At 38.5% G+C, this 72,089-nt stretch overlaps 1 protein-coding gene and 1 non-coding gene across 2 annotated transcripts; both read right to left on the bottom strand.

Moving 5' to 3' along the window:
* Nucleotides 1-10,100: 10,100 nt before the first annotated feature.
* Nucleotides 10,101-10,207, bottom strand: LOC113001800 (small nucleolar RNA R71). Its single transcript, XR_003267286.1, has one exon. It is a non-coding gene; the product is annotated as a small nucleolar RNA R71 (small nucleolar RNA).
* A 12,934-nt stretch (nt 10,208-23,141) lies between these two features.
* On the bottom strand, nt 23,142-30,358 carry LOC100791995 (3-ketoacyl-CoA synthase 20). Its single transcript, XM_003524591.3, has 3 exons — nt 29,619-30,358; nt 24,105-24,335; nt 23,142-23,906 (listed from the first exon to the last, which is right to left on the bottom strand). The coding sequence occupies exons 1-3, from the start codon at nt 30,240-30,242 to the stop codon at nt 23,352-23,354; spliced, it is 1,410 nt and encodes a 469-aa protein (XP_003524639.1). The 5' UTR covers nt 30,243-30,358; the 3' UTR covers nt 23,142-23,351.
* Between the last annotated feature and the right edge of the window lie 41,731 nt (nt 30,359-72,089).

The raw sequence follows: 72,089 nt of genomic DNA, 5'->3' as shown, positions 1-72,089 counted from the left end.
CGAATCTGCCGTTTCAGAAAAAGAAGTAAACATGCAAATGAATGAGAATGGGTAGAGACCAGGAACAGATGAAGAAAGATCCTTGTATTATAAATTCAAAAACAAAAGACACAAAGCCTTAACAAAATGAAAACTCTAAAGCCTAGGCCCAACTATAGAGCTTTTAAAACCGTAAAGGTTTACATTATGCTTGTTGCGTAAATGCCGGGGCGTTCCTCCACTCGCCAATTTCCCAGCTGGAAATCAGGAGGGCATGGTCGGACCAAATCCAGAGTTCTTGGAACATCATCTTCACATATCGCGACCACTTGACCTTCGTCTCCCAGACCCGCACTTATAAAGCTTCTACTTATGTGGCAGGGCGGGTTTCCTTCACTTTCTTGTCTCCAACGCGAGCTCTGACCACTGTCCTTCCTTCCCGCGATGCTTCTTTTCATGTCCGCCTGAGTGGGCTTATAGCCTAAACCATACTTCCCACGATTTCCTTGGGTTTTTATCAGGCTAGTTATGCCGCCATTGTCTTTGCCTAAACCCATCCCGGGTTCATAACCGTTCCCCAACATAACTCGGGCCATCATTACCGCCGCATCGGACAGACAAGGTTGCCCAAAGAGGGAGTCCACGGAGGAAATGCTGACCACCTCAAAAGACTGGAAAGCGGTTTCTAACGATTCTTCTGCGGCTTCCACATAAGGCATGGAGGATGGGCAGCTTACCAAGATATCTTCCTCGCCTGACACGATGACCAAGTGCCCCTCCACTACGAACTTCAGCTTTTGGTGGAGTGTAGAAGGCACAACTCCCACTGAGTGGATCCAAGGGCGCCCCAACAGGCAGCTGTAGGGGGGGTTAATATCCATTATTTGGAAGGTGACTTGACAGGTGTGAGGGCCTATTTGTACTGGGAGATCGATCTCTCCCCTAACCTCTCGGCGAGTGCCGTCGAAGGCCCGAACCACCATTGAACTTGGTTTTAAATGGGAAGCATTGAATGGTAACTTGTCCAAAGTGCTCTTAGGCATCACGTTTAAACTGGAACCATTATCGATGAGTACCTTGGCCACGATATGGTCCATACACTTGACTGATACGTGTAAAGCCTTATTATGCCCTCTCCCCTCGGCGGGGATTTCTTCTTCGGCGAAGGCAAGATAGTTGTTGGCAGTGATATTGTTGACCAGCCCTCCGAAACCTTCTACCGAAATATCTTGGGCCACGTGAGCCTCGTTCAGTACTTTTACTAGCAGAGCCCGATGAGGCTCGGAGCTCATAAGTAACTCTAGCAGCGAGACCCTAGCCGGGGTTTTGTTGAGCTGTTCGATAACCTTGAATTCACTCTGCTGAATTATCCGAAGGAACTCGCTGGCTTCCTCTAGCGACACCTCCTTTCTACCATCCTTTTTCTCCGGGGGTCCCTTTGCTGGAATATCTTTATTCGAAGCGTGGGGTGCTTCGCCATCTTGTTCCTCCACCACTTTTCCTTTTCCCTTGACGTCGGCGGGTTGGACCGGTAGGTCCGGAGGTGCGAACACACGACCACTACGGGTCACACCACTCAGTCCCGTGATATTTGTTACTTTAGCCGACAGCGAGCTGACGTCAGTGACCTCTTCTTCCTTCTTCTCCGGAGGTGTATATCTCCACGGGACCGCGTGACTATCTTGGTACGGGAAAGGAACAGGTTTGGCCATTAAGGAGTGCCCGGGCTTTTGCGAGGCTGCACTTTTAGTGAAGTATATCACCAAGGGTTTGGGCTTCGCAACACCACTCCCCTCCGTAGATTGCATGCATATATGCTGCTCTTCTTTTCCTTCAATGCCGACTTCTAGTCGACCTTGGTCTATCATCCGTTGTAACAATTCCTCTACTTCCAAACACGTCTCCATGTCATGCATCTCGCCGGGATGTAGCAGACAGGAATCCTCCTTACACCCACTATGGGGAATTACACCTCCCTTTTGTAGGGCCTCAAAGATAAACCTCCTAGGGGTTGCCACATCTCTCAACGGTTTAGACCTGTGGGGCCTATCGGATTCAACTGCATTAACTGCTCCCCCTCCATGATTGGCGAGCGGGTTGGTCCTTACATTGGGCCGATCCTCTTGGAAAGTCAGCCATCCGGCATCCATTAGATGTTGGACCTTGCATTTAAGGGCCAAGCATTTTTCGATGGAATGCCCCGGGGCACCCCCATGGTACTTGCAACTTGCATTAGGGTCATACCACTTCGGAAAAGGGGGTTCGAGGACCCTTCCGGGAGTTACCACGGCCAAATGATTGGCGATGAGGGATGGTAGAAGATCTTCGTACGTCATTGGGAGCGGGGTGAATTCCGGCAACGGCCTCGGAGGGAAGTTCCTTGTCGTGTTGGAATTACCGGCCGGTCGAGTCGCGTTCGGAGTTGGAACTTGGGGAGCTTCCCTCTGGGTGGGTGCCTTAGGCTGCACGGGTGTTGAACTAGAGGCGTTCCCAGCATGAGCCGAGAAGCTCGGGTGATGTTGCGCGTACTGATGGGTACCATGAGGTGTTTGCTGGGGTTTGACCCATGCGGGTGTTGAAGAGACGGCATGGGCATCTCCTTCCTTCCTTTTTGCCCCTGTTGCCCCGATTCTTTTGGCGTTCACGTTTGTGGAGGAAACGTAATCAAACTTTCCTCTCTTCAATCCCACCTCGATTCTTTCCCCGGCAAACACCAGATCCGCAAAGCTGGACGGCATGTAACCCACTAGCTTCTCATAGTAGAACACTGGCAGAGTGTCTACCATCATGGTGATCATCTCTCTCTCAACCATGGGAGGAGCTACTTGTGCCGCCAAATCCCTCCATCGCTGCGCATATTCTTTAAAGGTTTCACCCTCTTTCTTGAACATATTCTGCAGTTGAGTACGGTCCGGAGCCATATCAGAATTGTACTGATACTGCCTTAGGAAGGCGGTAATCAGATCCTTCCAAGTACGGATACGGGAAGCTTCCAAATTAGTGTACCACACTACCGCAGCTCCGGCCAGGCTATCCTGAAAGAAGTGTATCAACAGCTTTTCATCTTTAGAATGGGCGCCCATCTTACGGCAGTACATTTTGAGGTGGTTTTTGGGACAAGTCGTCCCTTTATACTTGTCGAAGTCCGGCACTTTGAACTTCGGGGGAATAACAACATCGGGTACTAAGCAAAGATCCGTCATGTCTGCAAATGGATAGTCCCCAAATCCTTCCACAGCCCTCAATCTTTCCTCAAGGAGGTCGAGCTTCCTCCTTTCTTCGGTTGCCGGGGGCGGCCTTTCCATAGACAAAACTATTGGCGATGCTGCGAGGTTGGGTTGAGGCAACGTGCCTGGTGCCGGCCCTTCGGGGATCGGGGGATAAAACTCGACATCCCTCCGAGCATAATCTTGAGGGTCTTTATGGACTTCGTCGGGCTGCTGAGGAGGCTCTTTTTCATGGACGGGAGAAGCAATGTGGCCCGCATCTTCTTGCAAGATGGGTGGTGAATAGTTGGGCGGCAATCCATAAGGGTAAGCCGCTCGGTTGTATCCCAGGTGAGGGCTGCCATCGTGCCCCAGTGCGTCCCTTCCCCGTCCTACTATGTTTGGGGGAGGATGGTGCGTAGTTGCCAAGAGAGTCGGGTCTGCTTCGGCAGCCGAACTGACAGCGGCGGCAGTGGCCGCGTTCTTCTCCATGAGCTGCTTCATACCTAACATGGCCTCCATCATGGAGGCCATTTGTTCTTTCAGAGCCGACATGTCGGCTTTCATCTGTTCCTGTGTCTCCTCTTGATCACCCATCGTTCTAGATTTGGATCTGGTGCGATAGGGATCCCTTGCGGCGCGTTTAGTTATGGTGTTTTCCCTAAAAAACCAAACGTGAGGAGTGGGTAAAGAAAGAAAATGCATGCTAGAGATGAGATGTAGGAGTGATTTGATTTGCACAAGCTTTTTGGAGTAGAAACATGGGACCAACTCATTTTATTTCAAAAAAAGAAATCATATCTAGTCAAGGTCTGAGAGACCATACAAGTTTCCTAACGATTTCTAATTATGTGGGCCATTAAGTCTATCATATGCTGACAATAGCCGAGAAGCCCATGAATCTCTTCGGGGGCGGAGTAGGTGTCTGCCATCGCCTTGGCCTTGGCTAATAATCGGGGAAGTTCTTGACTCCCGTTCAAGGTAAGAGCAAACCGATCCATCCACATGGTTGCCTCTTGGTGTAAAGAGTCGATCACCCTTCCTCTAGCCTCTTTTTCCGCATATACTTGGGCATACTCATCCGCGATTCTATGCTCGTGGGCCGTGGCTAGACCCAACTCTTCTTGGTACTTGGCGATGATAGCTAACATGTTGGTTTCTGTCTCGCATAGACGCTGAGACAAGCTTCTTTTGGACCTTGAACAAGCAATCAATTCCTCTTTCAGAACCATGCTATGTGCTCGCGACTGGTCCCTTTCTTCCCTTCGCAACTTGAGTTCATTATTGCTACCCCATAGAGCTCCGCGAAATTTGTTCCGGCCATACTCTTCCTTGCGAGCCCTCTTGGTCTCTTGTTCAAGGGCTCTTGCGGTAATTGCATTCTCTTCCCGTAACCCGGCGCACTCCTTCCGAACGTGTGTAGCAGCCAACTTGAACTTCTCCTTGGCGAGTTTTGCCTTTCCTAACTCGCTTTTGAGAGCTTGGACTTCCTCGTCCTCTTCCGGTGCTTCAAAATTCTCTTCGCTGACGACTTTTAACTTGGCGAGCCAATCTAAACCTCGTATGCGAACTTTCAGCCATTCGTAGTACCCACCAATGATGCCATTACGAATGCCTCTAAGCTCTTGATCTTTCTTCAACGGGGTTTCCCATGCCTTATGGATTCTTTGTATAGTCTTGGAATTGTGTGCGCCGAAATCCCTCACAAGGAAAGGAGACATGCTTTCTTCCGTCGGTGCTCCCCTCATGGGGTACCCTAGTTGTCTTATAGCGAGCGCGGGATTGTAGTTAATACAACCCCTCGTTCCTACCAGCGGAATGTTTGGGTATCCTCCACATGAGAAGAGGACCCCTTCTTTTCCTTCTTTCCATCGGGGGAACCAACTGATTGTTCTACCTCCTATCCCGGCCAAGAGCTGGTCCCAATCTATTCTCCTCTTTTCAGTACACGAGCGATGGCTCAGGAGCGGACATGGATGTCTTGTGTCTTGTTGGAACAAGTGCGAAACCAACCAAACACAGACGGCGGGTAAGCAACAGATGATCCGTGCGCTACTCTTTTCGCACCTTCGGTCAAATGTGTCAAATAGATCTGCCAAGACAGCTACCACCGGACTTTCCTTGCTATGGTGGTAGGCAAGGAAAGCGTCGATTGCTGCTAGGTCCACCAGACCATCCACGTTTGGAAAGAGGACGACCCCAAAAATTAGCAAAGCTAACACATCCATAAACGGGACCCAATCTCCTTGATTGGCCATAACCCTCGCCTTGTCTTCTAGGTACCTCTGTGGTAGGCCCGCTATGCCGTTCCGAGTCTGTTTTATGCGGTCCAAACCTCTTGCTGAATCCTTGACCACGGTTGCAATTCTGCTCAAAGAGGGGAGACACCCGGAGGAAAGATATGGTTTTCTTCCCCCGAGAGGACATCCTAGAATTTCCTCAAATTCTTCAATGGTTGGTACTAATTGGAAGTCCCCGAATGTGAAGCACCTCAAAGGCTGGTCGTAGTATTGGGTAAGTGATACAATGGCTTCTATGGACACCTCTGCTATGGTTAACTCTAAGATCTTTCCGTAAGTCTTACGGAAGGCTTGCATTTGGAGGGGTTCCATCAACCGCCCTAATTCCTTGATGCTGGTGGTATCTAGGCTTTTGACCTTGACTTGGTAGAACCTCTTGCCGGTTTGATTTGTTCCCATGCTTACTAAAGTGAGACAAAAGCTGGTGCAAATCAAAACTCCGATACCTCATGGGTGGGATGGATGAATGCATGATGGAATGCATATGACACAGATGCAATCTAGGAATGCGGGGGTCCGGGGAATTTGTCCCCTTCTTAGATACGACGCCTAGGGGTAGCGAAATGCCCCAACGCACGTTTTTAAGAAGGCGACACGGACCCTCCGTTGGTTTGTTTACAGTAGGGATCAAGACAGAACCCATATGCAATGCCTATGCAAAAGACACAATGCGGGAATGTGCACAGTATGACAATATTTACCGAACATAAGCAAAAGGGTATATGATACTCATGCATGGCAGTGTGAAAAATGGCACGCAGCGTGTTTGCTTTGTGCCCCTATTTAAGGGACCTATAAGGGAGAGAACTAACTAGGCTTTTAGCAATAATCCCCAAGGTAGTTATATCTCTCTTGATGGTTTCTAGAGGTATCATCCCCTTTGAAGAACATATTGTAGCAGTAGGGACTACTAGCAACAATAGGTTTTCAAAGAGAAAAGCTCTAGATGAGGGTTCACTGTAATCAAGCAAGTCGGAGACCTAGCATGATCACAGATTCACCTCCACTCCTTATGCTCCCATGAACCCGGGTATAGGGCCCTTTTTCACTCACAGTGTGTGCAAATAGTGTTGGTGTTTGTGTGCATCAAAATGAATAAATATTTACTTCATGCATACATTTAAAACGCACTAAAAGCAACAAAGAGTTTATATAAACAAGAACATAATGAAAGGAAACCAACAAAGGAGAAAATCATGATAAAACATTGCACAAGATTAAATGGCCTAACTCTCTAAAAAACAGTCCCCAGTGGAGTCGCCAACTGTCGCAACCTACCCTTCGGCGGGAGGGCGACGCGAGACTCGCGGGATGCGTGTTCCACGAAAGGAATACGCGCGGAGTCGCCACCAACGTTTATTTGAGGAAAACGTCGGAAAAACCGGAAAAGACGCGATCTACGAACTTTTTAGTGAAAGGTTCGGGAGCTGTATTTACGCACGGGGAAGGTATTAGCACCCCACACGCCCGTCCCAAGGGACGGCAGCCTTTAATCGAATGTGCAAACATGACTTTGATTTTTATGTTCCCTTTTATGCTCTTTATATCCTTTATACCCTTTTTATATTTTTCTTTTTTGTGGTCGACAAGGGTGTTTCCCTTTGCTCCTACGTATTCCTCAATTTGGGATGAGAAAATCAGACCTACGTAGTTCTTTCGGAACAAAGTGTTTGGTTAAGTTGTTTTTGTCTTTTTTGCAAAATATGTTTTTATTGAACAAAAGGTCTTTTAAGGTGTTGGACCATTAAACGGTTTTTTGATTTTGAAAGGGGAGAAACGTTAAGGCATTGGACCATTAACGATCTCTTGTTTTTGAAAGGAGAGAAACGTTAAGGCATTGGACCATTAACGATCTCTTGTTTTTGAAAGGAGAGAAACGTTAAGGCATTGGACCATTAACGATCTCTTGGGGTGGTCGACAAAAGCGGGGCTTTTGCTCCTACGTATCCTCAATGAGGAACTCAGACCTACGTAGTTCTTTCTTATCAAATGATTCTTTTTTACTTAAGTGGTGATCATTTTAAGGCGTTGGACCTTAAAAATGATCCATTTTACTTAGTGAGAAATTGAAATGACAAACTTCAAAAGCCTATTTTTGTGGACGAGCTTGACTAGGCGAGTTGATTTTAGCCTTAGTTTCACTTTAGTTATTAATCAATTCGATTAAGAATGAGAAATCCCAAAGAGAAAACGTCCGATTGATTTTCCGCTTTATTTTACTAAAAAGATATTTTTTGATTATTATATTATTTTTTACCTCTTTTTGATTTCCAACGTGGTTACGGCACGGCCGAACGGTCGGAATTGATTTTAACCGAAGTTAACGGATAATATAATTCAAACGTTCGGTGGAAATTTATTTTATTTTTAAGTTAAGCGAGAAATGACTTAAGTAAAATGGCTTAAGCACGTCAACAGGGGGTATAAAAAGTAAACAAAATGAGAATAAAAATGCACGAAACACAATGTGGACCACTACGGGTGCATAGAATGAATCGAAAAGCTTGGTTCGAGGTACTTACCCGTTGAAGATCGAAGAACGATGAAGAACGAATGAAGAACGTCGAAGAACGGTTCAAACCTTTGCGAGATTCCTCACGAAAAACGTTACGGAAACGTTTCGGAAGCGCCTCGGCTTAGATTTTCTTCACGGAAACAATTTTTCCAAGCAAATTCGAAAGAGAGAAAAGTGCCTCAGGGCTGAACCCCTTCCTTCTTGCCTTCCTCCCCTATTTATAGCAAAATAGGGGAGGTGGTTGCCGCCCAGCTCGCCCAGGCGAGCTCAGCTCGCCCAGGCGAGCAGGGTTGCTTCCTCCAGAAGCAACCGCCTTCTGGAGGAATCTTCTGGAGGGCCCAAATGGGCCTGGGTGCTATTTGCACCCCCATTTTTACTAAGTACACCCCCCTCTGCTGTTTTTTGGTAATTCTTTTTTCGTAAAGTTACGGAAACTTACAAATTTCGTAACGATACTTGTTTTCTTTCCGTAATGTTACGGAACCTTGCGGATTACATAATCATCCCCTTTTTGACTTACGGAATGTTACGGAACCTCACTTAATTATGCAACGATGCTTCCATTTGATTTCCGATGTGTCACGGAAACTTACGGATTGTGCATCAACATTTTTTTGGTTTTTCGGCATGTCCTGGAATTTCATAAATTGCCTAATGATGGGTGCCAAGCACCTCACAAGGACCAAAGAATGGTCGCATGTCATCAAGCAAAGGTCCCCGGACGAAATTAGGGTATGACAATGTGTGTTAGTGTTGTTTAGTGTCCTGGTATTTTGTTTAATGTGTGTTCTGTTTCAGTTTTCCCATTAAGCGTTTCCCCTGTTTCAGTCTTGGATGTTTTGCTATGAAGATTGTGCTTGAAAACAAAGTAGTAGTAGAAATCAGCTTGCGGCAAAAACAGAGTAGTAGTAGAAATCAATTAGAGACGGATTTTAGCGACCACCCATGCTGAATTATTTGAGATTTTTTGTTTTAGTAGCTAGGGTTGTTATTTTTGGCTGAATTTTTTTGTGGTAACTTCTTTTAATCCATATTTTGTGGGAAAAATAGCTATAGCCTTTAGTTTGGTCAGATTTGAAAGTTCCAAAAAACTAGCAAATTTTGTGTTTGTCAAAACTTCAAACGGCCATAACTTTTGCTCCGGTTATCAGAATCGCAATTATTATATATGCATTTGGGGTAGAAAAAAATTTCCCACGCCATGGCAGCCTGCCATAGGCTGGCTGAGGTCTCCATCGTCCAAAAAAAGCGATTCTGTCAAAAGTTTTTTATTTTTCAAGTTTTATTCACTTATTTTTCTTAACCTACCAATTTTAGCTTTCATAGTTAGACTTTGAATTTTTGTCTGAAATTTTTTGTGCTATCTTCTCATCATTTTATAAGGTTGCTCACAAAATTTCAAGTCATTTGGATATCATTTGAGGGTAGCTGTAGTTCAAACCTACACCTTTATTTACATGACAAGGCAACTAGTTGTGTGCATGCTGAATGTAGTGTATGACTAGAGGCAATCCATCTGACTTACAACCCTTTGATCCTGAGATAGATAGGACATTTCATAGATTAGTTAGGCATCATTTTATACCTTTTGATCATTCTGAGCATTCCATAACTGGTGAATCTGTGCATTCTGTTATTGGTGATTTTGAACATCCTGATCTTGAGCATTATAATTTTGAGCATTCTGATTCTGAGCATTCTGATTTTGCACATTCTGAGAACATGGCACAACCTCCACCTCGTGAGAGGACTCTAAGGGAAATGGCTGCACCTGATTTCACCTATGAAAGCTTGTGCATCCAATACCCTGATGAGGATGTCCCATATGTTCTTAAAACTGGACTGATTCATTTGCTTCCAAAGTTTCATGGCCTTGTAGGTGAAGACCCGCACAAACATTTGAAAGAATTTCACATTGTCTGCTGCACCATGAAACCCCCAGATGTCCAAGAGGATCACATATTTCTGAAGGCTTTTCCTCATTCATTAGAGGGAGTGGCAAAGGACTGGCTGTATTACCTTGCTCCAAGGTCCATCACGAGCTGGGATGACCTTAAGAGAGTATTCTTAGAAAAAAATTTCCCTGCTTCCAGGACCACAGCCATCAGGAAGGATATCTCAGGTATTAGACAACTCAGTGGAGAGAGCCTGTATGAGTACTGGGAGAGATTTAAGAAACTATGTGCCAGTTGCCCCCACCATCAGATTTCAGAACAGCTTCTTCTCCAATATTTTTATGAAGGACTCAGTAATATGGAGAGATGTATGATAGATGCTGCCAGTGGTGGAACCCTTGGAGACATGACTCCTGCTGAAGCCAGAAATTTAATTGAGAAGATGGCTTCCAACTCCCAGCAGTTTAGCGCCAGAAATGATGCCATAGTCATTAGAGGAGTGCATGAGGTAGCTACAAACCCATCTGCATCATCTGAAACTAAGAAGCTTGAAGGCAAACTAGATGCATTGGTTAACTTGGTAACCCAGCTGGCCTTGAATCAGAAATCTGTACCTGTTGCAAGGGTTTATGGTTTGTGCTCCTCTGCTGACCACCATACAGACCTTTGCCCTTCCATGCAGCAACCTGGAGAAATTGAGCAGCCTGAAGCTTATGCTGCAAATATTTACAATAGACCTCCTCAACCTCAGCAGCAAAATCAACCACAGCCGAACAATTATGACCTCTCCAGCAACAGATACAACCCTGGATGGAGGAATCACCCTAACCTCAGATGGTCCAGCCCTCAGCAACAACAACAGCAGCCTGCTCCTTCCTTCCAAAATGCTGTTGGCCTAAGCAGACCATACATTCCTCCACCAATCCAAGAACAACAACAACCCCAGAAACAGCCAACAGTTGAGGCCCCTCCACAACCTTCCCTCGAAGAACTTGTGAGGCAAATGACTATGCAGAACATGCAGTTTCAGCAAGAGACCAGAGCCTCCATTCAGAGCTTAACCAATCAGATGGGACAATTGGCTACCCAATTGAATCAACAACAGTCCCAGAATTCTGACAAGCTTCCTTCTCAAGCTGTCCAAAATCCCAAAAATGTCAGTGCCATTTCATTGAGGTCGGGAAAGCAGTGTCAAGGACCTCAACCCGTAGCACCTTCCTCATCTGCAAATGAACCTGCCAAACTTCACTCTATTCCAGAAAAAGGTGATGACAAAAATCTACCTAACAATTTCTGTGCAGGTGAATCTTCTTCCACAGGTAATTCTGAATTGCAGAAGCAGCACATTCCCCCTCTTCCATTCCCTCCAAGAGCAGTTTCCAACAAAAAAATGGAAGAGGCAGAGAAAGAGATCTTGGAAACGTTTAGAAAAGTAGAGGTAAACATACCTCTGTTGGATGCGATAAAGCAAATTCCAAGATATGCCAAATTCTTGAAGGAGCTGTGCACTAATAAGTGGAAGCTTAAAGGAAGTGAACGAATTAGCATGGGCAGAAATGTCTCCGCATTGATTGGTAAATCTGTTCCTCAAATTCCTGAAAAATGCAAAGATCCAGGTACATTCAGCATACCTTGTATCATAGGGAATAGTAAGTTTGACAATGCCATGCTAGATTTAGGAGCTTCTGTTAGTGTTATGCCTCTGTCTATTTTTAATTCTCTATCTCTAGGCCCCTTGCAGTCAACTGATGTGGTAATTCATTTAGCTAATAGAAGTGTTGCCTACCTTGTTGGTTTCATAGAAGATGTCTTAGTTAGAGTTGGTGAACTGATTTTCCCTGTTGATTTTTATATTTTGAATATGGAAGATGGATTTTCTCAAGGATCAGTTCCCATCATTCTAGGCAGACCTTTTATGAAAACTGCTAGAACTAAGATAGATGTTTATGCAGGCACACTGTCTATGGAATTTGGTGACATAACTGTTCATTTTAATATTCTGGATGCTATGAAATACCCATCTGAAGATCTTTTTGTATTTCGTGCTGAAATAATTGACCATGTTGTTGATGAATACATGACTGATCTTTATTCTAATCTGCATGCCTCTCACTCTTCATGCATTGAGTCTGAAATTGTACTTGATCATATGTCTGAATTTGATGCTGAGAGTGATATTGATTGCATGCCTGGTGGTGGTGTTTTACCTCTTGAGATTGATTTTATAGAGTCAGATAGGACTAACCATGTTTCAGGAAGTACACATACCTCTGACTTTCTTTATGAGGTAAAGGCTGAGAAACCATCACCTTCTACCACTGTCCAGCCGACCACACCAGAATTGAAGCATCTGCCATCGAATTTAAAATACGCTTACTTGGATGATAGCAAGAGTTTTCCAGTGATTATATCTGCCTCCCTTGCTGATGAGCAAGAGGAGAAGTTGTTGTCAGTTCTCAAGAAGCATAAGAAGGCTATAGGCTGGACCCTGGCGGACATTCCTGGTATTAGCCCATCCACATGTATGCATCGAATAAATTTAGAGGATGGAGCTAAACCAGTAAGACAGCCACAGAGAAGACTCAACCCGGTGATTCTTGATGTAGTGAAGAAGGAGATAACCAAGCTTTTGCAAGCTGGAATCATTTATCCTATCTCCGACAACCAATGGGTGAGTCCCGTCCAGGTAGTCCCGAAAAAGACTGGCCTCACAGTGATCAGAAATGAGAAGGAGGAGCTGATTCCTACTCGGGTGCAGAACAGTTGGAGAGTCTGCATTGACTATAGGAGGCTGAACCAGGTTACCAAAAAGGACCATTTTCCCCTGCCATTCATTGACTAGATGCTTGAACGCCTGGCAGGTAAATCCCACTACTGTTTCCTTGATGGTTTTTCTGGTTATATGGAAATTACTATTGCTCCTGAGGATCAGGAAAAAACCACATTCACCTGCCCCTTTGGCACTTTTGCTTATAGGAGGATGCCTTTCGACCTGTGCAATGCCCCTGGTACCTTCCAACGGTGCATGATTAGTATTTTCAGTGATTTTTTAGAAAATTGCATAGAGGTGTTTATGGATGATTTCACTGTATATGGATCCTCTTTTGATGGTTGTTTGAATAGTTTGGAAAAAGTTTTGAATAGATGCATTGAAACTAACCTTGTTCTAAATTTTGAAAAATGTCATTTTATGGTTGAGCAAGGTATAGTTTTAGGCCACATTATTTCCAATAAGGGTATTGAAGTAGATCCTGCAAAAATTTCTGTTATTTCACAATTGCCTTACCCCTCTTGTGTGCGAGAGGTGCGATCTTTTCTTGGTCATGCAGGATTCTACAGACGTTTTATAAGGGATTTTAGCAAAGTAGCCCTTCCACTGTCCAACTTGTTGCAAAAGGAGGTGGAGTTTGACTTTAATGACAGATGCAAAGAGGCTTTTGATTGCCTCAAAAGAGCGTTGACTACCACCCCCATCATCCAAGCACCCTATTGGACAACCCCTTTTGAGCTTATGTGTGATGCATCAAATTATGCATTGGGGGCTGTCCTTGCTCAGAAAATTGATAAATTGCCCAGGGTGATATATTATGCTTCTAGGACTTTAGATGCTGCCCAAGCAAATTATACTACTACTGAGAAAGAGCTTCTAGCCATAGTTTTTGCTCTTGAAAAATTTCGATCTTATTTGCTTGGTACTCGCATTATTGTTTATACTGACCATGCAGCTCTAAAGTACTTGTTGAAGAAGGCTGATTCTAAGCCTAGGTTGATCCGATGGATGCTCTGGCTCCAAGAGTTTGACCTGGAGATCCGTGATAGGAGCGGAGCACAAAATCTAGTTGCTGATCATTTGAGTCGGATCGAACGTGTCTCTGATGCAGATTCACCTATTCGGGATGATTTCCCGGATGATCATTTGTATATATTGTATAGTATTTCTGACTCTCTTTCTACTCCCTGGTTTGCTAACATTGTCAATTATTTAGTTGCCTCTGTTTTTCCTCCCTTAGCATCTAAGGCCCAAAAAGATAAGATTAAAAGTGATGCTAAGCATTTTATTTTGTATGACCCCTACTTGTGGAAATTGTGCAGTGATCATCAGGTCATTAGACGGTGCATTCCAGATCATGAGACTGACTCAGTCCTGCAGTTCTGTCATTCTTCCGCACCGGGAGGTCATCTGGGTGTTCAAAGGACAGCTCGCAAAGTGCTTGATTGTGGTTTTTATTGGCCCACCATCTTTAAAGATGCGTGGAAGATCTGCAGCACTTGTGAGCAATGTCAGAGAGCAGGAAATACACTTACATGGCGACAACAAATGCCTCAGCAACCTATGCTATTCTGTGAGGTGTTTGATGTCTGGGGTATAGATTTCATGGGTCCTTTTCCTGTCTCTTTTGGTTATGTTTATATTCTCCTTGCAGTTGATTATGTTTCAAAATGGGTGGAAGCCAAGCCCACTAGAACTAATTATGCTAAAGTTGTCGCAGACTTTGTCAGGTCTAATCTATTTTGCAGGTTTGGAGTACCTAAAGCAATTGTTAGTGATCAAGGAACCCATTTTTGCAACAGGACAATGCATACCCTGCTTAAAAAGTACGGGGTGGTACACAGGGTATCCATACCATACCACCCCCAGACTAATGGACAGGCAGAAATTTCTAACAGGGAAATCAAGAGAATTCTAGAGAAGATTCTGCAGCCAAGCAGGAAAGATTGGAGTACCAGGCTTGATGATGCTCTCTGGGCACATCGGACTGCCTACAAAGCACCCATAGGAATGTCTCCTTATCGGGTTGTCTTTGGAAAGGCATGTCATCTTCCAGTGGAAATTGAGCACAAAGCATACTGGGCAGTGAAGACTTGCAACTTCTCTATGGATCAAGCTGGCGAGGAAAGGAAGTTGCAACTGAGTGAGTTAGATGAAATCCGCCTAGAAGCCTACGAGAATGCCAAGTTCTACAAAGAAAATACCAAGAAGTTCCATGATAGCATGATAGTTAAAAAAGACTTCGTGGTTGGGCAAAAAGTGTTATTGTATAATTCTAGGCTTGGACTCATGAGTGGTAAGTTGAGGTCTAAGTGGATTGGTCCTTTTGTTGTTACTAATGTTTTTCCTTATGGTACAGTTGAGATCAAAAGCGAATCCACAAACAAGAGTTTCAAGGTCAACGAACATCGACTTAAGCCATTCCTCACGAACCCTTCTTTAGTGGACGTAGTGGTGGAAGAGACTTCCTTACTCCACCCTACTCTTCCTCCACCATGACTTAGGGAGTTTTTCTTTTCCTATCTCCTTCTTTGCTTTTATTACACTTGTCCGATTCTCTTTGATGATTTAATTGTTTTTAATCTTTTAATTGTGCTACATTGAGGACAATGTGTTGTTTAAGTATGGGGGGGAGTGTTCTTTGGTTTTGCTAGTTTTGTTGGTTTTGTTAATTTGTTAGTTGTGTTAATTTGTTAATGTTGTTAGTTTCGTCAGATTTTTAGTTTAATATTTTGGGTCAATTTTGTGTGCACGTACGACTTTGCATGTTTTTCTTTGAATTATAGGATATGTTCAAAAAAATGGGTAATTGTTTTGAAAATAAAAGTTCTTGACATTTTGTGACTTGAAATCCTTGATTTTTCTCTACATGTCATGATAGTTTTGAAAGCTCAATTTGAAACTGATGATTTTACCTTTGTGAGAATTTGAGCCATCCATCATTATAATCATTTGGTGTGTTTTGCCCCATTGATTGCTTGCACAATATCCTTGGCTTGATTCTTGTTGATGCGTCCTAATTCACATGCATATTTTGAAATGATTAAGGCAATTTTGTTCTTATAAGCTTCTAGCCAAATGGACTTACCTTGAATTAATTCCTTTGATAGCCCTTTTGAGCCTTGTTTCCCTTTCCTTGTTTTGAAGCTCACTACAAGCCTTAAGTGAAAAACCATGATATTACCATATCCTTAAGGAATTTTGGAGCTTTGGAATTGTTTTGGGAATAAGTGTGGGGGGTTTTTGTTTCATTGGACAACTTGTTTTGTTGGCTATGCTTCATGATGTATTTTGGGCCATACTTGATGTACATTGTATATTGGTTAAATGTTGGACATGCTGAATGAAATGTTGTTTCTCAAAGGCTAAAGAGTAAAAAAAAAAACGAAAAAAAAAGAAAAAGAAAAGCAATAAAGTTGAGTGAATAAGATCTTAAATGGCACAAGAATGATGAAACTCTTGGTTCTACTCTTCATGTTTAATTTTTATCTTTACTTCCTTTTATTTTCCTATTTTTTTCTTAATATGCACTTATTCCCCTTTGCTCCTCTATTCCTTTGGGATTTAGCCACTTATTCCATATTTCTCCATACCTTGTCCTTGGCCCCATTACAACCTTAAAAGACCTTTTGATCCTCATGTACTTGTGTTTATGGGTTGATTGTCAATTTTAGAATCTTGCAAAGTTTATGTGGTGTTTGCTTTCATGGGTGCTTTGAGGGTAAATAGTAGCCTAGACACTTGAGAGATAGAGTGTATATCTTGTGAGGCTTTATCACTTTTCATTCTTGAGCTGATTAACTATTTTGCCATGATTGGGTTGCTTGGATGATTTTCATGAATGTCTTGACTTTTTGGATCTCCTTATGTTAGATGTTACCCATTCCTTTCATTCCTTGATGTTCATTGAGAAATATGTGAATGTTTTTGTTTGTCTCCCTCTGATATCCTTGGATTTTGTTCTTTGTTTCATTTTGCCCAGGAGTGCAAAAGGCTAAGTATGGGGGGTTTTGATGTGCCATCATTTTCTTCTATTTTCTAAACCCTTTTTGCACCATTTTAATTATTGATTGGTCTTAATTGTCAATTAATTAGGTAGTTTTATTATTTGGGCTCATTTAGCTAATTTGATGTTTTTAATCTAATTTCAGGAATTAATGAAACATTGGGCTTAATCCGGATTTTGGTTGTGGACTTGAAGAGGGCAAATAAAGCAGCGCTTACCTTAGTTAATTTCTAATTAGGAAATTTCGCAATTTTATTTTATGTTGTTCAGTGTTTATTTCGTTTTGGGCCAGAGTATTGTAATAGGGCCCAGTGACTTTGAGTGACTCTTTTTAAATAGCTGCCTTGGGATTCGTGCAGGGGGATTCTATTCTGCTATGCTATTTTCATTATTCAGAGCTTTGGTTTTAGGTTTTCACGTTTTTTTGTTCCCTTGTTACAGTTTTCGTTCTTAATGCAAATTTCCGTTTTCTGTTTCTAATTACGAGTTCATTCTTGCTTCTTCTTCTACTTTCATTTACGTTTCTGTTCATTTACATTTCTGTTCATTTACGTTCTTGTTCATTTACGTTTCTGCTTCATGTTTCATTTGCGTTTTCTGTTTAAATCCATGGAAGGCTAGATTTTCTGGTGTTGTTTCCTTTTGAGGACGAAGCCCAACTCTCTTTGAGGTTTCGTTTGTAATGTGGTTTTCTGGCAGTTTTCTCTTCACCAGTTATCCCAAATTTCGTGAATATTAATCAGTGCACGCTTCGTGTTCGATTAATTGCCTCTGAGCCTAACTTGCGTTCATGCTTAATGGACGAAGGGCTAACTGGTGTATGTGGTGCCTAATCACGTATTGAAAACCCTAAGTTGATTTTCGCTTAGTAAATTGAAATAGGGTTGGATTAAGTGGTTGACTGTTAGGGACGAATTCTCCATAACCCAGGATAAGAGAGTGGCTTCTGAATCAGAGGAAACAACCCGTTTTTAATATTAGTAGTTTCGTATTCCATTTTATTTGTTCTGCTCTTTAATTACCAAACAACCAAACCCCCCCCCCCAATCGTTACTGTTACTGCAAGTATATTATGAACATTTGGCTTGTCACTACTCGTTGGGAAACGACCTAGGATCACTTCCTAGTTACTGCATTTTCATGTTTATTTGATTCGGGTACGGCCTCGATCAACGTTCATGCTAATCGTAATGATCATGATGAAGGAGAATTAATTAACATCATCTAACATAATTTTCTAATATACTATTTCATTTTGGTACATTCATTTACATAACTCATACAGTGCTTTTTGATAATATTAACTAACTCAACTTTTTCTCTTTAAAGGACCATGGCTACTCCACCTGCCTCGCCTCCTCCTCCTCTTCCTCTTCCTCCTGCAGACGCATCAACCTCTCCGTCTACGTTGAAGCGGACACGCAAGGCGACACGGCTACGATCATTGGCCACTAGACCACCTGGGGCAGAAAGACCTGTGGTCAACGCCGATCCTGCTACCGGCAAGGCCGACGGTCCCCACAAGAAGAAATTAAGAACATATTTGAGAATTGTCGCTCGTGATAAGGTCGACGTGACATACAAGACCTGGAAGGAAGTCCCTGTTGCTCAGAAGGACTTGATATGGGAGGATATTCAGGTATTTTAGTTTTCTTCTTTGATTTTCTTTAGTAGCCTAAATTTGTTATTTACATACCATAAAACCTAATTTATTGTTTGTTAGGCAGAATTTGAATTCCCTGAAGCTTCTGACAGTAGGACAAAGAAGAAAATTCTTCAGATTATCGGCGAGCAGTGGAGGCAGTTTAAATCTGTGAAAAATACGGCATTAGCAAAGAGAAATGGGCCTAGTTTTGTCAGACCCGCAGAGACCCCTCGCGGGAGATATGTACTTTGTCATTTTAGTTGTTTTCCACAAAAAAATCAGTTCTTATAATTCATTGTAGTAATCATTTTCATTAATGTTCGATTTTTGCAGGATGTGCAAAAAAAGGCACAGGCCATCCAGAAGCAAAACACTGCCCCCTACGTGTTGTCTCGTGGGGGTTATGAATATTTAGAACAAAAGCTCATGGCTGCCCAGTCCGGAAGCACTGAGGGCGTCATTGACCCTCCATCTCTCATCAGACGCCACGTGAAGTGGAAGCTAGCCCGCACCAAGAAAACTGGGCAGATGACATCTGAGGCAGCAAAGGAAATAGCTGAGAAGATTGTAAGTCATTTATAATTAATAATTGTAATTATCTTTGTATATTCTGTGAATGCCTTGGACAAATATATGTGTTATGTACAGGATTCTTTGGACGAGTAGGCATCATAGGGATCGTTCGTCCCCCATAGACGCCAGGATGTCCTAACTATTGCCATTGGGCGACTAGAGCACCATGGCTGTGTCCGTGCTGCTGGAGCCAGTGTCACCATAAAGCAATACTTCGGATCGGCTCCACGAACATCCTACAGTTCTTCCTCCATGCCTCCTGAAGACCTACAGCAGCTGACCCAACAAATCAGGGACCAGCTGGAGGAGTTGATCACAAAAAAAGTGACTCGACAGCTGATGGCATCCTTCAACCAGATGCAGTCCCAGTTCTAATCTCAGATGCATTCATAGGGACTTGCATTGCCTCCGGAGCCAGAGGTTGGTCCCTCAGGTGCTTGTGTCAGCACAAATGAAAGTTGTGTTGCTCCCTCAGGGAACGATCCAGAGACGGGTGACTCAGACAAATACGGGCTATACATTGAAGAAAATCCTTCCCGCCTGGTTGCCCTAGGAAGACTTTATGAGGGATCCACAGCAATTCACAACATCCCTTTGTTGCATGGCCAAGCCAAGGTTGGTGTTGAGGAGGTTAAAGATGCGGAGGCTCTCGTTCCTGTACCCACTGACGAGGTTACCTCGGTGGGGCAGACACTTAACACCTTCCTTGCTTGGCCGACACATCTTGTGAAGCGTATATCAGAGCATGTATTTACTCTAATTATATGTTTCATTTTTCAATTGATTTTTTCACTGTAATTAAAACTTGTTAATTAACTATGTTTGATCAACAGGCAGCTGTATCTCCAGCAAAACCTCCAAAAAGCCCGGATCATGAGGTCGATGATCTCCTGTACCTGATGACATTGACCATCCCACAACTGTTTCTGAAGCATCTCCAGGTTATGTGGGATGCTACCATGTTCGAGGTGTTTAATCAAAACTTCCCGTTGTACATAAAGCACAAAGATCTCTCTGAAATTGCACACGGTGGTCAATGTCTCAGCATATCTATTATACAGTTGTGGATTTTGTAAGTCAATTTGGATTGCTGTTAATTACCAAATTAATTGTTTTAAATTCATACATAATTGACTTTGTCTTAACAACACAAGCATCTAACTGAGACAAGTCTGCGAGCGGGGAATTTCGATGTGTATGGATTCCTCGAGCCACAGTCCATTTAGAGATCTAGGTAATCGCAATTTGAATCAAAAAATTACATCAAGAGTTGGATGCAGAGTTCAAAACGAGATGTCTACCTTGGAGCCTACCTGAATAAGTAAGTCAAACACAATAACTGAATTTAAATAATTTATAGTACTACAATAACCCATATTTGTCTCTACTGCAGCGGACACTGGCAAATGGTCGTCATTCAGCCTAAGGAAAACCTAGTTGTTTGGTTTTATTCTTTACATAACAGGCCAGACAACAATCTTAAGGGAATTATTAACAGGTCAATGTTGTTTTCAATACATTTGCATTAGCATAACTCAACAACATCAATATTATATGGCTTATACATTAGAGGAGGATCCATCAGACCTCCAAGAAGCTTTGTCTTCTTTGGATGCTGACTTGTGGCAAGAAGCCATTAATGATGAGATGGATTCTTTAGAATATAACAAAACATGGCATTTAGTAGACTTGCCTCCTGGTTGCAAACCAATTGGTTGTAAATGGATCTTGAAAAAGAAACTAAAACCTGATGGTATTGTGGATAAATACAAGGCTCGCCTTGTAGCCAAGGGTTTTAGGCAAAGAGAGAATGTGGATTTCTTCGACACCTTTTCACCAGTCACTAGAATAACATCTATTCGAGTGCTAATATCTATTGCTGCTACTCACAGTCTAGTGGTACACCAAATGGATGTTAAAACTGCTTTTTTAAATGGTGAATTGGAAGAGGAAATCTATATGGAACAACCTGAAGGGTTTGTGATTCATGGACTAGAAGATAAAGTCTGCAAGTTAGATAAATCTTTGTATGGCCTAAAACAAGCACCTAAGCAGTGGCATGAAAAGTTTGATAACTTAATAGTCTCGAATGGGTTTAAGGTGAATGAAAGTGACAAATGCATTTACTACAAATCTGTAAATAATATTTGCACTATCATATGTGTATATGTCGATGACCTTCTCATATTTGGTTCAAATATTCATGTAGTGAACGATGTGAAATCATTGTTGTGTAACAACTTTGATATGAAAGACCTCGGAGAAGCAAGTGTAATCCTTGGGATTAAGATTACTAGGTCAAAAGAGGGAATTTCTCTGGATCAATCTCACTACATTGAGAAGATCTTAAAGAAATATGACTACTTTGATTGTAAACCTGCTAGTACACCATATGATCCAAGTGTAAAATTGTTTAAGAACACTGGTGAAGGTATACAACAAACTGAGTACGCAAGTATCATTGGCAGCCTTAGGTATGCCACTGATTGTACTAGACCCGACATAGCCTATGTTGTGGGATTATTATGCAGGTTTACCAGTAGACCTAGTATGGAGCACTGACACGCTATTGAAAGGGTAATGAGGTACCTTAAAAGAACCATAAACCTTGGATTACATTATAAAAGGTTTCCCGCTATACTTGAAGGATATAGTGATGCAGATTGGAACACTCTTTCAGATGATTCCAAAGCAACCAACAGCTAAATATTTAGCATAGCTGGTGGGGCTATTTCTTGGAAGTCAAAGAAACAAACTATCTTAGCTCAATCCATTATGGAATCTGAGATGATAGCACTAGCAACTGCTAGTGAGGAAGCAAGTTTGCTGAGAAGCTTACTTGCAGAGATTCCGTTATGGGAAAGACCGATACCAGCTGTGTTGATCCATTGCGATAGTACCGCGGCTATTGCAAAAAAATTGAGAACCGTTATTACAATGGTAAGAAACGACAGATACGTCGTAAGCACAACACTGTTAGAGAATTACTCTCAACAGGAGCTGTTAGAGTGGATCACGTACGCACTGATGATAATTTAGCAGATCATTTGACGAAAGGATTAGCTAGAGAGAAAGTCCATTACACTTCTAAAAGAATGGGACTATTGCCCTTACTACGATGATCATTCATGATGGTAACCCGACCTAAATGACTGGAGATCCCAAGAACTAGGTTCAATGGGTAATGACAAGTTATGAAGTGATATGAGATGAACATGTTGTTATAAGTGAAAGCAGCATGATAACAAGAGGATGAGTTATGAAAAAAAAAATTCATAATTCTTAATGAGATCTATACTCTACGTTGAGTGGAGTACCTAGGCTACAGGAATACTCTTGATAGACTCACCTATGTGAATGTGGAAGTGGGGGCCGCTTCATATGAAATTTTGGGCAAAAATTTATAGAGCGTTCACTATACCGAGATAGACGTGCATGGCCTTTAACGCACGGGCTTTATAGAATACACCTATGAAAAGGTTGTGTGTGATTTGATGTCGGAGATAGAGTTCAAGACTTTGAGTCACTCTAGTAAAATCTGAATCTTACTCACTATGCAAAGGTTCAAGTTGTATGACACCTTTGTTTATGCACAATTTTATGAAATCCTCGAAAATCTTCTTTTCAAATTTCAAGTGGGGGATTGTTAGAACAAAGGAGAATGTAGATGAAAGTTTGAAAAAAAAAAAAGAGAAAAAAAGATTTCAAGTCCCACATCGCTCGGGATAAACACTTGAATAGTGTTTCACTCCCTATATATAGAGAGCTCCTTTCTTCTTTTTTCCTTGCCCCAGTTAAGAAGCATTTCCTCAACTTTTCTTTCTCTCTCCCATATTTCAGTCGATGCATTTCCGGCAAACTTCTCCCTCTTTCTTTCTGTCGCTCTAAAATTTCGGTTGGCTTTAAGAGTGATTTTCTAAGTCATATTTTTCGGTTGGCTATAAGAGTGACTTTTTAAGTCATATTTTTCGGTTGACTATAATAGTGACTTTTGAAGTCATATTTTCAGTTGGCTATAATAATGACTTTTCAAGTCATACAAGAGGGTGTAATTCTAGAAAAAGTTCCCTTAGTACAGTGGGAATCTTATACAGTGATCTGGGCTGTTTTATCCTGGGGACGTCGTGATTGATAGTCTGCTTGCACAATTTTTTGACAGTGACACGAAACGTCTTAAAGAAAGCGACATTGTCCGTGACTCGACCAGTAATTTTTTCGGTTTGCCATAAACTATTGTTACAACAAGTACAAATTAGGGAAAGTATGGAGAGTCAACAACACTTCAAAGGCCAAAATGTAGCTGTTATCGATTAAAGCTAGAGAAAACTAAGTTCGCAATTCTTCCATAACATAACGCACATACGTAACCTACCACATTATAAATCCTAATAATCCAAATCAAACCACGTACTTTCCCCATAACTTCCCAAACCCCAATTTGCACGATTGGATTATTGATTCATTATTTGTTATTCTTCACAGGAAGTGGATCAATCTTGATAGGAAAACTATGTATCTCATCCCTCCATGGACTCTTGACAGACCCCGGTTCGATCGTGTTCAACGCAACCCACACAGCAGTGTTACACTTGAACCCAGACCCGAATGCCATTTGCCAAACCCTGTCACCCTTCTTGATCCTCCCCTTAGCCTCACAGTACGCCAACTCGTACCACACCGAGCTCGACGACGTGTTCCCGAACCTGTAAAGTGTCATTCTAGAAGGCTCCATGTGCCAATCCTCGAGTTCGAGGCTCTTCTGCATGCGATCCAACACAGCCCTACCTCCTGTGTGGATACAAAAATGCTTGAACGCGAGCTTGAAGTTCGGCATGTAGGACTCGATCTTCGTCTTCAACACCTTCCTCTCTATTAGGTTAACCAAAAACTTCAATTTCTCGGAGATCGGGAGCACCACCGGGCCGAGGGAGGTGATGTGGACCTTCAGGGCATCCCTCGCAACGTTCATGAGCTCTTTGGATAGAGACACGCCAACCTTTTTCTCCTCGTCTTCTTCCTGAAAGACACATTTTTTTTGTATTATAAGCAAAATAACTTGGTTTGATGGTGAAGGAAGAAAGGAGGAGGAGAAATCATCTCAAATCTCCCACTAACAAAAAATTAACAATTAACCACTAACATTTTTTTGATTAAAAAAATAATAATAATTCATTAAAAGAATATGGATACAAGGGATACTCAACCCTTACAATACCTGAAAGACACATTTGTAGCTGTTGTCGTTAGCGCCAACGTGGGTTCTTAGCGTATGGAAGAGCTCGTACTTCGAGCGATGGCGGTCGGAGTGGTGGCTTGATAGGAGGGCCGCGGAGCCGCCCATGCGAAAGAGGCAATTGACGAGGAGCATTGAAGGGTTGTTGCCCCAGTACATGCTTGATATTTCATTTTCTGTGCTTAGAACCAAAGCGTACGAGTTGGGGTGTGCCTACAGAAGAACGCAGAGGTAGTTAGTACGAGATAGATTTGAACCGAATACTAACGTGGATTGCAAGAATGACAGTTTCTGAAACAAATTATACTACTATTGATTGAATGCTGAAAGAGGATTGCCAAGTCGTACCAATCATTTCTGCATGGATTGGGAAAAGACGTGGCTGTGTATAATTGGCTAAGTAATTTAAAAATAGTGTAAAAAGAAAGTCTGATGGAATTCACGCCAAAATAGAAATCAAAGGTTCGTGTGTATACTTCGAAAGTGTTTCATAACAAATAAAATTTTCTTATAGTTATGATTGTATTTTGGTGTATCGCAAAATATTATAGTCATTTAAATGTTCTTTAATGATTTTAAACTGCTATGGTTACATTCTAAAGGCAAAAAAAGAAATCAAGTTGACATTTTGTACAGTAACAGTATTATCTTCTTTCTTTATTACCTTTTATCCCACATTTATCTCTCTTTTCTGTTATATATCTTATAATAATATAAATTTTCGTATAGTTTTATTATGTAAAGAATAATTTCCCATAAAAAATAGATAATTAACATATATTTATCATTTATTTTCACTTTCATATTTTCTACCTCATTTTTTTTATTTTTCTTTCTTTTTTTATGTATCAGACAATCCACTTTCGAATCCTGTCTTCCTGTGGCTGTTACCCATTATCACAAAAATAAGTGTCTAGATTGTAAATGGTTGATCCAGACCTCTCTCTCATCGTCTATCAGCTACTCTTAATAAGGGGGTCTAGATTAGTAAATGGTTGATTTATACCACCCTATCTCATCATACAAACTAAATACTCTTGAAACTGACTTTTTATATCAAATGTGCATCACGTGCGTAGACCCACCCATGAATCATGTAGGGGTACAGACAAAATAATATGAAAGTATTACAAATATACTTTTCAAGTTATGCATGGGAAATTTTATTAAAAAAAAGTGATGATACACATAAATATTTATGTTTTTTTAGACACCTAACAAATATTTCTTATTTTTCTCTATCTGTTTATATGTCAAATCACATTACTTATAAAATTCATATTTTTTTTCACTTTTATCTCTTTTTCACTAGATGTCCATTAGCAAATTGAATGTTCATCTATAATTTTTCAAAAAAAAAATTATGCATGGAAATTTATTCTTGTGATTTTTTATTTACACTTTATTTTAATATGAAAATCGTGTTTATGTTTTGGTTCACGCTGTGCATGGAAATTTATTCTTGTAATCGTGTTTATTTTTATTTACACTTTATTTAAACATCAATTTGTTGAAGAGAAATATGAAGTACACAACAACGTGGTATTACTTTCTGACATTAATGGGGTTTTTTTTTAAGGGTTAGGTAGATATTTTTTAATAAAACTTTTTAACACGTATATTCTTTATTTTATTAAAATTTATTAAACATCATTAAAATTATCGTGAGTTTCATGTTTTATTTAATCAACTTCTCGCTTAATTTTGTACTTTTAATATATTGCAATGAATAAAAGAAAGTGTATTTTAAATAAGGTATTATTTACACTCCCAAAAATCTTTGCCCCATAAAATAGTGATATTCTTTCCGGTCTTAAATATAAGCTAAAAAAATTATAGATATTGGTCTCAAATATAAATAATTTTTTTATTAATTTTATCTCATTTAATAATCTTATTGTCAAAATATTCTTTGTTTAATTGAAAATGTATTTTGTATCACCTTTTATTGCTTTTTATATCAAATTTGAATGAAAGATAATTTAGAAAAAATATTTTTTAAGTGACAATGCTGTAATTAAATAATGCTATCTAATTTTATTAATTAATTTAAATAAATTTATTTTTAATATTCAATACTGGAAGAAATAACATGCTAACTGGGCTCACGTGGGTATTAAATGTTGAGGGTACAAGTTTTAAAATGCTTTTGGATGCTTTTCAAAAAAAAAAAAAAAACGTGTTTTTGGATGGATCGCTGATTTATACGGCCGGGTATAACATGGGGTGAGTAGCACAGCCTTTCCCCTTTTGTAATGGGTGGGTGCAACAATTTATTTTGTATATTCTTATGGCAAGGCACAACTTGTGCTAACATGAGTTTGATTTTTATTAATAGAATTATTTTAAAATATATAATAGAAAAAAAAGAAAAGAAGAAAAATATGGAAAAGGTATATTAATGTAAGAAGATGAGAAGCAAATGAAATGATATAATATATATTCTCATAAAAAGTTATTCCCTTGGTCTCCAACTAATAGTCATCCTAGATTGTTTTATACATATCAAGAAAAAAAATGAATGAAAGAAAATAATAATTTTACAAAATTAACTTTATATCATTATTAATTCATTTATAGATTTTATAATTTATCATTAATATTTAAGAGATGTGAATGAAAAAAGTAATTAATATTACATAGAAAAATAAAAATAATAATTTATTGGAACAATTTTTTTATTTAAAAATTATAATGAGACAGAGAAAATATAATATATATATATATATATATATATATATAATTTTTTTTACTTTAGTTTTATTTATTTTTCTTCACTTTAATTACATATTTATTATTTTTCTCTCTCTTTAATTATTTAATTTCCTTTTTGTATGTCTCTCTCATGTTACTCATTTTCCATAAAAATAAGTGGGTCCTTCGTAAATGGTTGATCCATTCCACTTTTATCTCCTCGTACATACAACTATTCTTAAAACTGTCTTCTTATATTAATTTTCAAAAATATACTTGAACAACCAAAATGCTAAATCACACTTAGTGACAGAGAAAAAGAAGAAGAGAAATATAGGTTTTTATAATTGATACAATGTGATAAGAAAAAAAAAAGTTAAAAACAAATAATAAGTATTGATCATATGTTTGAAAATATTAGATGTACACATATAAGTGCTCATTAATTTTTCCCTCATATGCGTTGCCCCACACATGACCCACGTAGGTACGTGTTATTATTGGAGGTGTTACACGTGAACACCAGCATAGTTATTTGACCCTCTTAATTTTTCTCTTCTTTTTATATCATATAAATTCAATATTTATGCTATTTTCTTCTATCTCTATTTTTTTTTCTAGATGTATAACAAGACATTGGTGTCAATGCATTTTCCAGAAACAAAATACTATAAAAGTATTACAAAATATATATATATATATATATATATATATATATATATATATATATATATATATATATATATATATATATATATATATATATGCGAATGTTAACCAGTATCCTAAGAATATTGATTAAGAAACTTTAACTAAAAATATTTGAGGGGGAAAATTAGGCTATTCATAATCCTTTTTATGCTCTTCTATAATTTACGTAATACATATCTTTGTCTTTTAGTTTCATAACCAACATCCTAAGGTCACTAATTAGCATGATCCATATTTTTAAGTTATGCATACTTGAAAATTTATTTTGCATTATAATCCTGTTTATGTTTTGGTTCATGCAGTAGGATGACACGATAAGTCGACAACAATGTGTTGTAGAGGATCCAGAAAGACATAACAACGTGTTTTGGTATTCTTACATTAATGGGAGAATAGAAGAGAGATAACAAGAGAAAGAAAAAAAAAGTGAAAGATTTAATTAATGATATAAATGTCCGGGAAAACAACAGAAAGGAAAAAAAATAAAAACAAAATGAATGAAAAATGAGATGAAAATCTCATAACTACCGTGACATGGAAGCTTGATAGGAAAGTATCACAATGTTTTGAGTGACGTGGTTGCAACAAATTCTCATTTCTTCTAATATATACTTTTTTATTGATTGAAACTTACTGAAAATTATAAAATCAGAAAAAAAATTCATTAAATGAGATATGAAACCCATAAAAAATTATGATTTTTAATAAATTTCAATCAATAATAAAATGTATTGAAATAATATGTTAGAATGTACTAGCATTAATTTATCATCTTTTAATACACAAGTGTCTCCCAGGATATTATAAGATGACTTGGAACATCTGTATCAAATAGAAACAAAATGTGACATGTAAATCTTGAATGATATACATTATTGATGAGTATTTTGAGATAAGAAATAGCATTTCTTTAATAAATATCCACACTTTTTTAACGGATCGAAGAGAGTTAAAAATGGAGATAAGTATCCACACATAAAATAAGTGATATGATAAAAGAAAATATAAATAAATAGCACTATTGAAAATATTAGAGTAGTTTTTGTCAACATTTAATGCTAATTTATATTTTGAGAGATAGAAAATAGATAAGAGATAAGAGACAATGTGATAAATGATACTACTTATGAAAAACTTAAAATGAAAAAAAAAGTATTTTAAAAATGATTTTCCAATAATCATGAAAAACTTAAGTTCAAAAAAAACTTATTTAATACTTAGTAAGTGAAATAATAGAGAGAGAAAAATAAAAATGATAAATTTATATTATATATATGATAGAAAAAGAAGTAGATCGAGTAGTTAAAAAAATGTTTGAAAAAACAATGAGATATTAAAAATCATTACTCTAATAGATTATGTGCATATTTTACAAATTTGAATTTCTGTTAAACTTAAGTTTAGAATTTGAGTTTGCAAAAACAATTTAAGTGTTGTTAAACTAAGTTTGTTAATGAAATAATAGAGAGAGAAACAAATATATGATAAATATGATATGATAGAGAAAAAAAAAAACTAGATCGAGTAGTTAATGAAATGTTTGAATAAACAAGAAGATATTAAAAATCATTACTCTAAGTGAATGTGCGCATATTCTACAAATTTAAGTTCGTGTTAAACACTTAAACTTAAGTTTACAAGTTGAGTTTGCAAAACAACTTAAGTGCTGCTAACTAAGTTTGTTGACAAAATTTTAAGGTTCAAACATAATTTTGAACATAATCAAACGTATTACAAAACTAATTAAGTTTATCCTTCAAACTGATTTTGGAATACTACAAAAAAAAAAAAAAAACCAAACATAGCCTATTAGCAAGTTTGGATTTCCACTGATTCCCTTCTAAAAATGCTTTCAAACTAAAAGATACACATAGTATATATTCTTCTCCAGAAAAGAACGTTCAACACTGAAAAGTACTTTTTAAATTGCTATCTACACATGCAATATATTATTGAGATATTCATACACATTATTATTGAAAATATTAACACCAATACTATAACTAATTGAAGATATATGTGAATGTGATTGCAGTAAAACAGTACAAAAAAGGCATGGAACAATTTATTAGCTTGATGGTGAGAGAGAACCTGTAGGAGCTGTTTGGCAAAGTCAACAGCAAGAACCCCAGCACTGCACCCCATGCCACTAAGATTGTAGGCCAAAATGTTCCCTCTAAGCTTGTACCGGTTGACAATGGAGTCAGAGAGCGATGGTGTAGGGTTGAACAAGCAACAGTTCACCACAAGAACCCCAATGTCTTTGGCTTCAACACCGGTTTTTTCCAAGAGCTCGTCGACAGCCCCGAAGAGCACCGTGTCCGTCTCCTTCCTCGCCTCCTCAAATGTTAGTCTCGGAGGGATCTCCAGCAGGCCCTCCGGGACGTAGGTCCATGGTCCCAGACCGGACCGGTCGAGAATCTTGTTCACAAGTTTGTAATTTTCCTCGGAGAGGAAGCCGACGCGATTCGCTCGGTCGAGCAACATTTCCTTGGAGCAGAGGCATGCAAGGCTTGGCTTGAAGCATGCAAAGTCCACCAAGTAAATTTTGTTGGGTGTTCTCATTATAAATTGGTATACTAGGGTTGCAACCATGCAAAAAGCTATTGTAATTGAAGGACGAGGCTTCAACTGGGGAACATAGAAACTAGCTAATGTGACAACTATAAGCAACGTGAAGAAAATGTTCATGTTGAAATTGAAATGCTTCAGCATTTTTAAGGGAGGAAGGTGTTTGTGTTAGGGTATGTTATTGCGTGAGATATTTTTGTAGTTGGAGTTATAGGGAGGAGCAAAATGTGGCAATATATAGAGAATAATTCTTGGGGGTTGGGCAAGTGTTGTTGTATAAGGCTGTGTTTATGTTGGTAAAGAAAGTTAAGAGGCCAAGTGTGGGAGTTAGAAGTCATAACTATTAGTAATTGTTTTGTCAGGAGTTGGCTTTAGTTTTAGTTTACAGTCGGTGAATGCCTTCAAGGGAAAATAATAACAATTGATTTGATCAAATTAAAGGAAAGTAAAAGGCAAAGGTACATGTGCAAATGAAAAGCAAACTTAGATCTAGGCATATATAGGCGAAAAAAAGAGAAGAAAAGGAAAAAAAGAGATTACAGTGCTCTTAGGCTAAGAAGTCTTTTAAAATATACGTATAAAAATTATATAATTTTAAAAAAAATTAAATTTTTTATATAGAAGTAGATCATGTTATTGTTAGTATTCGTTTCAAAAACAACGAGAACCCCTTCTTAAATTTAAATAAAAAAATATGATAATTCTAGATATATGAAAAAGGAAAATATTAAATAGTATATTTAAAATATTAGTTAAGAAACTAGAAAAAAATTATTTGTAATTTTTTTTACTCTCTTATATAATAATAATAATTTTTTTTGTTTTAATTTCTTATTAGTGTACTTAGTAACTATATGAGAAATAGAGAAATTAGAGGCAAATTATATCCAATTCCCTAATTAAATGCTATTTGTGTTGTTGTTTAATTAAAACCAAAATTTCTCCTCAATAATTATTGGAATCCTTTAATGTAAATATTTATTAAGATGATTACAATTCTAATTCTCACTAGATAACAGTATAAAAATCACCTAAACCAAAATCTAACTTTTAAATTTGTCCAAATAAATATACTTCATAAATTCTTTATAAAGAATTGAAAATGTATTTGCTTAGACAAACTGAAATTGGCATGTCATGTCCACAACTAAGGGGATATAATGGGTTAGGATTTCAAAGAATTTTAAAAGACTTTTTTTTTATAAAAAATCTTGTAGTATTCAATCAGGATTTTTAAATAATATAAAAAAATCTTGTTGTATTTAATTAATGCGAGTGTATTTGATTAGAATATCAAATGATTTAAATATTCTTCAAGATGCATGTATTATATATATGTATATATATATATATATATATATATATATATATATATATATATATATATATATATATCCTATTCTTTTGGAATAAAAAAATGTCAAATATACTCTTTGTTCTTATGTGCTAAGACTAACCATGTTTTTCTTATACTCACTATGTTCATCACTTGCTCGATGCAATGTTTTCGTGATTGTCAATCTTAATTTTGCCATCCACATAACTCAGTTGTTAGAGATAGGGGGAGCAACATGAAGACTTAGCCTTGAAGCTTGAAAAAGTTTTGTCTTTTACATGCCCAACCTTCTTGAGTGGCATTCATACTGATTGTTGTATTATGTGTTACATCTTAGTCTCTATCATTTCATATGAGCATCATGCATCATCAAGTAGGAGTAAGAAGAAAAGTTCTAAAGTTAGAAAATTTTGTTTGTAGTTAAAAATCTTTGTTTTAATCGATTACAGGTTGATCATAATCTATTACACAAGTGTTTGTAGCTTGCAGAGAAGGGTCTTGTATTAGTTTAACCGATTACAAGCTTATAGTAATCGATTACATAGTTCTTTTTGAGACAATGATTGATTTTATTTCAGAATCTCTACTTTAATCGATTATCAGGTGATATAATCAATTACTTCTCTTTCAAAAGTGTTTCAAAAGTGATCAAGAATACTTTAATCGATTACATCAAGAATCTAATCGATTACATTGTTCTTGAAAGTTTTCCAATTTTTGGGATGAACACTTTAATCGATTGATGAAATGGTAACATAATCAATTACTTCTTCGAAACAATCGATTACATTGTATATTTAATGGATTACAGGTGGTTATAACTAGTTTCTCTATAAATAGCCACCTTGAGTTCTTACTTCTAACAAGTTCTAACAACTTCTCTTCTGAATGAGCTAGAATTAAGAGTTGATATTAGTAAAAGAAGGAAGAGAAGAAAAAGTGCTTAGAAACAGTTTGTGACTCACAACTTCTAATTTTTAATTATGAAGATCATATTGTGAAAAGTGAGTTGTGAATTTCTCTTGAGTTAAAGAAGACACTCATTCATTCAAGCAATATTTTTGCAAAGGATTGATCAGGTTGTGTCTATCTTTGACTCTATTTTTTCGTGTGGTTTACACATTATTTGTTTGTGCATGAATTTCTGAAGATGGGTTAGAATAGGTTTTTCTAGTTTGGGGTAAGGGTAGGTTTCTCTTAGGCTCTTATTCATAGAGGATCCTAGGGTTGGGTATGTTAGTCTCTCTCTTTTTTTGGGGTAAGGATTGAGATTACTTGTAATTGTTTGTAAGAATTCTATATGCATAGTAAAAATCTAATTTGGGTTTGGATTAGATAATTGGATTAGCTTTTACAGAGATAGAGAGTAGACCAATATAAAAGTTAGTGTACTTCCTTTTTTATCTTATCTTTCTTTCTCATTCTGGTCTTGATCAATTTACTGAAGATTAAAGAAAATATCTTTTTGAAGAAAAAACTTTAACAAAGGATTTTGTCTAAAGGGTGATTGATTAAATATTGGTGTACCAAAGTTTGTGATAGGATCCGTGCAAAAAATGTTTCTTTTAACTTTGGTTCTAGAAGTTGTGGTAATCAATTAGGATTTTTAAAGAAGACAACAAAATTCGGTTGTATTCAATTAGGATTTTTTATAACTTATAAAAAGTCTTTTGGTATTAAAAAATACACAAATTTCCATGGATTATTTTTTAAGAAGGATTTTGATGGATTTCATCGGACCTTTTAGTATAAAACATCTATCAAACAATTTCATCCAAACTCTTGAGATTTTGTTAGACTTTTTCTTTCTTTTTTTATTGGTTATTAGACTTTTTTTTCTCTCGTCACGCATATTCTCTTCTCTCTTTAATATTCTTCAAGGTGCATTTGTCATATATATATTTTTCCTATTCTTTTGGAGTAACAAAATGTCAAATATACTTCTTCCCTCTACACTTTCTCCTTTGTTTTCTAAATTAAATTATTATTTGTCTTATGTGGTGAGACTAACCATATTTTTCTTATATTGATTATGTGCACCACCTACTCGACGCAATCTTTTCACGACTATCACCCTTAATTTTATCATCCACAAACTCAATAACCCTCTACAAATTTTTCACCCTCACTACTCTCTTCTAGTATATGCATATTATTGCATCCTATTTAAACATGTCATTATATTTACTTATCATGAAATAATTATAGTAATTAAAAAAATAAAAAACCAACGTATAATTTTAAATCTATTATTCAAATCCAAAAGTGAGAATGAGAAGATGCTATTGCAAGAAAAGTCACTATAAAAGTACATAAAGCTATAATCAACATAGCTATTAAAAGATTAAGAAAATTATATTGGTTTTTTTTTATCCAAACTTCATCATTTCTTATTAATTTCTTCACTAAGTCTTGTAATTTTGAATGTGTTTTTAAAAATTCACAAATTTCTTTCAAATCTTATAAATCTAGAAAGTCTTTTCAAGTCATTTAAATTCTTATGATATAAATTTATTAAAATTCAAACTATCATAAAAGTCTTATAAAGAGATCTGATAAGTCATAATATTTTAACATAATCTTTAAAATCTACAAAACTTTTTTATGCTAAAATAGTCTTTTAAAATTCTAATCTAATACGTCCCTCTAACATTAGGATCAAGAATTTGTTTGTGCTATGTTCTATCCTCTCATAATTAAACCTTATGGTCATTGTTTTTTTCTTTCAAAATTCAATTCTTTATAGGATAAACGGGAAATAACATAATTAAGGAATATTATTAATTTAATAAAAATAAACGGGAAAGAACATAATTAAGGAATTTTATTAATTTAATTAAACTATATGCGTGCAAATAATCATATTTAAATTAATCCGTTATGCTTAATACAATTAGTTATTTCAGAATAAAAATAGTTAGTTATTTAGTAAGTCATGTGTTTTAATATTTTTTTGCCAAGCACCTATCAGTTATATTAAGGATTCGTTTCAATAACTTATCATCCACGTACTCCGAACTTTTGATAAATATATATTAAAATAAATATTGACTGATTATATTTGAGAGAATGCTAATAATAGTCCCAAGTACCAAACATACTGGTTAAGAATATACTGATAAAGAAATATTGGTTAAGAATTAAAAAAAAATACTATATATGAAAAACTATTGTTAATATCCTTTACCGTAATATATTTAATACTCACATTATAATTTCAAACCAAAAAAAATCATATATCTTTTACTTTTTTAAATAATTATTTATTGATTTTTTGATTAATTAGATTATAATTATGGAAATCTTTGATATTCAATCCTTATTTTTTATTCTTTATGCGAAAACTAAAATTCACATATACATATCATAGAATAGTTTACCAAAAGTTCTAAGATCTACGACATGTCTCATTATTAAAAATTATAATAAAATATCTGAATTCATAGTTGGTTCTTAATCAAAACTTTCTTTGACAATCATTGAATCACAAACAACCGATGAATAATGTAACAAGTGGTTTTATGGTTTTTTTTCAACTAAAACATCTTTAATCCACAATAGGACTTTTGTAACTCGACAGATAAGGAGAAGAGAAACTATATGCGACAACTTGGTATATTGGAGACCATAATATTCTTATAGGGTGTTAATCTAGTTAGATTCTCATTATCCTCTAATGGGTCAACACTAACATCTTCTCATTTAAGCATATATCATCTTATTTAGTAGTCTAATGAGCTCACTTAATTTAATTACATAAAATAAAGTCCATTAATGATACATAGCTAATATAATTGTCTCATAATATTAGCCAACAATTAATTATTGAAATAGAAAATTTCAACATTCTCCCAACTTAGGCTACATATTTTTACAATTATATTACAATTCATTAGGCGTGCATCCATATACTATTTATCTTTAGATTTCAACCTTAACAATCTAGTTCATCTCATGTATCAATAATGAAATCATTGCAGCTTTCGTCACTACAACAAATGTAACTAGACCCCAATGACCACCACATCAATACACTCAATGACATATATCAATATGGACAAGAAACATGAAAATTACACGCAATGTGATCTCAATCATGCTCATTTCCAATTGGTTCAACTTAAGTCTTTAGCGAGATCAATCTTAAGTCCTTAAATACAATTTAAATACTGCATGTAAACAAACAAGTTCCATTGTAAACTTATATATAAATCGTAATCTTTATTTATACAAAAAATCAAATACATGAAATTTGAATCCAAACATAGAACATAAAGACTCCCACTAAATCAAGGCAACAACTGAAACAACACCATACGGGCAACATGTATGCTCACGCTTTAACTGTCAACTATTAGTTAGTGGGTTGGCTAGCATACTGTCTTTTCCTATATATGTTCTAGAAAATGTTTTTTTTTTAATTCTTTATTTAACAACCAAATACTTTATGTTAAGAACCTTTGACTTGGTTGAACTCCTGTTGTTATTGGAGTATAACATTACAAAGTTATTGCCACAATAAATACTTAATATCCTCTTAATGTTTGTAACAACTAGCAAGCCAATGACAAAATTAAGTAGTCTTATCATATGGTTCGATGCCTCAAACCAAGATATTAACTTCACCATCATGGTTAAAGATGTATCCTAATGTAGAGTTTATGTTATTTAGGCATGACACAAAATCAGAGTCACAAGTATACCTAATCATCTCTAATATGTCAAACTTCCTATAAGTAAGCATGTAGTATCTTGTTCTCTTCAAATAGAGCATTACATGTTTTACTACTTTTAGTGTTGCATACCAATATTACATACATATCTCCCTAAGACTCCCACTAAAATGCTATATATGTTGGGACGAAAACAAATTTAAACGTACATAAGACTCCCACAGCTAAACCATAAGGAATCTTTTGCATATGTTCTTTTTCAAGATTACTAACAAGGAACTTTTTGAGACTACCTTGTCTCCTTTAGCAACGAGTGTATTTTTTGGTTTACTATATTTCATGTTGAATCTATCCAAAACTGTATTGGTAATTCTTTTGTGACAATAAAACTATATTATGACTAATAAGATGTCATCAACATATAATACCCAAAAGAAAAACTTTCTCCACTAAAATTTTGGTATATGAAAACCAAAATTATCACAAATCCATAAAGAGGTAATAACTTAATGAAATTTGTAATACCATTGACGGAAAATCTATTTAAAGTCACAAATGGGTTCCTTTAGTTTGCACAACATAAATGTATAATCACTTTTACAAAGTTTTCTGTTGCTCCATATTGTTTCATCAATGTTGTCATTTAGAAACATAGTATTTGCATCCATCTAATGCAACATTAAATCAAAATGAGTTATGAATGTCATTATAGTCCTAAAAGAGTCTTTCTATGAAACTGGAGAAAATTTTCTTTATAATCAATGTCTTCCTTTTAATAAGTCTTTGGCAACAAGACAAGCTTTATATATCTCAATATTACCCTTTGAATCCCTTTCAATTATAGATATTCATTTACAACTTATGGGGTTCACACCTTCAGGTAATTTGACAATATTCCTAAAGTCATTGTTAACCATTGATTTTATCGCATCATTAATAGCATTAATCCACTTTTAAAAGGTTAGAACACTATATGATTTGACTAAAGTTGATTAGATATTCCTCAATCAACCTAATTTCTTATTCATGTTTTTAAAGAAATATAATACAATAATCCAAAATAGCACTTCTCTTTTCTCTAGTGGATCTTCTAAATGACACTTCTTAAGGTTGTTGAGTTTGAACTATGAGTGGTGCTTGAGGAGGAATCTCAATGTTGTTCTGTCCTTGAATGATGTGAGGAATAACATCGTTATTAATTACTAGATCCATTACAAAGACTTGTTGTTTTTCAATAACAAGTTCTTCATTAGAGACAACACACCGTATGTTTCCTTCCCCTCCAAACTCAACTTCCTCAGGGGATCTTGCATTCCCGCCTCAAAGAAAGATTTTATAGTGGGATTTTAAAACTTATACTCATGAGAGCATTCAATGTAACCAACAAAGTAGTAACTAATTATCTTTAAGCCTATCTTTCCTTCATGCGGCTTATAGGGCCTTGTGTTAGTCAATGAATACGACTAACTTTTGTGTATAAAACCTGCGTAAATTGTATCAAACTCCTCCAATTTATGGTTATTTTGTAATGTTGTAATTACTTTTTGTTAAAGATAGGTAATAAATACTTAGTATTCACATTTTGTGTGTTTAATAATCATTTTCTCTCAATTTCAGGTTAATTAGGCAAGTTTGTGAAGTGTTGATTTTCATCCTCCCACTAAGCCAATCTTCTGGCTTAGCGATCCATCCGTTGAGCGCAACACTCCTCGGCAGAGCGCGAGGAAGAATTTGGAAGAAGGATGAGTTGTGCATTTGCAATAAGCGAAGGGTCATCCCGCTAAGCGCACCGCTTCAGTCCATCCGCTGAGCGAGAAAAGCACGCGCTAAGCCAAAATCCACCAATGCATGCTAAGCGGTCCATAGTTGCGCTAAGCGCGCTAGCACAAACAAAGCCACCTATTTAAGCCTGAAATCAGATTTTGGAGTGGATTTTGGCTATTTTCTCGAAGAGCTTCTGCATGTGAGAGATTCTAGAGAGAGAAGGGTCAGAATCCAGAGAGTTTTGATAGCTTTTGCTATGAGAAGACTGGTAGAGAACTGAGCGAGAAGAGGAAGCCATCCTGAGAGCATGAGATGAGTCTGTGAGTGATTGTGAGGTTCTAGAGGTGGAGGAGACATCCCCACTACTTGTATTTTTTCAATCCTTCATTTTTCTCTTCTCTTTGTTGTAAAGGAAGCTTCCCAGATATGGAGAGCTAAATCCTCTGTTGGTTCTTCCTTGTAGGTACTTGATGTAAATACTTGTATATCTATTTAATGATGTTTTATGTGCTCTATGTGCTATCAGTACGTCATTTCAGTGTGCTATTGCCTTGATCATGTAGATGCATGCTTTGTTAGGATCATTCAACAGTGGAAACTGGTTTGATTCTTAGAACCTGATATGATAGGGCTAGTTTATCGTATTATCACGAGGGATCACGGTATGGTAACCTAGTTGTTTGTATGTTTGTCTTAATGCGGTTTTGGTCGAGTTTAGTCCAACAAGAGGAATTTGAGGATCATGCTTGATCAGGATTAGGCTAGACTATCATCAGGAATCGGGGTTTAGCATTTCAAGAGACACCATAGAACACATGAGCATTGTTAAGTAGAGAATATCCTTTTAACATCAGGCACCTAATAGGAAGACCAACGTGTTGTCTACTAGTCTTTACACATCATTACTCACGTGATTTTCCTTTTAATAGTTAGTTTACATACCTGTGCATAGTTGACACATCTCTTTTCATACTAGACACCTATTCATTAAATATAGCTTTACCAAGTAACACGAGTTCCCCGAGAGTTCGACACTCGGTTCTTACCGTTTTATACTACTTGCGTGATCTGGTGCACTTGCCGGGTTCGAATAAGTTTTTGGCGCTGTTGCCGAGGAACTTCTTTCTATTTGGAAAGTTAGTTTAGTCTTAGGTGTCTATTCTTGATTCTTTGATAAACTGTGAATATTTACTTTCAATTCATATTTGTTTTCCTATTGAATTGGATAATCGTTGTTGCTGTTAGTGTTTTATATGCATAGATCTCCCACAGGCAATTTAGTTCCTCTGGACTTGGAGATTGAAGCTACGTTGAGAAGGAACAGAGCCGAGAGGAGAAGAAAATTACTTCAAGACAGGATAGTAGCATCCATTCTTGAGGAAGAAACTCATTTTTCTGATTCTTCATCATCCGACTTACCATCATCAAGGGAATCCGCGACTTATTTACCAAAATCCGTTTCCATGGCTGATGAGCACCACCAAAGAGTTACCCTTGAGGACTATTCAAGCAGTTCAGTGCCACAATTCTTTACCAGCATTGCATGTCCTGAAGTGCAAGCTCACAACATAAACTACCCTCATTCTTTGATTCATTTAATACAAGGGAACTTATTCCAAGGATTACCAAATGAGGACCCCTATGCACATTTGGTGACATTCATTGAAATCTGTAACACTGTAAAGATTGCAGGCGTGCCAGATGAAGCCATTAGACTCAGTCTATTTTCATTTTCCTTGTCAGGAGAAGCCAAGAGGTGGCTCCACTCATTTAAGGGTAACAGTCTGAAAACCTGGGAAGAAGCTGTTGAAAAGTTTCTGAAAAAATATTTCCCAGAGTCAAAGACTATGGAAGGGAAAGCTAAAATCTCTTCATTTCATCAGTTCCCTGACAAGTCCTTGAGTGAAGCGTTGGAGAGGTTTAGAGGCTTATTGAGAAAGACTCCCACCCATGGGTTCTCTGAGCCAATTCAATTGAATATGTTTATAGATGTGTTGAGACCACAAACCAAGCAACTGTTACATGCTTCAGAAGGGGAAAAAATAAAGCTGAAGACCCCTAAAGAGGCAACTGAGCTAATTGAGAATATGTTAGCCATTGATCATGCCATTCTGCACAACAGAGTTCATCAACCCACAAAGAAAAGCTTGTTAGAACTATCATCAAATGATGCTTTATTGGCACAAAATAAGTTGCTTTCTAGGTAACTTGAGATTTTAACAGAAACACTTGGTAAGTTGCCAACTAAACTGTTTATTGGTCAACCTACACATTCTTCCGTTTTGCAGGTTACAGGTTGTACCATATGTGGTGAGGCTCATGAAACAGGCCAATGTATTCCCATTGAAGAAAACACTCAAGAAGTTCACTATATGGGAAATCAACAGAGACAAGGATATAATCAAGGAGGATTTTCAGGCTTCCAGCAGAGTCCTTATAACCAACAAGGACAGTGGAGATCACACCCTGGCAATCAATTCATCAAGGACCAGGGTGGACCTTCCAACAGACCAATTCAACAAGGGCCTAACATCTTTCAGAGGACTACTAAGCTGGAGGAGACTTTGACTCAGTTTATGCAAGTAACAATGTCAAATTATAAAAGCACCGAGTCAGCACTGAAAAACCTTGAGGTCCAGGTGGGACAACTGACCAAGCAGATAGCTGACAAGTCATCCAACAGTTTTGTGGCGAATATAGAAAAGAACCCCAAGGAGAAATATAAAGCTGTGATGACAAGAAGTAAGAGGTTTGTGGAGGCAGAGGATGAGGATAGTGTTGTATCCAAGAAGAAAGCTGTCAAAAAGAAAGGTACTGATGAAAAGAAAGATGATGTGAGAGGTGAAAGCAATCAGGAAAAAGAAAAACAAATAATGGTCAAGAAAAAAAAATTAAATGACCAAGAAAATGAAAAAAAAATGAAAAAGATGAAAAAAAAATAAGAATGAAGAGAGGAGTAGAAGTGAACAAGCTAGAGAGAAGAAAAGAGAAAAAGCTGTGAATGAAGGTGCGAAAGTACCATATCCTGTGGTAGCTTCCAAGAAGGAGAAGGACAGCCATTTGGCGAGATTTTTAGATATTTTTAGGAAATTGGAAATAACCATGCCCTTCGGAGAAGCTTTACAGCAAATGCTACTCTACTCCAAGTTTTTAAAGGATATGTTAACAAGGAAACACAAGTATATTCACCAGGAAAACATTGTTGTGGAAGGAAATTGTAGTGCTGTGATTCAAAAGATCCTTCCACCCAAGCATAAAGACCCTGAGAGTGTAACCATTCCTTGTTCAATTGGAGAAGTCACCGTGGGAAATGCTCTTATTGATCTGGGAGCCAGTATTAACTTAATGCCACTCTCCATGTGCAGAAGGTTGGGAGAGGTCGAGATCATGCCCACTAGGATGACTTTACAACTTGTTGATCGCTCCATTACCAGACCATATGGAGTAATTGAAGATGTGTTGGTCAGAGTAAAACATTTTATCTTCCTGATAGACTTTGTGGCAATGGATATCTGTGAAGATAATGACATTCCTGTAATATTGGGAAGACCATTCATGTTAACTGCAAGCTGCATAATTGATATGGGGAGAAAGAAGCTGGAGCCGGGCTTTGAAGATCAGAAAATTGATTTTGATTTATTTGTTGAACACAAACCTGCTCCAGAACAAAATGTTTGCTTACAGGTAATGGAAATGGGTAAGGAGGTCCTGGAAGTATGAACCAAAATGTGATTACCCATTGAGGTAAAAGCATTAAGCTAGTGACGTTAAAGAAGCGCTTCCTAGGAGGCAACCCAGTTCCAATTTATGTTAGTTTGTTTTATTTTATTCATTGTATCATGTGGAACTTGCTTCATAATCATTACATTGGGATATATCAGCTTGTTTTTAAATGATAGATATAAGGGTTTCAAACATCTTGAGAAAAGGACAGAGTTATAACTTAGAATTTTTTTTCTTTCTGAAAAACAATCCTTTCGCTAAGCGCAAGCCTTGCGCTAAGCGCATATTTGGTCATGCGCTAAGCCGGGAGTCTCTAGTGCTTAGCGCTCAACCCTTGCATCTCAAGCTGACTTGGTCCGCTAAGTTGGCCAAGGCTGGGCTAAGCCCATTTCAATTCGGTTTGAATTAGGCTAAGCGATGGCCTTCCCGCTAAGAGCATTGCATTCACTGGCTAAGCGTGACACGTCGCCGCTAAGCTCATTTCCTTGCGGCCAAAATTGGGTTTCATTGAGCTAAGCGAAACTCATGCCAGCTAAGCCCAATTCCTTGCCGCCATAGCAGCGCTAAGCGATCCATAATTCGCTAAGTGCCTACCCCTCTGTAATCAAGATGCATTATTTTAGCTAAGTCGGCCCAGAACTAGGCTTAGCGAGAGTTGCAGGTATTTTGATCTGCAGAACTCGCTAAGCGGCCCATCTGCATGCTAAGCCAAGCCCTTTATGTGTTAAAAAAAAATCAGATTTTGAAATTTCAAACTTGGGCTAAGCGTGCATGACCACTAAGTGAACCACTTTGAGAAACCAAACATCTCTCTGGCTCGCTAAGCGAGGGGCTCGAAAATTGCTTAAGTGAGTGTAACATTAGTTACACTCACATTTGCCCAGATTTCACAAACACTTTCCCTGCAATCTCTCTCTCCCAAAATTTGTGCACCTTGCATCTGTTCTTTCTATTTGCATTTTCTACTTATCTTCATAAAGCATCAATGATACAAGTAAGTTCCTTACTCCCTTTATTATTTTATTTTGTTGAACCATAGGGCAGAAAACCATAGATTTTAGCTTTCAATCTTTAGGGTTTTCATGATATTAGATTAGGTAAAAATTAGGACTTTGTGAATGATTATACTGTGAAGATATTTTTTATTGTCTTGCATGTTTGATTATGCCTTTTAGAGGCTCAAAAAGAGAAGAAAACGAAGTTCGTTTTCTGCCTTTTTTTTGGAAAACACGATGAACTCGCTAAGCGCGCCTGCTGCGCTAAGCGAGTTCATCAAAATTGCTTGAATTTATGCATTTCTAGACAAACTCGCTAAGCGCACTTACCGTGCTAAGTGAATTCATCTTGTGAGGATGAACACTCATCCTCCTGTTGAGATACCTATGGCTAAGCGAGGCTGAATTGCTAAGCCTAGGTAACTTAGTCAAATTTTTTGTTGAAAGTTGCACACTAAGCCGAGCCTCTCTCGGCTAAGCTCATTTCATTGCGGCAGCCATTGGGCTAAGCGAGCCTTGCTCGCTAAGCCCCTATACTTAGTGAATTTTCTGAATTTCATGGTGCCGCTAAGCGCAACCCTGCTGAGCTTAGCCCACATTTGTTGCGGCAATCATTAGGCTTAGCAGGCAGATGCCAACTAAGCCGATTATGCAAAAGCACAATTTTCTGCAACATCCGCAAAGCGCCCCCATGTGTCGCTAAGCGGTAGTGTGTATTTTGTGAAGGCAAGCTAAGCGGACCATGTCTTGCTAAGTCGCCAATGCCTTTTTCAGTTTTATTTTTCAGTTTTTGGATTTGAATAACTTGTGTCCTGATTAATTGTTTGGTCCCTTTATTTGCAGATAGCTTCTAGGAAACGCAAGAGTATCAGTTCAAGACCCATAACTCAATATGATACAAGGAGATTTCACTCCTTAGATGCATGGAACCGGTATACAGATAATGTATTGGGGAGAAACATCTTGCCAGAGAGGAAGATGGAGCTCTACCACACTAAGTTTGATGATTTTAAGACTGAGTTGGAGAGGCGTAATCTCCATAAACGCCTCACCAATTTGGTTGATGGGAGCATAGATGTTGCTTTGGTGAAAGAGTTCTATGCAAACCTATACAGCTCTGAGGGTCCTTCACCAAAGCAAGCCAGGGTGAGAGGCCATCTAGTGAAGATCGACACTGATAGCCTCAACATATTCCTAGAGACACCTGTGGTGTTGGCAGAGGTTGATACTTTGCCCACATACTCTAGATACTGCAGGTTGCCTTTAGAACCTAGGGAGATTGAGTCTGCCCTATGCATACCAGGCCGAGGGTTCATCTTGAACGTTGAGGGCCATCCTGGGAGGATCCTGAGGAAGGACTTGATGACTTTAGCCCAGCTGTGGAGTGTTCTCTCATACTCCAACCTGGCCCCCACATCTCACACATCTGACCTGACAGTGGACAGAGCTAGGCTGATCTTTGGCCTAGTCTCTCGCATGGACATGAACATAGGAGCTTTCATTTTTGGCCAGATGACTACTATAGCCCAATCTAACTCTTCTAGACTTGGATTTCCTACTTTGATCACCGCTCTATGTCGAGCCAGAGGGGTTGTCTCTGACAGCCTCACTTTTGAGCGCTTGAGCCCTGTCATTAACTTGGCCTACATCAGGAAGAACTGTTGGAATCCTGATGATCTGACAGTTTCTATCCAAGGGGCTAGGAGGGTGAGGGCGAGGCCAGCTGATCTTCCTTCCACATCTGCAGCTCCTACTCCAACATCCACTTCAGCAGCTCCTTTAGTCCCAGCTCAGATTGATTCTCATCGCTTTGAAGCCATGCTTCAGAGCATTCATCAGGGACAAATCATTTTACTTCAGAGATTACAGGTGGTGGCGCCTCCAGGATCCATTCTTTCCATTGAGCAGTTTCTGGAGAGGGTAGCCTGGCCTGGGGCCCAACCTTCTCTTCATAGGGAAGATGAAGGTCCCACAGCCCAGGTACCACAGCATGTAGAGGATGCGTCATCTGAGGCCACTGTTCCAGAGCCATTCATTGTAGAGGAGGAGGCAGGTGAGACACAGGTTAGACAGGAAGCTGCTGCTACTCCTGAGAGGTCACGAGAGGTCACATCAGATCCACCCACACCAGTGGCGGACCTATCCTCACCTCAACATGCAACAGACCCCTATACTCCTATACTCGAGATACCAGAGGACCCGACCACACCAGTCCTAACTCTGAACACTTCTCCTCCAGCTACTCCAGTACTTCATTTGACAGATGAGGAGGGTGTTCAGACACAGGATACTCAGGACCAGTCATAGGAATTCTAAATTCCTGATGATGCTTTTTGGATTATTATTATAATGATTATAGTTTCAGTACATTGGTTTTTAGTGATTTTGGTTAATGTTTATATACACTGCTGTTTTTGTTTGTGGTTACCTAGTATACTTGTTTTGAAGCATATGGAACAATTTAACTTGACTTGGATGATTATGCAGTGAAACATTTTTATCTTTTTGTGAAAATTGGTGTTATGAATTGATTTTGGATTGAATGCATGGTTGTGATGGAGTTTGTGTTTCTTTTCATAAGTTTAAGCAAGTATGTATGTTAGACAAAGAAAAAACATGAATGTGAACTTGCAATTAGAATTGTTAGGCAATAGACAAGTTGATTGAGAAAGAAAAGCTTGAAGCATAACTGGTGATAGTGTGATCTTAAACTGTGAGTGCACGACTAGCTTTGAGTAATAGTTTTTCCATCAATCTCTGAAATTTAGAATGAAATGTATGAATGAGGACTGTTAGTCAGCGAATACGACTAACTTTTGTGTATAAAACTTGTGTAAATTGTATCAAACTCTTCCAATTTATGGTTATTTTGTAGTGTTATAAGTATTTTCTGTTAAATATAGGTAATAAATACTTAGTACTTCCATTTTGTGTGTTTAATAATCATTTTCTCTCAATTTCAGGTTAATTAGGCAAGCTTTGAAAAGTGCTATTTTTCACCTTCTAGCGAAGCCAATCTGTTGGCTTAGCGAGCATCTGCTAAGCACAACACTCATGGGCTAAGCGCGAGGAAGACTCTGGAAGAAGATGAGTTGTACAGGTTCGCTAAGCGCACCGCTTCAGTCCATCCACTAAGCGAGGAAGGCATACGCTAAGCCAAAATTCACTAATGTGCGCTAAGCGGTCTATAATTGCGCTAAGCGCACAAGCACGAACAAGGCCACCTATTTAAGCCTGAAATCAGATTTTAGAGAGGGAGTTGGACTGGGATTCAAAGCTTTGCATGTCTAGAGCTTCTAGAGAGAGAAAGGTCCAAGTTCCAGAGAGTTTTGAGAGATTTTGTTGTGTGAAGATCTGCAGAGACTAGAGCTTGAAGCAGGAGCCGGTTTGAGAGATTGAGATGAGTTTGTGAGTGATTGCGAGATCCTAGAGGTGAAGGAGACATCCTCACCACTTGTATTTTTGCAATCTTTCATCTTGTTCTTCTCTTTGTTGTAAAGAAGGCTTCCTGGTTATGGAAAGCTAAATCCTCTATTGGATCTTCACTGTAGGTACCTAATGTAAATATATTTCTATCTATTTAATGATGTTTTGTGTGTTCTCTGTGCTATCTGCTTTTCACTCCAGTATGCCTTTACCTTGATCACGTAGATGCATACTTTGTTAGGGTCATTCAACAGTGGAAACTGGTCTGATTCTAAAGTCCTTGATAGTACAGGGCTAGGTTGTCGTACTATCACAAGGAATCGGGGTGCGATAATTTAGTTGCGTATGTGTGTCTTAATGCGGTCCTGGTTGAGTTTAGTCCAACAAGATGAATCTGCGGATGATGCTTGAGCAAGATTAGGCTAAACTATCATTAGGAATCGGGGTTTAGTATCTTAGGAGACAACATAAGAACACATGAACATTTTTAGATAGAGAATATCTTTTTAGCATCAGGCACCTATTAGGAAGGCCAACATGTTTTCTTCTTGTTTTTACACATCATTTCTCTCGCGTGATTTCCCTTTTTGCACAGATAGTTTACACACCTGTTCATATTTACACTTATCTTTACACACCAGACACCTATTTGCTGAAATACCTTACCAAATAACACAAGTTCCCCGAGAGTTTGATACTCGGTTCTTATCATTTTATACTACTTGTGCAATCCGGTGCACTTGTCGGAAGCGAACAAGTTTTTTTGGCACCGTTGCCAGGGAAGTTCTTTTTATTTGGGAAGTTAGTTCATTTTTAGGTGTCTATTCTTTATTCTTTTATTACTAGAGAATATTTGTTTTTGTTTATGTTTGTTTCCCTCTTGACTTGGTGACTGCTACTCTTGTTAGTGCTTTGTATGCATAGTAGATCTTCTGCAGATGATTTAGTTCCATGAGATTTAGAGCTTTTTAATGGGTGAAATGAATATCTTGACAGCACACGATCAAGGGTGGGAACAGGAGTTAAGTCCTTACAATCAATATGAAGAAGAAAGAACTCCTAATCTTGAAAGTGTGTTCGAAGAATTCATGGCATACCATGCTAGCTCAAAAGCCAATCAAAATTCAATGAAAAATCATGAAATTCATTTTGGCAAGAGCTACTCAATAGAAAACTTTCAAGGGGGACCAGAGTTACAGCCTTAATATCAAAATGAAGCAAGAAGAGGTTCCAATCTGGATAAATTGTTGATGCAATTCAAGGAAACAACTAAATGAACCCAATGAGCACTCCAAAGTGTAGAAATCCAGGTTGGTGAGCTGGCAGAAGCAGTGACTCAATTTATGTCCAGACGAGAAAAATACTTTGTAGAGGTTGAAGCTCAAGAGGAAAGCCCTGTAAAAGAGCATGAGTCAAGAGAAAAAGATGAGGAGAAAGATGAGGAACAAGTACAACAACAATGGGAGAAGTACTCAATAGTAGAAAACCAACAAGAAAGTATTCTCCAAATCAATAACCTTCCTCATCAACTGATTGTCAAGAAAGGAAGGCAAGGAGAGCATGAGGAAACCTTAAGTGCCATTCTTTCTTTAATCACTAACACCTTTCTTGAAATGATTTGGAATGTACTTCCAGTCTACATGAAGTTCATGGAATTTCTAGCTAAAAGGCGAAACTGCAAGGAAGATGTGTTCTATGTCATGTACATGCCACCTTGAAGGTATTAAGCTATGCGTCAAGCTAATGACGTTAAAGAAGTGCTTCATGGGAGGCAACCCAGTTTTAATTTCCGTTATCTCTATTTTTCATGCATTATATCATGTGGAACTTGCTTTATAATTTGTGCAGTGGAGTATATCAGCTTATCCTTAAATGTTAGATATAAGGGTTTCAATTTGTTGAGAAAGGGACTGAAAAATAACTTAGAAAGAATTTTTCTGAAAAAAACAGTCCTTTCGCTAAGCGCAAGCCTCGTGCTAAGCGCATCTTTGTTCATGCGCTAAGCCGCGAGTCTCAAGCGCTTAGCACCCAACCCTTGCATCTGAGGCTGATTTGGTCTGCTGAGCTGGCCAAAGCTGAGCTAAGCCAACTTCAATTTGATCTGGATTTGGCTAAGTGAAAGCCTAACCGCTAAGCGACAGATTATCTTTGGCTAAGCGCACGTTTCTGCCAAGCTCAGTTCTTTGCGGCTAGAACTGGGGTTCATAAAGCTAAGCGCCAGTCATGGCGGCTAAGCTGAATTCCTTGCAGCAATGTGAGTGCTAAGCGAGTCCTTATCAGCTAAGCGCATGCTCCTCTGTACTTAAGATGCATCATTTTAGCTAAGCCGGCCCAGATCCCGACTTAGTGAGAGTTGCAGCTTTTCTGATCTACAGACCTCGCTAAGCGGACTTACCCGCGCGCTAAGCCAAGCCTGTGTGCTGAAAAAAAAACTTGAATTTCAAAGTTTGGCTAAGCGCACGGTACCGCTAAGCGAGCATCTTCAAAAAACCAAAATGATTTATGTGAGTGTAATGGCAGTTACACTCACATTTGTTGGAAACTGCTGAACTGCCTGCATCTTCTCTCTCACACTCATTTTCCTGCATTTTTTCCTTCTTCTGCATCAAAGCATCAACGATACAAGTAAATTCCTTACTCCCTTTATTCTTTTTTGTGGTTGAACCTTAGGGTAGAAAACCATAGATTTTAGTTTTCAATCTTTAAGGTTTTTCACAATTTTAGAGTAGGTAAAAACTAGGACTTTTTATATGATTGTGCTGTGTAGATATTTTCAATTGTCTTGTATGTTTGATAATGCCTTTTAGAGGCTTAAAAAGATAAGGAAAGGAACTGTGTTTTCTGCATTTTTTTCTAGAGAATGTGATGAACTCGCTAAGCGAGCATGATGCGCTAAGCGAGTTCATCAAAATTTATTGAACATATGCGTTTCCAAACGAACTTGCTAAGCGAATTCATCTTGTGAGGATGAACATTCATCCTCCTATTAAGATACTTGTGGCTAAGTGAGGCTGAATTGCTAAGCCAAGGTAACTTAGAAAGTTTTGTGTTGGAAGCCTCGCGCTAAGCCGAGTCTACCTGAGCTAAGCGCATTTCATCACGGCAACTATTGGGCTAAGCGAGCTGTATCCTACTAAGCGCCTATTGTTAATTTCGGCCTTTATTTCTGTTGTTAAACCTGAGCAATTTTGGTCTAAGGAATTTTTAGTTCTTTTTAGTTACAGATGGCATCGAGAAAAAGAGCTAGAACGGAGGACATCCCTTCATCATCCACTCCAGCTCCTCCATCAGTAACCGTAGGACAGGATGTCCAAAGCTCACAAACTTTAGTCCCTATGCTACAAAGCCTATTTCGAGGACAATTTATTATCATGCACAACCTACAAAAGTTGGCTCATAACAGGCCAATCATAACTATGTAGCATTTTCTTGAGCAAGTAGCCTGGCCTGAAGCTCAACTTCCATTGATGAGACCCAACGAGGCTGCTCTGCCTGAGCCCACACCTGTGCAGGCTGATCCAAAGCCAGCTGACCCACAATCTCCAGTGATGAACCAACTGTCTTCTCCTGAGTGTGAAGTAGTTCCCCCATCTCCACCTCTAATTATCATCTCTAATGCATCATCAGATGAAGTAGCTGCCCCTCCTGATTCACCAGCCGGAGAAACAGCTGACCTTCCTACTTCACCAGTTGGAGGAATTACCGATCTTTCTGATTCATCATCTGGAGAAGTTGTTGCTCTCACTGATTCCCCAGTTTAGACACTGTTGACATTGTTAATTCTTGATGACACTTTTTGCTTTTTGGTTTATTATTATTTTAATTATGGTTTTAATACAATATTTCCTTTATGTTTATATACACTGCTAGTTTTATTTTTGAATAGTGGTTTGCTTATTCTGAAGCATATGGAACAGTTTAACTAAGTTTTTGAAGACATGGCAGTAAAACACTTTTATCTTTTTGTGAAAAATGGGTGTATGACTTTATTTTGAATTGAATGCATGATGGTGATGGTGTTTGTATTTCTTTTCATGAGTTTGAGCAAGTATGTATGTTAGACAAAGAAAGAACAAGAATGTGAACTTGCATTTAGAATTGTTAGTCAGTAGACAGATTGATTTAGAAAGAAAAGCTTGAACCAAAACCAGTGAGAGTGTGACCTCACTCTGTGAGTGAACGACTAGCTGTGAGTAATAATCTTTGCATGAATCTCTGAATTTTAGAACGAAATATATAAATGAGGACATGATGAAGGCCATGATTGTACATACACAAACCTTTTGACCAAAAAACTTACCTTGAATGATAATTATATCCTTTGCACCCTTTTTGAGCTGAATGATATTGTCAAAAATTTAAACCCTGAACTTAAATAATTATCTCCAGATACCTTGTTTAGATTCTAGGAGAGCATATAGTTGAAGGCAAATTTACCCCAAATTTGGGGGAGTGGAACTAATTGGGATGCAAAGAAAGAGATAAAGCATCAGCACATACAACACACAAGTTGTCTGTGAAAAAAAAAAAAAGAAGAAGAAAAGTGTGCTGATGTAACAAGGTCAAAAGCAAATGAAAGTGAAAAGCTAGTGAGCAAGCCAATTGTATTAAAAAGACCATTGGGATAAGTCTAGGATTTGTGCTCTCTTAGAATCTAAGCCTTTGAATCCTAGAAAAACCAATGAATTTTTGTAGCCAAGCCTCACTACAAGCCTAGGAAAGTCCTTCTGATTCTGTTTATACATTTTTGACTTTATGGCATGAGATGAAGTGCAAAGATTGGATCTCTTGTTAGTTGTTATTAATGAATAGCTTAAACACTTGTGCTTGAGTGAAACAGTAACTGTGAGACTGTGGTTTAAGCTACTTTCCTTGATATTTGTCTTATGCCCAACTCCATCTAATTGTTCAGGTTATATTTTATTCTTCTCTTTGGATAACTGCATACCTTGTGAAAGACAAGTGATAAGGGCATTTTACTTCATTCTCTTATCATGCAATTAGTAACTTTTGTTGCATACACCTTTGTACATAGTCACTGCATGTTATTGTCACTTGAGGACAAGTGAGTTGTTCTCTTTTTGCTTGAGGACAAGCAAAACTGTAAATTTGGGGAGTTGTTAGTCGGTGAATACGACTAACTTTTGTGTATAAAACTTGTGTAAATTGTATCAAACTCTTCCAAATTATGGTTATTTTGTAGTGTTATAAGTATTTTCTGTTAAATATAGGTAATAAATACTTAGTACTTCCATTTTGTGTGTTTAATAATCATTTTCTCTCAATTTTAGGTTAATTAGGCAAACTTTGAAAAGTGTTATTTTTCACCTTCTCGCTAAGCCAATCTGCTGGCTTATCGAGCGTCCACTAAGCGCAACACTCATGGGCTAAGCGCGAGGAAGACTTTAGAAGAAGATGAGCTATATAGGTTCGGTAAGCGCACCACTTCATCTCACTAAGCGCACCGCTTCAGTTCATCTGCTAAGCGAGAAAGGCATACGCTAAGCCAAAATTCACTAATGTGTGCTAAGCAGTCCATAATTGTGCTAAGCACACGAGCACGAACAAGGCCACCTATTTAAGCCTGAAATCAGATTTTAGAGAAGGATTTTGGACTAGGATTCAGAGATTTGCATGTCTAGAGATTCTAGAGAGAGAAAGGTCCACGTTCTAGAGAGTTTTGAGAGATTTTGCTGTGTGAAGATCTGCAGAGACTAGAGCTTGAAGCAGGAGCCAGTTTGAGAACTTGAGATGAGTTTGTGAGTGATTATGAGATCCTAGAGGTGAAGGAGACATCCTCACCACTTGTATTTTTGCAATCTTTCATCTTGTTCTTCTTTTTGTTGTAAAGAAGGCTTCCTGGTTATGGAAAACTAAATTCTCTGTTGGATCTTTTCTGTAGGTACCTAATGTAAATATATTTCTATCTATTTAATGATGTTTTGTGTGTTCTCTGTGCTATCTGCTTTTCACTCCAGTATGCCTTTACCTTGATCACGTAGATGCATGCTTTGTTAGGGTCATTCAACAGTGGAAACTGGTCTGATTCTAAAGTCCTTGATAGTACAGGGCTAGGTTGTCGTACTATCACGAGGAATCAGGGTACGATAATTTAGTTGTGTATGTGTGTCTTAATATGGTCCTGGTTGAGTTTAGTCCAACAAGAGGAATATGCGGACGATGCTTGAGCAAGATTAGGCGAAACTATCACGAGGAATCAGGGTTTAGTATCTCAAGAGACACCATAGGAACACATGAGCATTGTTAGATAGAGAATATCTTTTTAGCATCAGGCACCTATTAGGAAGGCCAACGTGTTTTATTCTTGTTTTTACACATCATTTCTCTCGCGTGATTTTCCTTTTTGCACAGATAGTACACCTGTTCATATTCACACTTATCTTTACATACCAGACACCTATTTGCTGAAATAGCTTACCAAATAACACAAGTTCCCCGAGAGTTTGATACTCAGTTCTTACCGTTTTATACTACTTGTGCAATCCGGTGCACTTGCCAGAAGCGAACAAGGACATGATGAAGGCCATGATTGTATATACAAACCAATTGACCAAAAAGCTTACCTTGAATTATAATTGTATCCTTTGCACCCTTTGTGAGCTGAATTACATTTTCAAAATTGAACCCTGAACTTGAATGAGTATCTGTAGATACCTTGTTTAGATTCTAAGAGAGCAGATAGTTCAAGGAAAATTACCCCAATATTTGGGGGAGTTGATTGGGATGTAAAGTAAAAGGTAAAGCATCATCACACATAACAAATAAATTGTGTTAAAAAAGAAAAAAGAAAAACAAAAGCAATCAAAGAAAATATGTGTTGTTGTAATAAGGTCAAATGCAAATTAAAGTGAAAGGCTGGTGAGAAAGCTAATTGTATTGAAAGAAATATTTGGATGAGTTTAAGATTTGTGCTCTCTTAGAATCTAAGCCTTTGAATCCTAGAAAAACCCATTATTTTTGTAGTCAAACCTCACTATAAGCCTATAGAAGTCCTTCTGATTCCATTTATCCATTTCTGACTTGATGACATGAGAAGAAGTCCAAAAATTGGACCTCTTGCTAGTTTTTATTAATGAATAGCTTAAACACTTGTGCTTGAGTGAAACAGAAGCTGTGAGACTGTGGTTTAAGCTGCTTTCCTTGATATTTGTCTTATGCCTAACTTCATCTAATTGTACAGGTTACATTTTATTCTTCTCTTTGAATAACTGCATGCTTTGTGAAAGACAAGTGATGAGGGCATTTTGCTTCATTCTTTTACCATGCAATCAACAACTTTTGTGCATACACCTTTGTACATAGTCATTGCATGTTTTTGTCACTTGGGGGACCAGTGAGTTGTTCTTTATTTGCTTGAGGACAAGCAAAATTGTAAATTTGGGGGAGTTGTTAGTTGATGAATACGACTAACTTTTGTGTGTAAAACCTGTGTAAATTGTATCAAAATCCTTTAATTTATGGTTATTTTGTAGTGTTGTAATTACTTTTTGTTAAAGATAGGTAATAAATACTTAGTATTCACATTTTGTGTGTTTAATAATCATTTTCTCTCAATTTCAAGTTAATTAGGCAAGTTTGTGAAGTGCTAATTTTCATCCTCTCGCTAAGCCAATCTTCTGGCTTAGTGAGCCATCTGCTGAGCGCAACACTCCTCGGCTGAGCGCGAGGAAGAATCTGGAAAAAGGATGAGATGTGCATTTGCGCTGAGCGAAGGGTCATCCTACTAAGCGCACCGCTTCAGTCCATCCGCTTAGCGAGAAAGGCACACGCTAAGCCAAAATCCACTAATGCACGTTAAGCGGTCCATAGTCGCACTAAGAGCTTCTGCATGTGAGAGATTCTAGAGAAGGGTCATCCTGCTAAGCGCACCGCTTCAGTCCATCCGCTTAGCGAGAAAGGCACGCGCTAAGCCAAAATCCACTAATGCACGTTAAGCGGTCCATAGTCGCACTAAGAGCTTCTGCATGTGAGAGATTCTAGAGAGAGAAGGGTCTGAATCCAAAGAGTTTTAAGAGCTTTTGCTGTGAGAAGACTGGCAGAGAACTGAGCAAGAAGAGGAAGCCATCCTAAGAGCATGAGATGAGTCTGTGAGTGATTGTGAGGTTCTAGAGGTGGAGGAGACATCCCCACTACTTGTATTTTTTCAATCCTTCATTTTTCTCTTCTCTTTATTGTAAAGGAAGCTTCCCAGATATGGAGAGCTAAATCCTTTGTTGGTTCTTCCTTGTAGGTACTTGATGTAAATACTTGTATATCTATTTAATGATGTTTTATGTGTTCTTTATGCTATCAGTACGTCATTTCAGTGTGCTTTTGCCTTGATCATATAGATGCATGCTTTGTTAGGATCATTCAATAGTGGAAAATGGTCTAATTCTTAGAACCTGATAGGACAGGGCTAGTTTATCATATTATCACGAGGGATCAGGGTACGATAACCTAGATGTTTGTATGTTTGTCTTAATGTGGTTCTGGTCGAGTTTAGTCCAACAAGAGGAATCTGAGGACGATTCTTGATCAGGATTAGGCTAGATTATCATGAGGAATCGGGGTTTAGCATTTCAGGAGACACCATAGAACACATGAGCATTGTTAAGTAGAGAATATCTTTTTAACATCAGGCACCTAATAGGAAGACCAACGTGTTGTCTACTTGTCTTTGAACATCATTACTCACGTGATTTTCCTTTTAATAGTTAGTTTGCATACCTGTGCATAGTTGACACGTCTCTTTTCATACTAGACACCTATTCACTCAATATAGCTTTACCAATTAACACAAGTTCCCCAATAAACGCAGTCACAGGTATTAGAATTTGTGTAAGACCCTCGCTCAGCACAACCATTTCCAAATGCAGCAGTTGAATACACATCCCCAAATGTGCATGTGCCTAATGTGGGCCTTTTCCCAATCCATAGCTTGTAAAGGATCTTAGTAACTACTTTATTTGGTACCTTATAGAGGATATAAATTGCAGTCTTTAATTTAAAGTCTTTCCCCATAGTGACTTTAGTAAAAGAGAATCATACTTTTTACAATATCCTTAAGTGACTAGTTTCATCATTCTACAACTCTATTCATGTTAAGTTTGCCCAATATTGTATATTGTAGAACAATTTCACACTTATTGAAGAAAAAATGTGATGGGCTCTGGATGTTGCTCACCTTATCTGTCATATCTACCATAGCATTCACCACCACAGTCAAATTTGACAACCTTAATTTTCTTTCCTAATTTAAATTCAACTTCAGCTTTGAATGTCTTCAAAACTTCTAGAGACTGAGTCTTCTCATAAATTAAACAAAGAGTAATCATCCATGAACTTAACATACCTCTGTCCATTCCGTGAATCCATAGGGAAAAGACCACAAATATCCATATGTATTAGTTCTAAGACATCTTTAGCTCTTTCGTCACCAAAATTCCTTTTGTTTGTTTGTTTACTCTTACACCTAATGAAAACTTGAAAATTTGACAAATCTCAGGGTCCAAGAATTTCCTCTAGCACAAGCCTTTAAATTCTCTAGTTAGAAATATGGCCTTAGTGCTTTATGACATAAAGTGATGGAATTCACATTAAACTTATGTTTTGTACCACATGTTTTTTGTCATATTTCACTATAGGAACACTCAATATCAATTATGAGATAACTTTACTATTCCTATATGAAGAAGTATGGATTTGTCCATAACAAAAATATACAAATTCCATCTAATAGACTATGCAACATATGTCTCAATCAAATCCAAATGAAAGGTCATTAAGAACAACCTAAATGTTCTTATAGGTTCAATTGTAACTTCATTTTCATTGCCTCATATAGATCAATCTTTCAGCATCACTTAGTAAATGACTCCACATGCAACCTTGCACAAACATACTTATATGTGAGTAGTAGCACCAGAGTCTACCCACCAAGTGTTCTTAGATACAAAAACTAAATTTACTTGATGACAAACAAAAATGAGAAGTTTGCACTTATTCACACACCAAATAGTGTACTTGCTACACTTTTACTTCATATGTCTCACCTTCTTATAGAAGTAACATGTAAATTTCTTATCTTGCTCTCTTGTTTCTACTCTAATTGATAAAAACTTTATGCAATATCCTCGACTCTCGTCTTTTCTTATTAAAAAAACTTAGTTTGATCCAACATCATGATAAATAAAGCCTCATTAGAGTTTTCTATAGTTGAAAACAATTTGACCATTTGGTAATTGAATCCTTGTTATTACCACACATTTACCATTTCGGGCATGTAATTATCCGGCCAAATCGCATCTTCCTTTGGGTCAAACACAATTCGCATGAATAATTGCAAGTGACATCTATGTAAAGTCAATAAGATTAACCTACAAACAAAGGTTACTTTGGCAGCATGTTGTTTCAATTAATCCGACAAAAAATAAAAGACAATTTTAATCAAATGGGAGGCCTTAAATTTACACATATTTCACACATAAACACAAGACCCAAAGTTATGTGTATATCTACATCACTAACTAACAATCATATGATTGCCTAACAGTCTTTAAGTGAGAGACAAGTATCTTAGAATATATATATATATATATATATATATATTTAGTTTCACCCACAGATCAGTGACACAATCACAAATAACCTTATGACAAATTTATTTTATAAGGCTATTAATAAGTGATTCCAAAGTAAAATGTACTTCCCTTAAAGTAAGAATCGGTAATATAGTCCAAATTTTATTATTACTTTCACAAAATAACAATTTTCATTACATTGTAATTAAGTGACAAATAAATTATGCCGTAAAATTGTTAGAACAAAGCTTGAAGCCCTTAGTTTTAGTTTTGGTTTGATAATTTTGCAATTCCTAAGATGTTTTGATAGATGAGGCATTTGTATTGAATGTTTTAGTCTAGGCATGTGTATGATATAGTTTTAATCTTTTTTTCTTTCTTAGTGTTTGATCAATTACGAAGTAGATGAAAATTTCTTATTCTCTAAGTTTCTTAAGAACTTACTTCTACTTGAAATTTGGCTAGCAACATCGAATTAATCGACTGCCTCATTTGGTAGTCAAATGCCCAAGTCAGTTTCAAAAAAAGAAATATTCTATAACTTAGGATAAATGATTACCTCATTTGATAATCAATTACCTTATTTAATAATCAATTACCCAGCTTCAGGAAACAAAGAGAAACTCTCTATTTGAATCTATAATCGATTACCACACATGATAATCGATTACCCAATTAGCACAGAAAAAACTGAAAATTTCAAACTAAAATGAATTAATCGATTACCCTTTTTGATAATCGATTAACCAGATTATGAAATTGTAAAGCAAAGGGGATTTTGAGGAATTAATCAATTACCTATTCCTATAATCAAATAGATTTGTTTTAACTGTCAAAATTTATAGATACCCCTATGTGTTTTCTTTTTAAGAAAATCTTGATTCATTCAAAATTTGAGAAAAACATTTCAAGAGAGTCTTCAAGAAGAATAACACTACAATAAGTCTGAAGATTGAAGTTGATAAAAAAAACCACTCATTTTACAATCATGAATTGATCAACTTGTGAAGAAATATTTATGATTAAAGATTTACATATTTTAGGTGTATTCAATTCTTAACTTTTAATCTCTTAGAGTGTTGTTCTTGGTTAGCGGTACCAGGGATGTTGGAGAATGGATAGGGTTTCAATTCTGAATCTTTTCTTGTAGGGTTCAAGAGAAAGATTTGTTTTCTATTAGAGAATTGTGTGTGCATAGTGTTTGTACTAGTGTTCTCTATATAGTGGAAGTTCTAACAAGACTTAGAACAAACTGGATGTAGGTCTGGATTGGAATTGATTTCAAAGGGTCATCATACAAGTTTCCATTTTATAAAAATCTTTTGAAGAAACTTTGAATGATTTAAAGAGGTGTTTTTAATCGGTGTTAAGAACAATTTGGTAAAGATTTTGAAAGAATCTCTTCAACCCCCATTTCTAGATTCTCGGTGTGATCCAACAATTGGTGTCAGAGCTTGGGTCTTGAAAGTTAATCAATATTTTTGTCAAAAGTTTTAGATTATGGCTGGGAATCAATTGTCATTCACTGAGGGTGCATCCATTAATAATCCACCATTTTTTTGTGGCAAGAAATACCCTTTTTGGAAAGTTCAGATGAAAATCTTCATGGAGTCTATTAATAGAGGCATTTGGAGTGCGATGGTTAATGGATATACCATGCCAACGCATGTAGTTGATAACAAGACTATAGAGAAACCTTACGAATCTTGCTCACAAGAAGAGATTAATAAGGGTGAATACGATTCAAGGCAATGAACATTAAACATTCCTCATTAAATTCTAATGAGTTTTTTAGGGTGTTCGCGTGCACAACTTCCAAAGAGATATGAGATTTAATCCAACTCACAGATGAAAGAACACCAGAAGTAAGGAGAGCTTAGAAGAACTTGTTTATCCAAGAATACGAAACGTTTAGGATGAAGCAAGGGGAAACAATAAGGGATGTGCAGAAAAGATTTACATATATTATAAACCATCTCAAGGCTCTTGGAAATATTTTTGAAGAGTAAGATATTAATGCCAAGGTGTTGAGATCCCTCAATAGGACATGGTAGCCAAAGGTCCCAACTATTTTTGAATCAAAAGACCTTGCCACTATGACATATGCTGAATTGTTTGGGAAGCTGAGGGAATATGAAATGGACTTGACAAGAATGGATGAAGAAGAAGCTATAGATAAGAAGAACAAAGGCTTAGTGTTAGTGCTTAGCTCTACTGAGTTTTAAAAGATTGGCTAAGATTTTGTTAAAACATAAGCACTTAGACAATGAAGGAAAGTTGGAGTTGCTGCACATGATGTCCAACGTTATGTCAAGGAATCAGATTGGGCTCCACAATGCACAAGGCAAGATAAAAGGTCAAATGAAGAATTGAAGCTGCAGGATCCACGATGTCGGATACAATGTCCAGGACATCCTGCCCGAAAATACTGGACACATAAATCTGTTATATCTTTAACAGATTATTGTGCAGTTAGCAACAGATTAGACGATCTATCTTTTGGAACGAATTAAAAGATAATTAAAGTTCGAATTACAAACTTGAATAGTTCATTCAGGGATTAGAGATTAAAGATAAAAACTAAAAGATCAAACTTTATCTTTTAGATCTTTAAGTGCAGATTTTTCAGGAGAATGATAGATCTTATCCAGCGCAAGTTGTTGCAGCCCAGATACGCACACTGCTATATAAACATGAAGGCTGCACGAGTTTTCGACCAAGTCCGGGATTGAAGAGTTATTTTGTGAGTTTTGGGACTTGAGTGTTTTGTGAGCCACCTTGATGTTACCCTAACATCAAGTGTTGGACCTGAGTGTGTAGAGTTGATCTCTATTGTTCAGAGAGCAATCTCTGGTGTGTATTTGATTTAATTGTAAACACGGGAGAGTGATTGAGAGGGAGTGAGAGGGGTTCTCATATCTAAGAGTGGCTCTTAAGTAGAGGTTGCACGGGTAGTGGTTAGGTGAGAAGGTTGTAAACAGTGGCTGTTAGATCTTCGAACTAACACTATTTTAGTGGATTTCCTCCCTGGCTTGGTAGCCCCCAGATGTAGGTGACGTTGCACCGAACTGGGTTAACAATTCTCTTGTGTTATTTACTTGTTTAATCTGTTCATACAGTCAAATATAATCTGCATGTTCTGAAGCGTGATGTCGTGACATCCGGTACGACATCTGACCTCAGTATCAGAATTTCAATTGGTATCAGAGCGGGCACTCTAAATCACTGAGTGAGATCTAGGGAGATAAATTCTGATGAACATGGAGAAAGAAGGAGGACCAGTGAACAGACCACCAATTCTGGATGGAACCAACTATGAATACTGGAAAGCAAGGATGGTGGCCTTCCTCAAATCACTGGATAGCAGAACCTGGAAAGCTGTCATCAAAGGCTGGGAACATCCCAAGATGCTGGACACAGAAGGAAAGCCCACTAATGAATTGAAGCCAGAAGAAGACTGGACAAAAGAAGAAGACGAATTGGCACTTGGAAACTCCAAAGCCTTGAATGCTCTATTCAATGGAGTTGACAAGAATATCTTCAGACTGATCAACACATGCACAGTGGCCAAGGATGCATGGGAGATCCTGAAAACCACTCATGAAGGAACCTCCAAAGTGAAGATGTCCAGATTGCAACTATTGGCTACAAAATTCGAAAATCTGAAGATGAAGGAGGAAGAATGTATTCATGACTTCCACATGAACATTCTTGAAATTGCCAATGCTTGCACTGCCTTGGGAGAAAGGATGACAGATGAAAAGCTGGTGAGAAAGATCCTCAGATCTTTGCCTAAGAGATTTGACATGAAAGTCACTGCAATAGAGGAGGCCGAAGACATTTGCAACATGAGAGTAGATGAACTCATTGGTTCCCTTCAAACCTTTGAGCTAGGACTCTCGGATAGGACTGAAAAGAAGAGCAAGAATCTGGCGTTCGTGTCCAATGATGAAGGAGAAGAAGATGAGTATGGCCTGGATACAGATGAAGGTCTGACTAACGCAGTTGTGCTCCTTGGAAAACAGTTCAACAAAGTGCTGAACAGAATGGACAGGAGGCAGAAACCACATGTTCGGAACATCCCTTTCGACATCAGGAAAGGTAGTGAATACCAGAAAAGGTCAGATGAAAAGCCCAGTCACAGCAAAGGAATTCAATGCCATGGGTGTGAAGGCTATGGACACATCAAAGCTGAATGTCCCACTCATCTCAAGAAGCAGAGGAAAGGACTTTCTGTATGTCGGTCTGATGATACAGAGAGTGAACAAGAAAGTGATTCTGACAGAGATGTGAATGCACTCACTGGGAGATTTGAATCTGCTGAAGATTCAAGTGATACAGATAGTGAAATCACTTTTGATGAGCTTGCTATATCCTATAGAGAACTATGCATCAAAAGTGAGAAGATTCTTCAGCAAGAAGCACAACTAAAGAAAGTCATTGCAAATCTGGAGGCTGAAAAGGAGGCACATGAAGAGGAGATCTCTGAGCTTAAAGGAGAAGTTGGTTTTCTGAACTCTAAACTGGAAAACATGACAAAATCAATAAAGATGCTGAATAAAGGCTCAGATATGCTTGATGAAGTGCTACAGCTTGGGAAGAATGTTGGAAACCAGAGAGGACTTGGATTTAATCATAAATCTGCTGGCAGAACAACCATGACAGAATTTGTTCCTGCCAAAAACAGCACTGGAGCCACGATGTCACAACATCGGTCTCGACATCATGGAACGCAGCAGAAAAGGAGCAAAAGAAAGAAGTGGAGGTGTCACTACTGTGGCAAGTATGGTCACATAAAGCCCTTTTGCTATCATTTACATGGCCATCCACATCATGGAACTCAAAGTAGCAGCAGTGGAAGGAAGATGATGTGGGTTCCAAAACACAAGACTGTTAGTCTTGTTGTTCATACTTCACTTAGAGCATCAGCTAAGGAAGATTGGTACCTAGATAGCGGCTGTTCCAGACACATGACAGGAGTTAAAGAATTCCTGGTGAACATTGAACCTTGCTCCACTAGCTATGTGACATTTGGAGATGGCTCTAAAGGAAAGATCACTGGAATGGGAAAGCTAGTCCATGATGGACTTCCTAGTCTGAACAAAGTACTGCTGGTGAAGGGACTGACTGCGAACTTGATCAGCATCAGTCAGTTGTGTGATGAAGGATTCAATGTAAACTTCACAAAGTCAGAATGCTTGGTGACAAATGAGAAGAGTGAAGTCCTAATGAAGGGCAGCAGATCAAAGGACAACTGTTACCTATGGACACCTCAAGAAACCAGTTACTCCTCCACATGTCTATTCTCCAAAGAAGATGAAGTCAAAATATGGCATCAAAGATTTGGACATCTGCACTTAAGAGGCATGAAGAAAATCATTGACAAAGGTGCTGTTAGAGGCATTCCCAATCTGAAAATAGAAGAAGGCAGAATCTGTGGTGAATGTCAGATTGGAAAGCAAGTCAAGATGTCCCACCAGAAGCTTCAACATCAGACCACTTCCAGGGTGCTGGAACTACTTCACATGGACTTGATGGGGCCTATGCAAGTTGAAAGCCTTGGAGGAAAAAGGTATGCCTATGTTGTTGTGGATGATTTCTCCAGATTTACCTGGGTCAACTTTATCAGAGAGAAATCAGACACCTTTGAAGTATTCAAGGAGTTGAGTCTAAGACTTCAAAGAGAAAAAGACTGTGTCATCAAGAGAATCAGGAGTGACCATGGCAGAGAGTTTGAAAACAGCTGTGGCGTCCCTAAATTAATGACTGGTTTAATAGTAATAATTTAAATAACAAAAACCATGGTAATTTTTTTTTTCTTTCTTCTTTTTCTTTTTCATTTCTTTCTCTTTTCACTATAACTAGGTTTAGAAGGAAAATCCTCACTATAAAGTCCTGAATGGCCAGTTCACAACTCTATTCGGAGTCATTTCTTTCTTACCGCTCATAATTCTCTAAATTATTTTGCTTTTTCAAAAGAAAGAACGTACCAGCCATTACTTTAGGTCGTCACGTGAAAATAAAAGAATAAAATACGGTCGATAAACTCTTTTACAAATAAAGTTGCTAATGATTTCTTTTCAGATAACAAGATCGATCATAAATGCATTCATCATTTAAAGCTGTCCAAAATATGGGAGTTTTACAAAATATATAGTGTCATCCAGAGCAAAGGTGTCCATAGTGGTGGCTTCAGCCACATGTATACAATAATCAAATTTCTATACATCAGGTCTACCCATACAAAAACAAAAGAGTAAACCTAACAGTCAGTCCTAGATACCCCCACCCTCAAAAAGTATACAAAACTAATCCAAAAAGCTGTCCACTAGGATGAAGAGCCTCCGCTGATCGCCATCTCCCTCGGGCCACTATCCTCCGTAGAGTCTGCCTCAGATGCCGACATGACTTCCTCGGGAGAATCCACCTCGAGAAGTGGATCCTCATCACCCTCCAGAAAGTCAAGGGCATCCACAGTAGGCTCAGGAGGTAGCTCCTCCAGGTCCTCCTCAGGGTCTTCCTCAGATGACGTTACCTCGATCACTTGAACGGGCTCCACTAGGCGATATGGTGTAGGCGTGGGTAGTATCCACTCCACCGTGCGCTGAAGCGTCCGTGCAGGTTCATCTGGATGCACCAAAGAAGTGGCCGTGAATCGAATGGTGCCCCGAAATCGGCACCTCGTGTTGCCTTCGAGGGTCTCCCAAACTCCCTCTAGGCACTCCATCTCTACTCGATCACGGATTAGCTGCGCCGCCATCACGATCTACAAGAAAGAAAAGAAAGGGGTAGACTCTTTCACAAGAATCTAACTGCGCTGCACACAATGCATCTCATAACCACTACATGACGTTAAAAGGAGTATCTTGAGGCTTTTCATCTCTGGTAATCGATTACACAACCTTGGTAATCGATTACCAGAGGCTAAACTTGAATTACACAGCCTCAGGACATGAAATATGCAATACTACACTGTGTAATCGATTACACATGCCTGGTAATCGATTACCAGTGACCCATTCCTCTGTGTAATCGATTACACAGGCTGGTAATCGATTACCAGAGGCTCCCTAAGTTTCCTGACTTCGTTTTCAAGCCTGGTAATCGATTACACCCCTTGGTAATCGATTACCAGAGACCATCTTAGCCTCCTGTCCTCAATTTTAAGCCTTGTAATCGATTACCCACCCTTGGTAATCGATTACCAGAGGCCACAATCCACATATTACACAAAATTCACAGCTGGCCAGCCACCACAAGCCTCCTTGCTTTGTGGTCTTGTTTTCCTTTTATCTGTTGACTGCCAGGAGCTCGCCTGCTTAGGTACATCACAGGTTCTCACTAACCGACTATGCCCGGGTTGGGTCGGGATTGGTCAAGCTTGGTTTTGGGCAATAGCACCCCACCTGACGTCCCCAAGGTCTCCTGACCCCCGCGACATATCTCCAGGTACCACTCTGTGGTCAACAATAAAAGCAGGAAGTTTCACCCTTCAACACTTCCTCATCTCAAGCTTGTAGGATTATGGGGTACCCATCACAGGTGGTACTAGGTGGCGGTCGGGCGATGGTGCACAACAAGTTTTTCACATCCACAAAGCGCGCATAAACCCACCATCCCCTGTTGCCCACCTCCATCTGAGCTCACGTACTCCCACGTAGCCTATATCCTCGTTTCTCTCAACACCGGGTCCCCATCAATCCTCTCAAGCTTCCACAACATCCAAGCAAAACAACATTCAAACAGCACAAGCTATCACAGCCAAGCAAAACAGAGCAAAGGCAGAAACTCTGCTCAACACATCAACCAAAATCACAGCTTTTCTCACTTAAAGACCCCAGTAACAATTCCTTCGATCCAATTCGTTAACCGTTGGATCGACTCCAAAATTTTACTGGAAGTCTATAGTGCATAAGCCTACATTGTGACCGTTGGGATCGACTAGCAAACATCCAGAACTCATTCTGTACTACTCTTTCCACAGCCAACCACACACAAGCATTTTCTGCACCAAGCTAAAATTCTGCTGCACCTATTTTGACAGCAAAATTCTGCATAAGTGCAGATTTCGAAAATCACACTTCCCCTCATCCAATCTTGCTCAAATCAAATCCTACAAGTCCCAAATCATGTATCAAACATGTCTAAACCAGAGCCAAGCTTCAAACCACAGCAACACAAAATCTAGGTGTCCAAAACCCCTCAAATCAATGGGTTTTCTAGGTTTGAAAAGTGAAATTTAGAATGAGGTAAATTTGAAGCAAACTCTCACCTCACACAAGTCCATAACATCAATCTAAACTTGCCCAAACTGGATTTACACCTAAAATTCCACCAAATCAAAATTTGACTCTTCAACACCCAATTTTGCCCTAGAAATGGCTCTTGGTTCACTTTGGTCATTTGTTTTTCTCTCTAGCTCAGCCTAACCTTTCTCACATGTTCTAAATGAAATTTCAAGCTAGTATTAACTCACTCTAACCTCCATTTACCACAGAATTCAGACTTAGCCTTCCAACTCTCAAAGTCTCACTCTTTTTCCACTCATAACATCACATTCTCACTTTCTAACCTTGGGTTAGTTCTACCCTTCATCTCTAACAGATTTCCATCAGCAATTTCAGCATATAAACGTCACAAACATCATCACAAAAACCCTAAAACAGAATGGGTATGTTTAACTCATCCAAACATGGCAATTTCAACAAGTTTTCAGCAAATGTCTTCACAATTAATCATCACACAGCAGAAAACTAACAAAACTACCCCTCATATCTCCCAAAACCCCATACCCACGAAAATCAAGAGGGAAAGAAGTCCACCCAAACCTGGATTTTCGAAGTCCCACTCGTAGCCACGCACTTCACGACCCCGAAAATGCTCTCCTTTCACGATTTGGGGCAGAAATGAGCACCAAAGGTTGAAGCTTTGTGTGGAGCTTCAATGGAGAATGGAGGAGAAGGAAAAAGCAACGTGAGGAAGAGGGAGAGAGAGAGCTGTCTGAAATTGGGCTGAGTGAAGAGAGAGAGGGTTGCTTTTTGGGTTTTAATAAAAGGGTTTTCTCTTTTTCTATTATTTTATATAAGCAATGCCACATGTCTCCATTTGAGTGGAGCAAGAAGGGCCCACTTTCTCTTTTTGACTGTGACCCATACTCAGTCACAAAAGTGAGGAAAATCTGACCTTAGAAACGCTAAAATCCTGCCTCGGGTTGCGTGCCATTTCTCTGGTTCCAGTTTCTCGCGTTTCTCTGCGTCCGTCGGGGCCAGTTTTTGAAAGTACTCAATATATATATCAAAACGCTCAGAATAAAACCCCGAGCGTGGTTTAGAGGTTGGTTTCGTTAAATTTTAAGTCGCACGCAAAACGATGATTTTTAACTAATTAATTAGGAATTAACCCATAACCTCCCAGTTATTGATTTCTCTCCCTTAATTAGCCTAACCCGCATATCTTGCCCCCCGCTATTCCTACTTCTACCAAGAACATATAGGCATATAAACTGAATAATACTTATATATAATCATTCAAAATACATCGTTTTCGAAAATTCCGGGTAGAATTTCCAGGATGTTACAACAGCAAGTTTACTGAATTCTGCACATCTGAAGGCATCACTCATGAGTTCTCTGCAGCCATTACACCACAACAAAATGGCATAGTTGAAAGGAAAAACAGGACTTTGCAAGAAGCTGCTAGGGTCATGCTTCATGCCAAAGAACTTCCCTATAATCTCTGGGCTGAAGCCATGAACACAGCTTGCTACATCCACAACAGAGTCACACTTAGAAGAGGGACTCCAACCACACTGTATGAAATCTGGAAAGGGAGGAAGCCAACTGTCAAGCACTTCCACACCTTTGGAAGTCCATGTTACATTTTGGCAGATAGAGAGCAAAGGAGAAAGATGGATCCCAAGAGTGATGCAGGAATATTCTTGGGATACTCTACAAACAGCAGAGCATATAGAGTATTCAATTCCAGAACCAGAACTGTGATGGAATCCATCAATGTGGTTGTTGATGATCTAACTCCAGCAAGAAAAAAGGATGTCGAAGAAGATGTCAGAACATCGGGAGACGATGTAGCAGATACAGCTAAAAGTGCAGAAAATGCAGAAAACTCTGATTCTGCTACAGATGAACCAAACATCAATAAACCTGACAAGAGCCCCTCCATTAGAATCCAGAAGATGCACCCCAAGGAGCTGATTATAGGAGATCCAAACAGAGGAGTCACTACAAGATCAAGGGAGATTGAGATTGTCTCCAATTCATGTTTTGTCTCCAAAATTGAGCCCAAGAATGTGAAAGAGGCACTGACTGATGAGTTCTGGATCAATGCTATGCAAGAAGAATTGGAGCAATTCAAAAGGAATGAAGTTTGGGAGCTAGTTCCTAGACCCGAGGGAACTAATGTGATTGGCACCAAGTGGATCTTCAAGAACAAAACCAATGAAGAAGGTGTTATAACCAGAAACAAGGCCAGACTGGTTGCTCAAGGCTACACTCAGATTGAAGGTGTAGACTTTGATGAAACTTTCGCCCCTGTTGCTAGACTTGAGTCCATCAGATTGTTACTTGGTGTAGCTTGCATCCTCAAATTCAAGCTGTACCAGATGGATGTGAAGAGCGTGTTTCTGAATGGATACCTGAATGAAGAAGCCTATGTGGAGCAGCCAAAGGGATTTGTAGATCCAACTCATCCAGATCATGTATACAGGCTCAAGAAGGCTCTCTATGGATTGAAGCAAGCTCCAAGAGCTTGGTATGAAAGACTAACAGAGTTCCTTACTCAGCAAGGGTATAGGAAGGGAGGAATTGACAAAACTCTCTTTGTCAAACAAGATGCTGAAAACTTGATGATAGCACAGATATATGTTGATGACATTGTGTTTGGAGGGATGTCGAATGAGATGCTTCGACATTTTGTCCAACAGATGCAATCTGAATTTGAGATGAGTCTTGTTGGAGAGCTGACTTATTTTTTGGGACTCCAAGTGAAGCAGATGGAAGACTCCATATTCCTTTCACAAAGCAAGTATGCAAAGAACATTGTCAAGAAGTTTGGGATGGGAAATGCCAGTCATAAAAGAACACCTGCACCTACTCACTTGAAGCTGTCAAAAGATGAAGCTGGCACCAGTGTTGATCAAAGTCTGTACAGAAGCATGATTGGGAGCTTACTATATTTAACAGCTAGCAGACCTGACATCACCTATGCAGTAGGTGTTTGTGCAAGATATCAAGCCAATCCTAAGATAAGTCACTTGACTCAAGTAAAGAGAATTCTGAAATATGTAAATGGCACCAGTGACTATGGGATTATGTACTGTCATTGTTCAGATTCAATGCTGGTTGGGTATTGTGATGCTGATTGGGCTGGAAGTGCAGATGACAGAAAAAGCACGTCTGGTGGATGTTTCTATTTGGGAACCAATCTTATTTCATGGTTCAGCAAGAAGCAGAACTGTGTGTCCCTATCTACTGCAGAAGCAGAGTATATTGCAGCAGGAAGCAGCTGTTCACAACTAGTTTGGATGAAGCAGATGCTCAAGGAGTACAATGTCGAACAAGATGTCATGACATTGTACTGTGACAACTTGAGTGCTATTAATATTTCTAAAAATCCTGTTCAACACAGCAGAACCAAGCACATTGACATTAGACATCACTATATTAGAGATCTTGTTGATGATAAAGTTATCACACTGAAGCATGTTGACACTGAGGAACAAATAGCAGATATTTTCACAAAGGCATTGGATGCAAATCAGTTTGAAAAACTGAGGGGCAAGCTGGGCATTTGTCTGCTAGAGGATTTATAGCAATTACTGTTATCTGAACGTGCTCAAACGTTAATAGCGCGTTCTCTACTGGGCCAAAACAAATTCGACCGTTGCTTCACACGTCCCTCTACATTCCTCATTCAAACTCATATTTTCGTGGTAATCTCGTTTTCAGCATTCCCCAACAGCTCTCAGAGATTTACGAAACCACTCCAAAGGCTCTGCTTCTTCATGGCTACCTCACCAAAAGAAACTTCATCTCCTGGTTCACCCTCTGTACCATCATCTCCATCATCCACCAAAGCACCATCAAACCAGGAACAACCAGAATTCAATATCCAACCCATACAAATGATTCCTGGTCAAGCTCCTGCTCCTGAGAAACTGGTCCCCAAAAGACAACAGGGAGTGAAGATTTCTGAAAACCCTAGCCTTGCAACAAGTCCTAGGGAAGTAGACACGGAGATGGACAAGAAGATCTGCAGTATTGTGAGTAGCATTCTGAAAAATGCTTCTGTCCCTGATGCTGATAAAGATGTTCCAACATCTTCCACCCCAAATGCTGAAGTCCTCTCTTCGTCCAGTAAAGAGAAATCAACAGAGGAAGAGGAACAAGCCACAGAGGAGACCCCTGCACCAAGGGCACCAGAACCTGCTCCAGGTGACCTCATTGACCTAGAAGAAGTAGAATCTAATGAGGAACCCATTGCCAACAAGTTGGCACCTGGCATTGCAGAAAGATTACAAAGCAGAAAGGGAAAAACCCCCATTACTAGGTCTGGACGAATCAAAACTATGGCACAGAAGAAGAGCACTCCAATCACTCCTTCCACATCCAGATGGAGCAAAGTTGCAATCCCTTCCAAGAAGAGGAAAGAAATTTCTTCATCTGATTCTGATGATGATGTCGAACTAGATGTTCCCGACATCAAGAGGGCCAAGAAATCAGGAAAAAAGGTGCCTGGAAATGTCCCTGATGCACCATTGGACAACATTTCATTCCACTCCATTGGCAATGTTGAAAGGTGGAAATTTGTATATCAACGCAGACTTGCCTTAGAAAGAGAACTGGGAAGAGATGCCTTGGATTGCAAGGAGATCATGGACCTCATCAAGGCTGCTGGACTGTTGAAAACTGTCACCAAGTTGGGAGATTGCTATGAAAGTCTAGTCAGGGAATTCATTGTCAACATTCCCTCTGACATAACAAACAGAAAGAGTGATGAGTATCAGAAAGTGTTTGTCAGAGGAAAATGTGTTAGATTCTCCCCTGCTATAATCAACAAATACCTGGGCAGACCAACTGAAGGAGTGGTGGATATTGCTGTTTCTGAGCATCAAATTGCCAAGGAAATCACTGCCAAACAAGTCCAGCATTGGCCAAAGAAAGGGAAGCTTTCTGCAGGGAAGCTAAGTGTGAAGTATGCAATCCTGCACAGGATTGGCGCTGCAAACTGGGTACCCACCAATCATACTTCCACTGTTGCCACAGGTTTGGGTAAATTTCTGTATGCTGTTGGAACCAAGTCCAAATTTAATTTTGGAAACTATATTTTTGATCAAACTGTTAAGCATTCAGAATCTTTTGCTGTCAAATTACCCATTGCCTTCCCAACTGTATTGTGTGGCATTATGTTGAGTCAACATCCCAATATTTTAAACAACATTGACTCTGTGATGAAGAGAGAATCGGCTCTGTCCCTGCATTACAAACTGTTTGAGGGGACACATGTCCCAGACATTGTCTCGACATCAGGGAAAGCTGCTGCTTCAGGTGCTGTGTCCAAGGATGCTTTGATTGCTGAACTCAAGGACACATGCAAGGTGCTGGAAGCAACCATCAAAGCCACCACAGAGAAGAAAATGGAGCTGGAACGCCTGATCAAAAGACTCTCAGACAGTGGCATTGATGATGGTGAAGCAGCTGAGGAAGAAGAAGAAGCAGCTGAGGAAGAAGAAGAAGCAGCTGAGGAAGAGGAAGAGATGATGATGATTCTGATGCCACCCCATGACCATCAGACCTTTATTTTTGCTTTCTACTCTTACTAGCTATAGGGGCATGTCCCTTTGAACAATTGATTGCTATTGGTCTGTAATATTTGCATGCATTCTACTTTTGTCAAATTCTGTCTAAAAAGGGGGAGTAATAGTATTATGCATGATTTTGAGTAGTAGGATACTATGTATGCAATAGTAGTATTATGCATGATTTATGATTTTGAGTATATGATTTTGAGGGGGAGACTGCTGCTGCTGATGATGACTGATGTAAGCTACTGTAACTACTAGTAGCTGATAGAAGATACAGATGACTGATGTAAGCTACTGTAACTACTAGTAGCTGATAGAAGATGCTGCAGTAAGAGCATGGAGACAGGGGGAGCAGAAAGCTGATGTCACATGAGATGTCTTGACATCCTGGAAAAGACTAGTAGCTGATAGAAGATGCTGCAGTGAACTGCTTCACAGCAGTAGGAGCATGGAGACAGGGGGAGCAGAAAGCTGATGTCACGTGAGATGTCTTGACATCCTGGAAATGACTTGCAACTTGCAGAATTTTGCTGTCGCCACTACAGATACCGCTGTGCTTGATTACTCTGATAATGAAAGTTGCTGATCCCACTTGCATAGCTGCTCGTACCTGCTCAGGAAGTGTCTAAGTATGTTTTAGACAAAATTTGCCAAAGGGGGAGATTGTTAGTGCTTAGCTCTACTGAGTTTTAAAAGATTGGCTAAGATTTTGTTAAAACATAAGCACTTAGACAATGAAGGAAAGCTGGAGTTGCTGCACATGATGTCCAACGTTATGTCAAGGAATCAGATTGGGCTCCACAATGCACAAGGCAAGATAAAAGGTCAAATGAAGAATTGAAGCTGCAGGATCCACGATGTCGGATACAATGTCCAGGACATCCTGCCCGAAAATACTGGACACATAAATCTGTTATATCTTTAACAGATTATTGTGCAGTTAGCAACAGATTAGACGATCTATCTTTTGGAACGAATTAAAAGATAATTAAAGTTCGAATTACAAACTTGAATAGTTCGTTCAGGGATTAGAGATTAAAGATAAAAACTAAAAGATCAAACTTTATCTTTTAGATCTTTAAGTGCAGATTTTTCAGGAGAATGATAGATCTTATCCAGCGCAAGTTGTTGCAGCCCAGATACGCACACTGCTATATAAACATGAAGGCTGCACGAGTTTTCGACCAAGTCCGGGATTGAAGAGTTATTTTGTGAGTTTTGGGACTTGAGTGTTTTGTGAGCCACCTTGATGTTACCCTAACATCAAGTGTTGGACCTGAGTGTGTAGAGTTGATCTCTATTGTTCAGAGAGCAATCTCTGGTGTGTATTTGATTTAATTGTAAACACGGGAGAGTGATTGAGAGGGAGTGAGAGGGGTTCTCATATCTAAGAGTGGCTCTTAGGTAGAGGTTGCACGGGTAGTGGTTAGGTGAGAAGGTTGTAAACAGTGGCTGTTAGATCTTCGAACTAACACTATTTTAGTGGATTTCCTCCCTGGCTTGGTAGCCCCCAGATGTAGGTGACGTTGCACCGAACTGGGTTAACAATTCTCTTGTGTTATTTACTTGTTTAATCTGTTCATACAGTCAAATATAATCTGCATGTTCTGAAGCGTGATGTCGTGACATCCGGTACGACATCTGACCTCAGTATCAGAATTTCACTTAGCAT

This window comes from Glycine max, chromosome 5, assembly GCF_000004515.6.
Source record: "Glycine max cultivar Williams 82 chromosome 5, Glycine_max_v4.0, whole genome shotgun sequence".
Lineage (NCBI taxonomy): Eukaryota > Viridiplantae > Streptophyta > Magnoliopsida > Fabales > Fabaceae > Glycine > Glycine max.
Note: the sequence above shows the minus strand (reverse complement) of the source record. Positions and strands in the feature narration are given on the sequence as shown.

Excerpts from the sequence above, each read along its gene's own strand:
- LOC100791995 (XM_003524591.3), bottom strand. The coding sequence starts at position 30,242 with ATGCTGAAGCATTTCAATTTCAACATGAACATTTTCTTCACGTTGCTT. Across the intron at positions 24,336-29,618 it reads TTGCCAAACAGCTCCTACAG|GCACACCCCAACTCGTACGC; the intron begins GTTCTCTCTCAC and ends GTTCTTCTGTAG. Across the intron at positions 23,907-24,104 it reads GCTACAAATGTGTCTTTCAG|GAAGAAGACGAGGAGAAAAA; the intron begins GTATTGTAAGGG and ends TGTGTCTTTCAG.